This window comes from Zonotrichia leucophrys, chromosome 2, assembly GCF_028769735.1.
Source record: "Zonotrichia leucophrys gambelii isolate GWCS_2022_RI chromosome 2, RI_Zleu_2.0, whole genome shotgun sequence".
NCBI lineage: Eukaryota > Metazoa > Chordata > Aves > Passeriformes > Passerellidae > Zonotrichia > Zonotrichia leucophrys.
Window position 1 is genome coordinate 115,559,805 of NC_088171.1, and position 72,089 is coordinate 115,631,893.

The window sequence follows — 72,089 nt, forward strand, 5'->3', positions numbered from 1 at the left end:
GCAGCTATCAACCAATAAAGGCACACAAACGAGTCTGAGTCTACAGCTCCCTGACTAGAGGTTATGCTGAGGTGGAGGCCGGACTCTGCTGTGCCTGCAGTGAGGGGACCAGAGCAAATGGCCTTAAACTGAAACAGGGAAGGCTCAGATTAGGTATTATAAAAATTGTTTCACTGTAAGAGTGGTCAAGCACTGGAATAGGTTGTCCAGGAAGGTGATGGAGTCACCATCCCTGGAGGTGTTAAGAGGCGTCTGGATCTGGCGCTGGGTGATGTGGTTCAGTGGTTACAGCGGTAATGCCAGGTAGACGGATGGACTGGATGAGCTTGCAGATCTCTTCCAACCTTGATGATGCCAAGATTCTGCGTGAAACAAGGAGCCTGAGGGGAGTGAGGCCACTGCCATCCCGCTCGCCGCCCTCCGCTCCACAGCCGCCAGCAGCCAAACCCAGCCATGGCCCCGGCCCCGTCCCCTTCCCCGCCGCCGCCGGAGCATGCGCAGGGCCGGGCCAGTTCCGCCGCCGCCCCCGCTCCGCTCCGTTCCTAGCGGCGCTGCCGGGATCCAGGGGAGCTGCTCCCGCCGCCCCTCTCCGTACTGCGGGCCCCGACGGACGGCAGCAAACAACCCCCGGGGCCGGAGGTAAGCGAGGGGCCGGCGGGCAGGGCCCCCTCCCCGCGGCCCTTTGTGCGCTTCTCGGGGCGGGCGGACGGACGGGGGGCTGCGGGCCGGGCATGGCGGAGCGGGGAGGGGGCGACCGGCGCCGGGGCGGCCCCGCTGTGCCGCTTGCGAGGGCGGTGTGGGTGCCCGCTCCAGCTGCGGGGCCGCCGCTCCCCGCAGCCGGCCGCGGGGAGGCTTTAGCCGGGCTCGGGGCGCTGCCGGCCCGGGGGGCTCCTCCGCCCGCGAACAGGGAAAGCAGCGCCTGGATAATGCCCTGTGTGACTGCCTGTGCCCGGCTCTGGGGTTTGGGAGCGCCTTCTGGCCCCTCCCTGGGGCTCCGCGGCCACTGCACGGCGGAGGCTCGGGCATTTGTATTGAGTTCTCTTGTGACGGGCTGAAGGGTGCTGCAGCGATAGACTGATACGACGGGCCTTTTCAGGAGTGATATACGACGAGCCTTTTCAGGCAGGCGGGCCCTGCTTCAGGTCTGAAATGGAGGCAGCAGGTTTCGGAGCTGAGCGCATAATGAGGGCAATTGCTCCCAGGCTAATTAGATGTGTATCAGAAAGGAAATACTGAGTTATTAGTAGAGAACGCGTCTTACGAAACCGTTCCTCGGTTCGTGATGTCTCAGCCTGACCTTCGGGAAGTGTTGTCCTCGATCTGCTCTAAAGATGAATTTCGGGGCTCATAAGCTTCTAGTTTCTGGAAGTGGGAACCAGTGTTCCACTGTAGGTGCCGACATTGTGGCCTGTTGTACTTTTTCCACGGGCTACAGGAGGAAGACATATGGGTGGGGGCCGTTTTTTGTTTTGTTTTTTTTTTTTCCCCCCTCCCACAGTTTTGGCTGCTGGTGCTTTCAAAGACAGCAGTCACTGCAGACTGGCCAGGTTGGGGTTTCGCAGGACCGTCCTGCTGTGCTTTGTTCATGCTTTCCGACCTGAACAATGCGTCGAGAAGCCCGTCTCCTCCCAGCCAGGCCGCCGAAAGCAGCTCGGGATCACTCCCACCTTGGAGACTTCCTGCTGGCAGACTCGGGCTGTCACGAGTGACGCCTTTCATGCCTCTCCCGTCGGTGGCCCGGTACTTCCCTTTGGCAAACAGGATCTCCTTAGTGGGACGTGCTGGCAGGGGCAGTCAGACTTTCCAGCCAAGTGTACTGAAGAGGGGGGCGAGGTCTTTACTGCCAGCTTTTGCGGGTCGCCAGCTGAGTTACAGCTGCTGCCCCATGCATTTCCTTTTGTTTTCATTTCTACTTCCCTAAACACTTGGTCTCCTCACAGTATGGAAATGATTCTGATGTTGGTATAGATTTTTAAGAGAGGAGAGGAGGTTGTAGTGACTCACGTTTTGTGGTATTCACTCCCTAGCGCCTAAAGCCGTTAGAGCACCAGCTGAAATTCATGTTTATACTGTGAATAACACTGTACAGAAGTCGTGGACAAGTTCTTCCTGCAATTACTGGTGGTCACTGACGGTGGCAATTATTACTTAACAATCCTTTTTTAAACTAAATGCAATATTCTTGTGGCTCTCACATTATCTAACATGAAGTATCTGTGTTACCATATGCAAAGTTATGAGCTCGCTCAATGCAGTTACAGTGGTGACTGTTCCTCTGGCTATTTAGTTGGAAAACCAAAACCAGGAACCGTTGGGTTTATGGCAAGGGAGCCAGCCTAGCCAGCCAGCCTTTGTGGCAAGCACTTGGGATTGTTAACCCTTGGCTGGGGAGGGAAGGCTGAGGGGGTTGTCAAGGGGCAGGATAAACTTCTGGAATGTTGTTTTATGTAATCTGAGCACTAGTATTTGTTTAGCTTTGCTAATGCTTTTCTGCAGAAAGCACTGGGCTCCTCTTTATAACTAGCGCAAGATTGGGGTTTTCTGGTGATCAAGTAACTGTGTGCCGAGACTGGTCTGTGGAGGAGAAATAAAGCTGGCCAGGGTGTTCCATGGAAGTTGGTCACTGGGGCAGGGGATCTGGCACTGCCTGTGCTGTGCTCTGCAGCCCTGTGGATGCCAAGATCATCACCTGCAAAATGCTGCTGCTGCGCCTCTCCTCACCCTGCCATGGGGTGACTCCTTTGGGAACACGCTGTCCTTAGCCTGCCCTCTCCTGCTGCCAGGGTGTGCTGGCTCTGAACATGTGCCAGTGCTGGGACCAGCACCTGAACCTGCCAGGGCTGCTGTGGCACAGAGGGACGTGCTGACTCTGATGCTGTGTGTGCCTTGGCTGGTGTGAAAAGCAGAGTGGAGCATCCAGGAACCACTTTCCTGACCAAGAGCTTGGGCTTACATTTGCCATTAGCCATTTCAGATGAGCAAAAGCATTTCATTGTTCAGGTTGATACTGGATTAAAACAGAACTTCAAACTGACCTTAAATGCCTGTGTTATAGCTTCCAGGCTTTAACTGTGTTTGGTAGAGTTGCAACAATTAATCAAAAAAGTCAGTGACAATTAATTATTGTAATATAACAGACCACGTGTTTACAGTTTAGACCTCTGTCACATTGAGAGCATGCTTTTTTGAAGTTTTAATTGCAGTTTGACATGATACTAGAGCTGTTGGGCCCTGCTGAGCAAACATAAAAGCTGTTGATGAATTTAGTGTAATATGAAGAGATGTCTGTTGTGTTACTGCAGTATCACATTAGGCATCTGTGTGTGTGGCGTTCATTTAGAAATAGACTGTGTCTGCACTTAAGGAAGCAGTCGCTCAAGGATTTATGCAATGGTCACTTTTAGTCTGAAATTTTTGCTAAATTGCTATTTTAATAAGCAATTTCTTTGAATGAGAAAATGAATCCCCAAACCAAAATCCTTTAGTAAAATTTCTGTATTAACTATGTTTTCAGTACCTTCTGTGACTTGCAAAACTGTATCACATTTTGTTGTCTTCTGGTTATGTCCCTCCCCATCCCTCTCACTAAAATGTTCCTATGTACTGATGTGGAATGTTTTATTGTGGGTTTCAGAAGTTCAGCTGATCTCAGTGAGAGTGTGAGTTAAGCAGCTCTGGAAAAATGGGATTTCCTGAAGCCTCAGGTGACTGGTTCTAGGAGAGCTGGATGTCAGCGTGGTGCCTTAGAGTACCATGTGAAGTGGTTTAGGGGTTTTTTTTTGAGTTTTGCTTTAGGTTTGGGGTTTTTTTCCTTTTTTTAAAACTTTTTTTTTTTTTTTATTACTTCCTGATAAGTTGTCACAGGGGCTCTCTGAACATCACATGACAGGCAGCCTGGAATTTCTGTGTTTTGAAACTCACCACTGACTGAATCTTCCTAGTTTTTACAGGTCTCTTGCTGCAATTAATGTGTTGCGAATGGAAGCCAAGGTCTGTCTAGAGGCCTCTTGCCGGATCTCATGATTTAGCTCCAGCCTAAAACTGAGCACCACAAAATTGCTTGCTGATTCCCCCCCCAAGCAGGATGGGGGGAGAGAATCAGAAGAGTCAAGTGAGAAGTCATGGGTTGATGTAATTAGATAGTTTATTGTGACAGAAAAGGAAGAAAAAAACAATTTAAATAGTTGGAATATACAAAATGAGTGGTGCACATTGCCACTGCTCACCACTTGCTGACCAATGCCTGTGCCTTTGGCCAGGTTTTCCCCCAGTTTATATACCGAGCATGATGCCACATGGTGTCCCTTTGGCCAGTTTGGGTCAGCTGTCCTGGCTGTGTCCCCTCCCAGCTCTTTGTGCCTCTGCAGCCTTCTCACTGGCAGAGCATGGGAAACTGAAAAGCCCTTGACTTAGTACAAACACTTTTTAGCAACAACTGAAACAACTAGTGTGTTATTAATATTCTCATCCTAAATCCAAAACACAGCACTAGGAGGAACATTAGCTCTATCCCAGCCAAAAGCAGGTCAGTGGAATATTAGAAGTGTTGAAAGTGTTTAAATATTTTAGACAGCAGAGCGGAAGCTTCCACAGTTGAATGTAAAATGCTGTCCCTGTTGGGACAGGAGTGATTAGGTTTTTCCTCCTAAACCTCATTGTAATTGCTTCTTGGCCTCCCATAGTCTTTCTTTGCTTCCTGCAAAATGTTTTGCTCTGTGTAGGTTTTCTCTTCATTGAGACCTAAACTTTGACAGTGCTAAGTATATTAAATAAAGCCTATTAGCCAAAGGCTGCTGTTGATAACAGATTAAATGGATAGTCTTAATGGAATTCATCTGTAGTGCCAGATATCTTTACTGCTGACTGGCAGGTCACAGAACACTTGTTTAGCACTTAGTCTGGTTAATTTATTTAAAAGAAAAAAATTAAGGAGTTAAACTCTGTAAATATCTGAAAGCTAATCCTCTTGTTTGTTTGCTTTTCCATTTGATTTTTTTTCTAGTCTGCCTTTGCCCGGTAGGACTTCATCAAAATGTCTCTCTATCCTTCCCTGGAAGATCTGAAGGTGGACAAAGTTATTCAGGTATGGTGGACTTTAAAAAAGATGAGTTTTGATGACAATAACTTATCTGATATTTAATCCAGGAAAGGGGAGACTTACTGTAGTTGAGAACTTGTTGGAAAAGACAACGTGTTTACTTTGTAGCTTTATCTAATATGATTAATGCTTATTTTACCACTTGGATATATTTATTTTGCTTTATCTATTCATTTGTGTTCATTTGTCTTTAATATGTTTGGGTTTTTTTAAGTATAGATACATGGTCTTAAGTAGACAAATATAGTCAGTGTCTTCACATACTTCAGCTCTGACTTGATGACTAAACTAATAAATCTGCTGCATCTCATTGCCAGTGTCCAAATCTGTGACAGAAAGTTTTTGTGGTCATTGGAGTAAAAAAAAAACAAAACAAAAAAAACAACAAAAAAAAAATAGCACTGGCTGTCTTAATGGCATCTGGAATCAGACTTGTCCTCTGGCTATTTTATGGTAGTCACCAGTTCTTGCAGTACATCCAAGATTATCACCTTTGTGCAAAACCCTTTATTTGTAAGAATATTGGTAGTTTTATTATTAGACATGATGAGGACTAAAACATATCTGTGAAACAAAATAATGAAAAACACTTGAATGAATTAACAAGTCTATGAGAAGTTTGATGTGGATGTGTTTCACAAGGAGTTTCCTTACTTTCTTCAACATTTTACCTCTTCCTGAACTTAACCTGCATTTCTTCCTGGTTTAAACAACAGCAAGAAGTTATAGTGTGTTTTAAGGTGGCTGATACTTTTGTCTATGCTGTTTTCATTGGGAAGCCATCAAGCAAACTACTAGAACAGCTTCTTAACTCTCCTGTGCTATCCCAAAATGCAGTGCCCTGTCTCATCTGTGTTTGTATGTGTGGGGTGGGGCTTTTGCAGTTGTGGGTGCTGTGTTGGGATTGCTCCTTGTTGTGTCCGCCCACTCCATTCTTCTTATGTAACCACAGTCCTTTATCTACAGTCTGGTAAAGCTGGACTAAAAATTGATTAGCCTGGAGCCAAGAGCAGGCTCCTTTGGCCTTTTATTGACCACCTGCTAGAGCTTATGCATTACAGTTGAAAATGTTCATAAATGTAATCAGTAAGCCATAACATTTTCACTGATACTTTTCATAGAATCACTGAGCAGTTTGGGTAAAAGTCCTCTGCAACAAACAGGGATATATTCAACTCCATCACTTTGCTCAGAGCCTTAAATGTCCCAACCTGACCTTAAATGTCTTCAAGGATGGGGCATCTAGCACCTCTCTGGACAGCCTATTCCAGTGCTTCACCACCCTCATTTTGAAAAAACTTGTTTCTCATATCTGGTCTAAATCTAAATCTAACCCTCTGTTAGTTTAGAACCTGTATCCCTTCTCCTCTTGCAACAGGCCCTGCTAAAGGGTTTTGTCAGCATCTTTCTTATAAAGCTCCCTTTTAGTATTGGAAGGCTGCTGTAGGCTTCTCTTCTCCAGGCTCAACAACCCAGCTCTGGCAGCATTTTCTCATAGGAGAGCTGTTCCATCCTCTGATTTGATTACTTCTGTGATAATTTCTTTGGGGCCTGCTTCAGAAGGTTCATGTCTTTCTTGTGCTGGGGGTCCCAGAACTGGACACAGCACTCCAGGTGGAGTCTCACACGGGCCGAGTAGAGAGGCAGAATCGCCTCCCTTGACCTGCTGGTATCAAAGGCTAAATTATTTCCTTCTCCCAAAGAATTCATTATAAAAATGCTGTCTCTTTAAATAAGTCTGAGGGCATTCTTAGGAGAAGAGGGGGCAGAGTGCTGAAAGATGTCTGTATCTGCAGCGAGTGACTAAGATTCAAATGACTGCTGGCTAAAAGAAACAGACTTGTTACATTAAATATTATTCTAACCTGCTCTCTTTGTCCCTCATTTGAGTTGGAGCCTGTGCTTCTAAATACACGTGATATTGCTAAATAATGACTCATTCTTGCTGTGAAACCTTTTTTTAAAGACAACTTCCTGGAGTGAACAGGACTGAGAAGCTTTCTATTTTCAAGCGTTTCCTTAACATCATGAAGTAATTTGACTGTCATGTTGCGTTAGAAAATTTATGTGTCCTGTTCAGGGTAACGTTTCAGTATGCATTGAGTACTTCCTCCCCCTGCCCCCCCACCTCTGACATTCAACCTCAGGAAAGTTACTGGAATAGCAATTTCCATCATGCTTAAGAGGCCTCTCTAAGGCTGTGTTTTTCACTGGTCATGAACACACAAGGCAAAAAGATAGAGCTGAGGCATTGAGAAGAAGGAAACTGACTCACAAATATAAGAGAAGTTAATAAAGTAAGCCAGTCAGCAATACAGAAATAAAGCTTAATGTGTTCACTGTAGTGGCTGTAGAAAAATAATCTTGGAAGGTCTGATTCTTTCAGAAGACATATTAGTAGCACTGGATTGTGTGGAACTTGACACCTGAAAAGAACTATGGATCTCACTAACAGTGTCTATAAATGGTGTGAAGAAGTAAAACTGCTGCTCCCTAGCTGAAAAAAGTAATTGCAAAACACTCTGCTAAAGGTCACACCTTAAAACTTATTTGTTAAGCTTTTTTGGACAAAGGTAATGTTTCCTTTAAGGCTTTTTAACTTGCTTAATGATGTAAATAGAACAGGTTGACAGGAAACCCTTTTTACATTATCATTGTAGCTCTTTCTCTCAGGAAGATATGAGCTGATCTGCCAAGTAGCTCTGATACTATTATAGCATGTTGTATTGAAGCTATTTATTTCACATAAAAAGTTTGACTTCATTACTTCAAGATGAATAGTAATTAGCATGTACAAGAAAAAAAGAAAATACTGAGTCTCCTGCCTGCATAATTAAGATTTATTTTTTCTGCAAGATAACATATGTGAGTTTCTTTGCTTTTAGGCTCAGACTGCCTTTTCTTCAAATCCAGCTAATCCAGCAATCTTGTCTGAAGCTTCTGCTCCAATTCCTTGTGATGGAGGTAAGCTCATGTACTGCATAGTATCCTATGGATGATGTTGTGGAAAGCAGTTGTGAAATCCTAGAGGTAACAGTACAGTAAAAAATAGCTATAAATATGTTACCCTATTTACAAAGGGAAATAAATGTTACCCTGTTTACATTTCCATTTTGGAAATGCTAACACCCACCTTGGTAAGGTGCTATAGGAGTCAAAAAACAGTGTTTGCTTATAAAAGGAAGTTGTGGCAAGCAGTCGCCCTTCTCTTTTTGCAACCTTTTCCAAGTGTGCCTACCATAACAAGATTTGATGTTGGTGCCTTTGGGCTCTGTCAGCTCTTACCTCAGACACTTAGTTGTCCTTATTTATCACATATGTATTTATAAGCTTTAGAGGACAGTGTGAGTCAGTCTTTGCTCTACACTGAGTTTGCTTTGGGACAAAGACAAATCTCTGTCAACAAGTGCCCAGGAAGCTGGCACTTAATCTTGTGCAACCAACATAAAGCTTGCAGCAGATTTTGGAATCAGATTTGTGGTGGGAAATCCATCAGATCTAAAGCTGAATGATTTGTACTTGTACTTTCTCCTTCTTTTCTTCCATGCACGTGTACATCCACAGAGGTGCACAGGTATGTTTGAGGTTAGAGCTCTGCTTTAGTAAATTTAAGTCTAAAAGGCCTAAAGCCTTGTGATCAGCAAGACCAGCAGCAGTGTTGGAATGGTGGTCAGGAATTGCTCAATCAGATATTAAAGGTTGGTGGATGGAACTTTGTCTCCAGTTCTCCTCTGGGTGCTTCTGTGTCTAAGATGACTTTAAGGCAGATGTTTGCATAGCTCACCAGAGTTGCCTCTGGTAGATCCTATCTGGATTAGGTACTTACCTGGCCTAACCTCACCAGACCAGATTTGAGATTGCTTCAGCAGTCTTGGCAGCTCTGCTGTCCATAGTTTGAATTCTCCTGCATGTGTTTAGCAAGCAGGAACCAAAACATAATTTTGACATCAGTTTGTGTGTGAATTGCTCTGGAATTCTGTGACTGAAGAATGATCAGTCATTCAATATATCCCAAATGAAAGAAGGCCTTACATCACCTATAGGATTTGCCAGACCCACTGGAAATGCTTCTGTTCTTACAGAAACAGGAGACTATACAACATCAAGAGTTTTGTGTTCTGCTATGAGTTCCATTATTTGGAGCGCTCTCTGTTTTAAGTGAGAATTTGATTCAGCCAGCAAAGAATGCATCTGGTGTAGTAAAGAACAAAACAGAGGAATTGTGTAGCTGCAGAAATCTTGTGCTGTGTTGTGCATAATCCTAGGGGCTTGCTTGAAAAAGCAAGCCAAAATAGAAAAGTTATTCATCAAAAGCTTTTTAATCAATATTGGTGAATTATAAGCTTCTGGGTTAGTCCAGAAATATGATCAGACTGCTCTCATGCAAAGCATATTAAAGAGCAAAAAAATCTCTTTGCTTATATTGGCATTCACCTGGCATTGACCTTTGCTCCTTCCCAGAAAAGTTACTTTCTGTTGCTGGTCAGACATGGATTCTTAAAATAGCTGGTTTTATACATTTTTGCCCATAAATGAACACTAGAAACCTAAGCCTTGTGTAGTGGGCTGCTTCTGAAGCCTTTCTTTACGCTGCCTCTCTCTCCAAGCAGCTTTTTCTGTCCCCACTCATTTAGTGAGAATATCAGGGGGACTCTTAAGAGTTCTCATAACTGGCACCTGTTAGATGGCACCAGTTAATGATCTGTGGAATGTCAAGAGCAATATCAAGGTTATTTCCAGAGTTGTTCAGCTCAAGGTCTGACAAGCCTGTCAGTTCAGCTTCCTTTCCTCCCACTCCTTGTGCCTCTCTCTGCTTGGGTATAGAGGGTTGTTTTAAAGGCTTTGTGTGTTTTGTCTTGTTGAGAGGCATGTGTAAAGCCCCTCCAGTTTGAAGCTGTGACAAACTGACAGCTGCTTTCTCATGAAGACTCACAGCAGACTGTAGTGTGAACCTTAGAACCAGGAGGCTTCTGCAGAAACCTTCCCATGCCTCAGATCTGGAATATGCTTGGTGTGAATGCCTCTTGCTGTTTTTGAACTCGGTGGAAGGTCTCTGTGTGTGTTCTTCAGCACACCTGGTTTGGGGATGGGGAGGGGAGCAGTTCTCCATAATTGCCCTGAAGTTCTGGAGTTGAAGGGCGTGTCCTTGTGCAGTGCAGCACAGTGTTGGTTTTGGAACGTCACCGTGTGTCTGTTGTTCTTTGTGTTGTAAAGGGTGGATAGAGTAAGTGAAACTGAAAGTTCTCCTCTGAGTTCTTTCTCTCAGAAGTGCTGCTTGTCTGGTTACTCTTCTGAACCAGGCCAGAATAACAATTCTGATTCAAGTGAGTCTTCTGCCATAATTTTCCAGTTAAATAATTACAAAAGCACAAGATTTGTTGAAGTAATTGTTCCTGTGAAAGCAGTTAACTGCTCCTTCTTTTAAACCAACTGTTGTATTGATTTTTTGTTTTGTTTTTCTCCTCTAGGCTTGTACCCCAGATTGTATCCAGAACTTTCTCAGTATATGGGCCTGAGCCTCAATGAGGAGGAGGTGCAGAGAAACTTAGCAGTGGCAGCAGCTGCTCAGCCACAGGGTGTAGGTACCAGTCATGCATATTCTAGAAAACAAAAGTGTAAAGACTAAATGTGTATCTAGCGTTCTAGAGAACAGATTATTATTTGCCTTAAGTACCATACTTGACTGAGAGGTGAATTATTTAAGTTGCAGTGCCTATTTTAATCTGTTCTGAAACTGAGCAATCCATTTCCAATGTTGGGAAGGGGTGGGGAAGACTTGGTGGTGTGGCTTATTTTGTGTGTTGTTTTTTTAAAATACCACTTCATACAAACTGACATATAGCTGTTCTTAAAAGTTGAAACTAAGTTGTCTGGCTGTTTTGTTTTAATCAGCAACTGGTAACACGACCTTCTACTAATTACATGGTAGCTCCAGTGACTGGAAATGATATTGGAATTCGCAGAGCAGAAATTAAACAAGGCATCCGTGAAGCAATTCTGTGTAAAGATCAGGATGGCAGAATTGGACTTCGCCTTAAGTCTGTTGATAATGTAAGTGTAGAATTTGCTTTTGCCTCCGGAGATTTTATTGCTGGACTATATTAGCAGTGAAGTTAGCATGTGGTCACAAAATAGTCTTCTGTATAACGGTTTCTTATCTGTTACTGGAATTTTACAGTCCTTCATTAGATTTGTAATTAGATTTCCAGCTTTCTGGACTAGAAACTGAATTTACAGCTGCAGTTTAATGCCTTGTGCTTTATAAGATCTGAAAAATACATGAAATATTTTTTGTTTCACTTTAGAGTGCAAACTTGTCCTTGCATAGTTGCTGTGATACTTTTTATCAGTTCAGGACTGCTTGTCTTTACCTTTGTGCAAATACTGGGCAGTACTTAATGTTCAGTAGTATGTAATAACTGCCCACTGTTTACAAGTACCTCCTTTTTTGTAAAAGGTGTTTAAACCATTTAAGTCATTTAATCTGAATGTTTTAAAAAATTTGTACTGCAGGTAGCATATAGGGTTAAAATACTTTTCTGTAGTTCTTCTAATGCAGAAAATGGGGTTTTTGTAGAGTAGCATGGGGTGATGGTTTTTTTTAACACCCCTCTCTCCCAAGGTATTATTTATAATTTGCTTTGATATGCTTTACTTTGATTTAGGGGTGGTTTCACTAGAAATAGTTTTGTAACACCTGTTAAAACAGACAAGTATTTACCCCTTTGCTTAAGACTTTAATGTTATGCTAATATTTTTTTAAAATTTGTAATATTTAGAGATCTAGATAGATTTGCTTGGTTTAGAACTTTGTTCTTGCATTAAGTATCTGTCAGACTTTCAAATATATCTAAAAATAGACTGAAATTTCAAAATTGCCCCCTACGAAGAGATAATTAGCAGGTCCTTTTGTCTTGTCTGTTTGGCTGATATTGTGTAGAATGGGAAACTTTAGGGGCTGTGTGTTCTGTGACTGGTCTTCATCTTTAAGCAAGAACTTCCCTTTCTCCTCCCCTTCCCTTTTTTCCCCTCTCTTGTAGGGTATATTTGTCCAGTTAGTTCAGGCAAACTCTCCAGCATCCCTTGCTGGTCTGCGGTTTGGGGACCAAGTTCTGCAGATCAATGGTGAAAACTGTGCAGGATGGAGTTCTGATAAAGCACACAAAGTTCTGAAACAGGCTTCTGCAGAAAGGATTTCAATGATCATTCGGGACAGGTAAAGCCAGCTGCACATATGGATTTGCCATAATCCATCATTGAGTAATTCTGAGGCATTTGGGTCTCCCCTTGCTTGTGCAGGTTTAACAAAATCTCATTGTCCATGTACTTCAGTAGTAAAGATCTTCAGAAATGTTCCCTTTTGTGGGGAGCAATAAAAATGGTTCCTAAATTGTAAACTTCCTGGGCATGATGAGGCGTAACATTTTTCCAAGATAAACTAGTGAGTGAGAGATGCCAAAAGCTAAATTTAAACTCTGAAGAGTTCTGTGCTTTTTTTCAGATAGAATTTTTTAATTTAGTTAAGTCAAAGTCAACAATAAAAGTAAAAAAATGTTTGTTGTATTAATTGATTTGCATTTTATGTAGCATGATATTTTTTCTTGTGAACTCTGTTGCTTACATAGAAATGAATGCCAGTTTTACTAAAAGCATGCTTGATGACCCAGTATGTTTTTTAAATAATGATCTTGTAGCTAGCTGTATGTAGTAACCACAGGTCAGATTCAACATAAGGCTTGTAGGCTGCAAGAAGACAGATGATCCTTCATGTGACTAAGTATATGCCTCAAAGCTTTTTCCATGCTCTTTCCTGCTTAGGAACCAAGCCTGACTCAGTGGAGGGCAGCTGCTTTGATTGGGGGCAGTTACTTCAAACACTGAATTAAAATATTGTGCCAGTAGATTCCCTGCTCTCACTACCACTTCTGTGCCCAACATGGCACCCTCTTCCGATATCTACTGCCTTTTTAAGAACAATTTAAAGGTTTATTGTCCCCAAAGCAGTTGAAATGTTGTTGGGGAAGCCTTGTGCTTTCAGAATCCTGTAGTCTACCTACAGTTGTTAAAACTGCCTGCACTGTTTTATTGACCTTGTAATGTTTGTAGAAAACTTTATCTTTAATGGATGTTTGTTTGGTTGGGGTGGTAGGTGGGTGGATGTTGTTTGGGATTTTTGTATTATTATTATTAATCCTGATGGTGAAATATCTGTAAAACAGGGACAACATAGGTTTATAATGTTTATAAACAAGTATATTTTAATACAACAATATTAACAAAATTAAGTTAAACCAAACAACTTTTCAATATAGAAAATATGAGCCCCTTAGAGTACAATTACTTTTTTATAAGCTAAAGATGCTAAAATAGAATGTGTTTTTTTCTGTGGTTTAGTAGACTGAAGATTTTTATTTTAAATGTCTTTTTAGACCTTTTGAACGAATTATTACCATGCATAAGGACAGCACAGGACATGTTGGTTTCATATTCAAGAATGGAAAAATAACCTCAATAGTGAAAGACAGTTCTGCTGCAAGAAATGGACTTCTGACAGAGCACAACATCTGTGAAATTAATGGCCAGAATGTAATTGGGTTGAAGGTAAAATAACCACTATGTGCGGGGTGTGGAATGCTGTGAGCTTTTTATGTTTGTGTAGTGTGTTTTGGAGAGACAGAAAAGGTTGTAATATATTTTTCAGTGTTCATAAAATATAAACTTCAGTCATGATGTAACTTGACTGGAGAGACAGATGTTTTAGGCCTCTGTGCAGTTTTGTATTGGTTGTCAGGGCTGCTCATTCTCATCCTCTCTACCTCTACCTGGCAAGACTGGCCCTCTCTTTTTACCTGTAGTCCAACCTTGCTGGCAAAGAAAGGGTCAGCTTCCTCCTTCCAACCTGCATCAAATTTTAGCAGGAATTGTGTATGACATCTGTGTCCCTTCTCTAGTCAGTTCATGCAAGATACTTTTAACCAAACGTCTGTGAAGTGGCATTGCAGTTTCAGTGATTTGTCCTGAAGGTTGAATACTCCAAACAAGGAGTTGGGGGAGTCTCAAAACCACGTGAAATGTGTCTAGAAGGAGCTCTTGAACCACTGCTTTCTAAGTCAGCTTGAGTTGTGTTGCTCATATGACTTCTTGTTTCTGACAGGACTCGCAGGTTGCAGACATCTTGGCAACAGCTGGAAACGTAGTGACCATCACTGTCATGCCTTCCAGTATTTATGAATATATAATAAAGAGGTAGGTAATACAAAGCAGCCGTGGTGTTATTTATAATCCAGTGGACAGTGACTAGAAAGTGTACTCGTGATAAGATGTCATTACAAACTTGAAGACTGTAAAGGGTGGGTGGAGATGCCTGAAAATTTGTTTAATCTGATGTTTTAGTTAAATTGGCGTGTGTTGGTACTGCTTTTAACCTATTCTGTGTTTGTGATGATCCTTTGCCTTTTCCTCTCTGGAAAAAGCCTTTTCTAAACTTCTTTTGACTAAGCCTGAATTTCGAAGAAGTGAATACTAAGGTATTTGTTACCTTTTAACTAAAATGTTGTTTGTACTGCAAGTAATTGCTGTGGCTTAAAAGTGATTCTGGGCAGGATGGTTCTGGGTTTCTTCCTAATCCTTTGGAAACAATGGCTTTCTACAACTAAATCTGTCCTGCATAAATACTTTTTGAAGTTAGTAGACATTAATAATGCTTCAGGTGTAATTGAGTCTTTTTTTCAGGTAAAGGAAAAGGATACGCCCTTGGCTTGGTATCCTCTTTCTACAGAGCAGTTCTCAGTCTAACAGCCACCTTTTCCCTGTGCTCTCCTTCCCTTGTGCTTGCACTCTGCTTGCCACATGTCCAGACCCTCAAAGATACCAACAACACAGCTCGGGTGCTAATAGAAGTGTTGAACATTGTGGGCTTCTCTTCAATCTCAGGGTGCAGTTTCATGAGCTGTCTGTAGCAACTTGTCAAAAATAGTGGAGTGAAAGTCCAGCTTCTGGTTTGTATTGAAGTACTGGCCATGACAAAGCTACTGTGAGCAGAGGCTTGAGTGGTCTTCTATAGTTATCTTACAAACCTGAATGCCTTTTCCTTTTCCTTAGGATGGCAACTAGCATCATGAAGAGCCTGATGGATCACTCTGTTCCTGAAGTCTAAACTTGCACCATGGATGTGTGTGTACATATATATAATGATGATTCCACTAAACTTGGGCTATTATACTCAGTGATCTCTTTCTTCTGCACATGAGCCTTTCTGGAGGCTGAGAGAAGATATGCTGCATCAAGCATTTGCATCTATAATGGCTGGGAATGTCACCGTTCAACATATCTCGTGTATTCACACACTGTAAAACTTGCAGCCTTACATGCTTGACAATGTGAAATTCCAATTATGTTATGACTTCTTTTTGTAGGTCTTTTATTTAGCTTACTACTACTATAAGCCATTGCAACTAAAGGAACCAGGTATCACTTGCAAAGCTACATGTTGTTACCCAGGACAATGCTGTGCTTTGTATGTCTAAAAAGAATGAGTATTTTTACTGCTTTTTGTTTGCAAGAGTAGATTTGAAATAGCATATTAGAAGTAAGGCTAGTACTAGTTAATTTTTTGTTCTAGTAAATACTGTTTACACAAAAATGCCACTTAGCTGAATATAGCTCAAGGCATCAGTAAGCGTTAATTAAAGTAGTGTACAGATACTCAAATCTTTTTATTACTTGTTATATGAATTGTAACGAATATGCTTCTCTCTCGCCTTAACCATGTTATTTTAAGGATTTAGACATAACCAAATAAATGACCAAAACTTTACATCCTGTGTGTGTACCTACTTCAGGTAAAACAGGCTTATTTTATTGAGGTCAGTTTCAGCCAACAACTAAGATAGGAAATGCAGTGTAAAATATTTTAAAAATCTTACTCCTTTTAACATTGAAATTTTCAGAAGGGGTAGCTCTGGACTACTTTAAGCAAGATGTGTTGAATGGAAAAAAAATTTCACTGTGAGGGTGGTGAGGCACTGGAACAGGTTACCCAGAGAAGCTGTGGATGCCCCATCCCTCAAAGTGTGTAAGGCCAGGCTGGATGGGACCCCAGCAGCCTGGTCAAGTGGAAGGTGTCCCTGCCCATGGCTGGGAGCTGGGAACTAGGTGATCTTTAAATCCCTTCCAACCCAAGCCCTCTAATGATTCTAACTCTCTTTCCACCTTAAGCTTAACATGGAATAGCAGCCAGCTGTTGTACAAGATGTACTAATTGTAGAGTTGCAATTTCACTGTAAAGTGGCCTACAGCTTGCTGGGTGTGCTGGGTCTGGCTGGGTTAATGAAGGTAATGAAGTAGGAGTTGAATTTAATTTTCTTGTAGGAGCGGGTGTGGGGCTGTGTTAGAGGCCTGTGACCAAAGCAGGGCTGATAACACAGCAGGGCGTTTCCTGAGTTGAATGTGCACAGTGTCAAGGCTTCTCCTGCTCCTCAGTCTGTCCCCTGTTCCCAGAGGGAGAGAGGGAGCACAGCTGAGGCCACTGATCCAAACTGACCAAAGGAAAATTCAACACCATTATGCTCAGCAATAATTAGGGGGGAATCTTTCCAAGGCAGTTGTTGTTCTGAGCATCAGTCTGCTGTGGGAATAAGGGTATGATTACCTTTGCATCATTTCTTTTTTCTTCCCCAGTTTCTATTTTACCTTTGTTTAGTTCTCCTATCCATTGCAATCTGTAAATTCTTGTAGCTTTTGCACTTTTGAGTCTCTTTTCCCTCTTGCTATGGGGTAGGGTGAGTGAAAAGCTGATCATTGGGATCAGCCCACCACAACAGGTCAGGGGCATGTTCAACTGAGACTTGAAGTTTAGTGATTTTTTTACTATTTTTTCCCCCTCTGCTCTGTTCCAGGTTACAGCTATGAAATCTAGGATTACTGAACTTCAGGTTTCCTCATAGTTGGCAGCAGCATGAAGTCAAAGCAAAGAAGTTGAGTTCAGTAGAGGTATTATTTTGTAAAGATATATTTGGGGAATCACTGTAGCTATTCCTTCAGAATTTACTTGGATCAAGAATTGGTCTGGGGGTGGTGGTGGCATCTCAATTATTTCTTTGTCCATTTAAGGGACATATGCAAAAGATTCTAAGAGATCACACCAAAAAGAAAATCAAACATTTCACAGCTTGGCAGTGTGCAATAAACAAAGTCTCATCTACCACTTCCTCATTAGCATGTGTAGCTAATTGTAGCTTTTCCTGGGTTGGGAGACCTGCTCTTCCAGGAAGGACTCAAGTTCAGCAGTGAAGAAGTGTCTTGGCATGTAGCTTGCTGTATCTCAAATGAATTTTTCTGTTATGGTAACCCAGAGAAAACCATTACAGCACTTCAGGCTGGAGAGGTGACCAAATTCATTCTGCAAGCCATTTTAATGGGACTGTTTGGTTACTAAATGATGGTCTCTGGAACCACTGTGGCAAGCCTACACTGGCAGTAATTGGTGGCTTCATGTAGCATTGGTATAATTCAGTCCCATGGGCCTAGCCCTGTGCCTGCAGTTATCTCTGAGGGCTTTGTCAAGCTCCTCTGCCTAGCTGTGAAATCCCTAGAGCCCAGACACTGATCTCTGCTTCTAACCAGTTTTAACTTAGGAGCAGATGAGTCAGCAAGGGCTGATTATAGATGTAATTGGGCTTTAAAACTCTGTTTACAGCTTAACAAGTGGCATTTGGTTACTTAAATCTTGTGACTCCCTAATAAACAAATCATGCTAAAACTAAAACTGAAAAGAGTAAACCAAGAAAATATGTTGGAGGGATGTAAGATGACAATTTTTTTTGTTATCAGCCAGATTGCTGGAACTACTGGGGCAATCCACTGGAAAAAACAGTGGTAGACTGTCAGTACAAGAACTTCCAGCTATAGCAGATAGCAACCAGAAGTAAAAGGATAATCAAAAAGCTCCTGTTTTAAGGCAGAAATTAGCTAGCACTGGAGAGTAACTTATGATTAAATATACATATATGCATATACATAAATTCAAAGAAACTGGAAGGAAGTATCCAGTCAACAGGGTTAACTTGATTTTTCCCCTTTAAAAAGCTATGGTTGCTTTAGGCAATGGAGCAGGGTGAGGGCTCTGTTTTGTGAGCATGCTTTACAGCACAAGGTGACCTCAGCTGCACTCAAGAGCTATGCATACCATGCATCCATATTTAATCAAAAGAATATGATCTCTCAGTGAGGTTGACCCTGAAGCTTCTGCTTCTTCCTCAGGTCTGAGTTATTTTCATCTGGTTTAGCTCAGCAGGAGGCCCCCTAGTGACAAAGGACAATCCTGAATTCACCCAAGCCATTTCCAGGCAAGTATACAAAAATCACGTGTTTGCATACACACAGATATGTTTTAGAAATAAATATAAAGGTGAAGAAACAGGGCAGACACCAAACATTCTCCTGCAAGATGAAGACTGGTACAGCAGGCATGCATGGTATGGCTTAGCCTTTCACCATGTGTGGCTTCACCACACACACTCATTGATTACATAAAAACAGTTGTCTGCTAAGCCAAGAGAGTAGTGCAGCTGAAATAAATACCACTTTGGTTTAATAGCCTTACCTTACTGAAAAATAAGCTCACACTCTGGCATAATAGAATAGAAGACTGGGGAAATGACAGGACAGCACCTAACCACAAGCTGATTGTTTCACAATACCAAGAAACAGCTGTGTCTTGGATAGGCATTGGGTGTCAAACTCAAGGCAGGGTATCTGACTGAACACAGTTCAGTAGAACACTTCCCCTGGACACAGTGCCAAGACACCTCAACACCAGCAGTAGGGAAGACCAGCAGAGAAATAAATAGATCCTCAGTCATACTCAGGCAGCATTACAAATGCAAATGCTTATTGCTATAAATAAACCATTAAATACTTCATTTAAACAATTTAAGTATTTCAAGTCTTTCACTTCAGAACAGCTCCTCCCAGGAAAAGATACCCTGAAGTCCTACAGAGAAAGTAATCCTTGTGCAACACTGCTTTGTTCCTGGGTTAAGACAGCTGGGGGATTGGATAAACCCAGGAACTGTAGCTCTGTTTAAATGCCACACTGAAATTCCATCCCAAAGGAGATTTGAGCTAAAGAAGGTTGGGAACACTAAACAAAACATGAAAATGCTGAAGATTACTAAAAGAAAAGGATAGTAATAAAAATGAGGAAAAGAAGGAGTGATAGTCATTTATGCTCAACTTCAGGCACAGGATTAGGAGAATATTTATCCCAATATCTGTATGTGTATCTGGTCTGTTAGAAGATCAGTTTTATGCTTGTTTTCTCTTCAGACCAATACATTAGTGCTGGTTTTGAGTAAGAAAAAGCCAGAGAGAATTTGTTCTTACTGTGCTGTATGCTTTTGCAAATAGCCACAGCTAAGGGCTGTCAGGAGCCCAGACTGGGGACAGCTGCTGCAGTGTTCAAAGCAGGATTTACAATCACATGCATCTCCACTAAGAAGAAATGTTGACTACACATGACAGAGAGCATTAAGCTCCACACACCCTAAAAGGCTTAAATTAAGAATGCAAATGCTGCTTCTTCTTTCAAAGCAGTTCAAACAGCAAGCTATGATACATTCCATGTAAATCCAGCAATGACTGCAAGTTACGAGCTCTTTAATTACAGAAAAATAAGTCTTTTATTTCATATCATTTTACACAAGCAATTTCAATATGATAGTCCATGAAAAACAAGTGCATACCCTATGGAAGTTAAGAGCTCTCAGTGAAGTCAACATAACATAGAAAGTTGTGGTTGAACAAAGCTTCCTATCTGGTTGAACTTCCGCAGCCATCATTGCACAGAGTTAAGTTCCTTTAAAAGATTTGGTTTAAAATTAGAGTTCATTTAAATGACTGGAGGGAAAGGCACTTAATATTGCAGTTTCCAGAACATGATTTGTTTGTCTTCCCCTCCTGTAATAACACTGTTGCACTGTTCATTCATCCACATGGACATAACAGCACCTGGGAAACAAAATCACAAACAAGTAAATCCAAATGCAAGTAAGTGTGGTACTCGAGATGGCAGAACAGATCTTTCTTTGAGAGAGTTTAGCATAGTCTGAGCATTGGATTACACTGACACCATATTTGCTAAGAGGAATTTTAGTAGGGTCCTAGCTGCTCTTATTCATAGTAAGGATCTCATGCTCCATTGCCTCAGCTGAATTTTGGTACTAGAGGGACATCATTGCTATGTAGAATGCAGATGGCAAGTATGGAAAGCATTCATGGAGAATGAGCTTTTTCACTGACATTTGGAATTTTCACGGTAGAAGTGTATTCACATCTTGTAGCATATGCCTCAGAAGCCCACTTCTGAAAAATCCCCAACTACAGAATGATCTCTCCACAGGTCAAGTTCCAGTGTAAAACTTACAGCAGGGAAGTTTGAAACAACTGTTCTTAGTTAAATAGCCTTAAAAACTTGACTTAGTAAAACTTAGGTAGTTTTTCCCACACATTCTGGTTGCTGATATACTGGCACTATATAGATACATTTAATCTGCCTATAAATCCCCATCCAAAACAAATTTACTAGAGAACTTTACCTAACGTTGTTAGACTCAGCCTGGACACACTGTGGCAAAGAAACAGTACAGTCTATATTACATTTGAGGGCCAACAGGTAGAAAAATGTTGACTTTTGCAATGTTGTGGTAATTAGAAAAATTGAAAGTCATTTCCCTTTGGCGAGTCTTCTACAAAGCAATATTCTTTCATTCTTACTTGATTTCCTAGGAGGCTTACATGGACCTACTTCTAATTCTGGTGTTTCAGGTAAAGCTGACATCAGGAACAGCAAGAGCAGATGACTCTCAAACTTTTCAGTTCTAAAAGAGCTGGAAAATAGGAATCTCACATTCAGTTTGAGAATGGGAATAGTTCAGGCATACCTGTATGTCCTTTGATTCTTTCAGTAACTTTTCCTCCAAGAAGGTCCCAAACCAGTAATTCACCAGATTGAGATCCTGATAAGATGGTATTTCCATCCCATTTGAAGCACCTGCAAGTAAATCTGAGATTAGTTCATGTCAAGCTTTTGCATTATGACAGCCAGACATTTCCAAACTAGGTCAGAAAAGAACAGGAAATAGAGATATGAAACCAAAGGAAACTACCTTTTAACACAGTCTTTCTGGAAAGATTATTCCCAAATTATTTTAAAGATCCATGACCCAGTCTTGGTTCTGTGACTGCCCTAGACCCAAGCCAGGCCTTCCCCTGGCAGAGTTTGAAACAATCCCATAACAGAAGAGGGCCCAGTCAGGTATGCATGTGTGTGACATCCCAGTGCTCTCATGAGTCACCACTTTCACTTCTGCCACTTCATATTCCTGAAACCATCACTTAAAAAGCAAAGATGACTTTCAGGTAAATAACTAGTGAAAATATATGTGAACAAGCATATATGATTATATACACCCACAAAAAAAAATGAAGTGTATTCCATGTATAGCTGCTATGTTTTTACTCCAGTAACTGAGTAAGCATTCCATCTGTTTATCTGATAAACCATAAATAACTGTATACTTTTCAATTGGTGGAAAAAGGTGATTGGTCTTTGATTTTAAAAGCCAATATTTTTTAAGACTATCAAAAAAAGAAAACATTAAAACAAAACCTCCACAACAAACCCAAAGAATCAGTATTAGTAACAGATTATTTAAATAAGAAAACTCAACTTGTTAGACATTTCAGTAGTTCAGTTGCTGGAAGAGCTGGTTAGCTACAGCTGTCATCATCTTTAAGGGACATGACAGTTGTTGAAAAGTTGTTTACTTAGAGAGCTGTTTGATTTTGCCCCAGTTTGGAAAGCTTGATCATAATGCTAGAATGTCAGTCTTTTCACTCTAAAAAGTGATTCAGTAAAACACAGTTCCCAGTATTATGGCCCTTCCCACTGCTGTCACCAGCCATCTCCAGCCAGCTCCATAACCTGCATGTTCTCAGCATTACCTCTGTGGCTCTTCAGTGGTCACAGAAGATACAAGCATTCCAGTTTGTACATCTATTACTTTAAAACAACAGTCCTCCCCTGTGCTCAGTAGATGTCTGCTGTCTGTACAAAAGAAGGAAGCAAATAAAAGAAACAACAAGAAAAACCATGTTCAGACATTCCGTTCCAGTTGTCAAAGCACTCTGTGATCAGCATGTTGGATGTGATATTACCTCACCTATGTATCTATAAATAATTTACTGGAAATTAAGTCTCTAAGCAAGCAAAGATAAACAAGATTGGTGTAGAGTCTAGATCGCTGGTCTGCAGCCTAGCATGGCCTTGTGTACAATTAAATTCTTTACAGAGGAGATGTGTGACAATCCAAAACATCTCACCATCGCCCTTAAAGCAGTAATTTCAATAAGAAAGATATATTATATGGTATTAATAATAAGATTCCTTCTGAAGCTCCCAAGAGTGCACATTAAAAACTGAAATCCAACGTACCAGGACTAAAAGCAGCATGAAATACAGTCCCAGAATGATGTGGCAACTGATGCAACACTGTTGCTGTAGTAACATCCCAAACACTAATGGTACCCTCTTTGGTTCCAGATGCCAGGATGGTATTTGCAGCATTAAGGTCCATTGTATTTACCTAGGAAGTTAAACATCCCATGACTCCTCCTCTTCTTTCATGGGAGCCATCTTGAGACAGGTTTTAAACATACACAAAACAAGCCCATTATCCCTAAGAGGACATTTTATTTATGAAAAGCCTTGAATTTAGTTCTCAACACCCTTAATTAGGTACAAGTATGAAAAATCCAAACTATAAGAGGAAAAAATAGGTCACTTTAAAGACCTTTTTAAGCTTTTGCTTTGCAGAATCAGAAATGCTAAGTGACATTTCAGATTGCTTTTAGTACCAATACTCTCCATCTAACTGCTAGACTCTACCCTTAAGGGTAAAATTTTTAACTTTTAAAAAACTTCCTACCCATCAGCTGTTTCCAGTTCTCTTGGGTACAGTTCTTAAATGCTATCAGAACCATTTCAGTATTTGCCAATGTTGTGATCTATTAAAAAACTAACTCTTAGGAAGGTTTAGAACATAATCATTTTAAATATCTTCACAGACTGATGTTAGAGGCCATAAACAAAAGTATGCAGTTACACATTTCTGATGCATTGCACACAATGTGTTTCTATATTTACAGTGAAATTCATTAAGATATTTACCATGACAGCATGGTAAACAATTCAGGATTTCTTTTTCATTTGCTTGCCTTACATTAAGAGGAAACTAACAATCAAAAAGATTAATCTGTTTTCAAAAGCAAAGAGGCAAACAAAACCCCCCAATCCTTCCTGCCCCCCATAGGAATTCTGTGCATTCAAGCTGAGCAAGACAAATGAAGAAACCTCTGTTTATACTGGTGCTTCAGTCCCAAGAAATGGACCTTTCAACCCAGGAAGTCCAGAACACTGGTGCAGAACCATCAGACAGTGAAAATCCTGGAACAAAACAAAAAGCCCCTACACACATTTCCCAAAATACAACCCTCAGCCCCTAACCCAATCTTTGTGCTTTACCACTAGATCATGATTTAAATCATCAATTAATTTTCTTGTTCTCAGACACTGCATCAACATACTTACACTGACATCATGTTCTAAGTGTGCAAGCAGTTCAAAGTGGTGTTTTTTATTGCTCAAGGTCTCTCCAGGAACACAGTGCCACACCTACAACACAGATACTTGTGTTTGTTCAAGGAAGCAGTAATATAACCCCAGATGGGTTCCTTCAGTGCTGAACTCTCACATTACAAGGAGGGGCTGCTTGTGTTCACTGTGGGCCTTGCCTACGTGGCAGAGTACAGCAATGGCACCCAAACTCCTCTACCCTAAGCACAGCCCCATGGTGAACACAACTCTGCTCACTCCAGATCCCCTACAGAGCCTACCTAAGAGTGGGTGTATCACTGCACTAAATGTGTACTTACCAAAAAAATTATACACAGCAGGCTTCGGGAAAGTTTTTCCTGTCTCTAGCTTCCAAATTATCTTTCCACCTAACTGTAGGCATGCTCTTTAGATTAGCAAGTTTCTGCTTCTCTTAGCTGAAGAATGTAAACTACAAAATTATTAAACATTTTAGAAATCTGTTCCACCCAAGAAACAGAACTGCCAAAGTCACAAAACATTCCAGTTTCTCCAACAAATACAGTTTGTCTTCAGAATCCTAATTTTTTACAGTAAGTTATAATGAATGAAATTTTCTGAAAAAAACACTTTAGCTTTGAAACAGTTAAGCTAAAGCTAAATGACGAATAAGCTCTGGAAATAAACTTACTGTGATACTAGCCAGGTTATTACTCTAGTACAAAGGTACAAAGACCTCAAAGCATTTGGCAGGCTGAATATTACAAGGTGCTGGCTATAAATAGTCATGTAACTGTAACAGTCTCATCTACAAACCTTCACAGTGGAATCCCAAGATGCAGAAAATAAGCGCCCATCTCGCCAACAGATCTTGCTGACTGCATCATCATGGCCCAATAGGACATCTTGCTGTCTTCCAAATGCAATTGAATAAAAATATCTAACAGAGAAAGGTTATAAAAGCATTACATTTTGTAAAACTTACAGGTTTTTCTTTTAAATAAAGTAACTTTGTTTCTGTGGTTTCTAACAGAAATCTAGTGGGAAAAAACAGAAATACAGACACTGTGTTTTAAAAATGTGATGGTTTTTTGTATCATTATCTAAAACCATAAACATAGCAACCAAGGCACTCCATGAAATTCAATAAAGTCAGCAGGAAGTAAATACACACATATGATTGTCCCATGAAGAACTTATGACAGTGGTATCTCCTGGTAAGATTAGACAAGATGATAAAGCCTGCAAGAAAGAAAAAAAAAAATACTCAATTTCTTACCCCAAATCTAGTTCAAGTACATTAACATGCTTTTGGAGAACAAGAAGCATTTTAATCTTCTATAAAAATAACATGCAGATGTTATATGAACACTGATCAAGAAAAACCTTAGAGGCTAGACACTGAACATCAAGAATACTTAATCTCTATTAAATAAATAGATAAATAAATAAATAAATAAATAAAGGTAGCAGAAACATTCAGAAATACATGCAGAACTGATAAATCTTTCTAAAGAATCTCGTATTTCAAGCACATGGTATGTAATTCCTCACTCAGAAGTAAGTGGGTCAGCTCTTCATCTTGTAAGCTGCTCTAAATTCTAGACACAAATGGCTAACAGAAACTAAAAATGCAGATTCTTTTGATGTTTGTTCTCCATCACAGGTACTTATCTCAGTACCTAAAGCTCAGGTCTTTCAAGGAAGAAATACAACTGTCTGATTCCTACTACTTTGAACAAGAAACATTATTTACAGGTACCTGCTCAGTTACATTACTGTCACTAGGAATGGCAAGGAAAAAACCAACAATCAGCCCAGTGCTTCTACCTGCTGTCATTACTGGTCATGTTTTAGGTCTGTTTGAAAAACAATAACCTGCTGGACTGTAAACACTACTCCTTTTAACATTGTTTGAAATGTTTAGATCAGCACTAAAACTATAGGGGAAAAGAATAAGAGTATACAAAGCCTCCTCATGAAAAACAGACTTTTGGCTTAGGAGTCAAAGAGCTCCCTTTTCACAGTGCCAAGAAGCAATGTTCCCAAATTTCCCTTTGCTGAAGATTAGGAATTGATGTGTCTAGATTCACCTGCCAGTGTGCCCCATGGCAGACCACAGGGTCTTGATTCTGCAACTTACTTGGGGACCAGCCAGAGCATGTTATGGCTTCTGTCTGGGCAACACATTTGCCATTCTTGTTCCCCCTAGAGATGGTGATAGAGAGAAAACTGATGTATCTTGGTGTCTTGCACCAATAAAAAGTGAATATGGCAACTGGGAGTGTATCTTTATAACTCAGGTATGGCAACAGTGCTCAAGCACAGAAAATCAAATTCTCTTTTAGGAGCAGGGGGAAAGTGTTGTTCACAAGTTGCTGAGATCATTGCTCATGGAAGGAGGATGGCTCATTTTCACCCAGCACAGATTCCACTCCCTGTGCTTGGTTTTTCTCTGCTGGCTGACTCACAGGCTTCAAATACTTGGGTGCAGTAAGGCAATGCTGGTGTGAGCATGTGGTGGAATTTAAACTTTGAAATTCTGGTCCCATTGGCAGTTCAAGTTGCACAGGAAGATAAACCTGCTCATGCCAGACTGTCTACCACAAGCTCTTCCCTGGATAGCAGGGCAACTCAGAACAGAGACAGTGTAACCATTTAATGCTTCTTCTGCATTTGCAGAATGTGCTCTGTCTCTCTGGTGGCCTGAGAGAGTCTCAATTCACTCTGCTAAATTATTCACACACAATACAACTGAGTAGGCAGGGGAAAGAAAAGATGCATTGATGGATGCTAAGAGCCATCTCACTGAGCAGCTTTCAGAGGATTCCCAATCATCTCATTCTTATTTTGACAGCAGCCTACCATGTTTGAAAAGGACACACTTCTCTGGATGGTTTTTGAGTCTCTGGAAAACATCTTCAAAGTTGAATCTGGGAATAAGGGACAAAATAGAAAATAAAAAGACTATTTTATATTCTAGAAGCTAATAATTTTGCTCCTGTTTGAATATCTTAGTATGAAAAGCAGACACAGGTTTCTCATAGTCTCTGAGAAACTCTTTATAAGGCTTGTGACTTGGGCCTGGAACTACCCAGTTTTGTACCAGTTACAGACACATGGACTACCACATGCCCATCAAACTCCAAGAGAACTCTGGTATGTAAATGGACAAACGTCCATTATTATTATCACTGAAATTATCTTCCAAGCCTAGATAATATTGAAATGCTTGAGTCAAAATCATCTAAAACTGAGCAAACTCATATAGTTAAGCTATTCAATTACATCAGATATATATTTCAGTTTCATGCCATTTTGTTAAAAAAACAACATTAACCTGCATTTACCCTGCAGGTTGTGGTAAATACCTGTGCAATACTTACCCTGGGATGTAGTGAAAACAGAAGACCCATTGCAAGTGACTGCTATTCCAGTAATTGCCCTGTTTAATACAAGTAAGCTTGTGGGTGACTTCATAGATTTTGAAACTGAACCACCATACTGTAAATAGACTACAGCTGAAATCTGTTACTTGAGCTCTGTAAGAGCTAAGATATTCAAGGAGATTAAAAACACTACAGTGGTGTGTTACCTGCCTAGAGACAAAAATATACCTTGACATAAAATGTGAAACACCAGGACAGGATCCCTATAGTGTTCCGTAAGAACTCCATCTTCATCAGAAGGGACTTGCCCATGTGAGAAGATAAATGATTTCACATTTAGTTTTTCCAGTTCTGGATTAGCTACAAATAATCAGGAAGCTGCCTACGAGCAGATACTGAAAACCTCAAGTGTCAGGAATTGGAACTTGCACATTTTTTTCTCTTTTAATTTGACACTGGCAAAGTCACTATAGGAAGAACTTTAGACAAAGCTTATGTCAGGCAATTAGGAAGCACAGAGCATAATGCACAGCCAAAGTTCTGTTACACAGCTCTGTGTCTCATTATTTCTCAGCAGTCTTCAGGAAAAAAAAAGTAATAAAAATAATCTGAAGCTGAAATTTGAGTCTCTTTTCAGGATCAAGATTTTTTTAATGCTAACAATCTGGTAACAGATTTCTCACTACAAATATTACCTTGTTTTAAGGACATGGTAATGTTTTCCTAGATTTGATTACAGTCACCAAGAAAGTAGCTGGACTCACGGTAGTAAGAAATCCTCCTAACCAGCCCAGTCACTAGGACAGATGGGGGCAAAGGAAAATCTGTTCTTTAACACATAGCTGATGCTGTTTGTCATTAGGTATTTTCAAAGTTCACCTGAAAAGAGCCCCTACTGACCCTTGAATCCCTAGGAATCCACCAGAACAGTAGTTTGGTACCTGGATAAATTAAAAACCTATAGCTGAGACTTGGCAAACTGCTCATGCAGCAACAGCTTGAGGTGTACAGTGGAACAACTTAAGTGTTTAACCTTTCAAATCTGATGGGATGAAGTTTGTGCTCCTGACGGTTTAAAAAAAAAATAAATTGGAGTCTTTATCTGGCTGCTGTTATCAGTTTTAGACAAGAGTAATCAATATCTACTTCAGGTACTAAAATGATAATGAACCTATACAGATCTAAAGCCAAGGAAAAACAACAGCAAAAATCAAGCTGACAAATACCTTCTCTGGATTCATAACCCATCCTATACTCAAGTTCATCTTGCATAATCAAATCACTAAGTCATCTCCAAAAGAAAAGTATTTACCTTAAACCCTAACCCATCATTCAGACTGACACAGAGATTCCCACCTCCCCTCCCAATTCAGAGGAAGAATTTTGACTGGAAAGAATAGTACCTACTCTTTGTGAATTTTACACTGTGTATCTAATTTTAGTTTGGCAATATTGTTCCAGGCAAGTGTTATACTTTCTTCTGTCAAATCTTCAAATGATTCTTCATTTGGAGAAACTGCAATAAAATGCCACAATAAAGTTCCATCACAAATAGAAAATAAAAAGACATATTTCAAATACCTAGGTAGCTGACATAAATATGAAATTACAGAAATCATGCAGAGCTTCAGGAATAAGATTGTTAGACTAATCCAAAGGAAATGGAAAACAAACAAACAAAAAATGGAAACCTAAAAACTCTGCAGCAATGTTTTGATGTCCTTTGAAATGTCAAGGCCTTTCCAGATGGAAAAGAACTAGAGAAGCCATTTACTGCTACAATGAAGTATATGCTTTTATTATTCTACTGCATTATGTTAAGAGTGTCACAACTTCATTTCATTGTTGCAAAAGTTAAGGGATTAAAAATGCAACAAAATTGAGATAATTAGATGTCAATTGTAAAACGGTCAAACTCAAGAGAAAACATTGATGAATGAAATAATGACTTAGACAGCAAATCTATTTAATACATGACCATTACTATCACCCCATACAACTCTCAAAGCTCCTCTTGCCATTGGATGCTACAGGTTGCCATGCTAAGTAGCACTCATTGTCATTCCTCTGCTTCAAAGTCAAGGCCATCAAATGGTAACTGAATTGCAGACAATCAAATGAGAAAGATCTTTCTAAGTGATACCTGGGCTGAATCAGCCCAATTATAGTTAAAACACTATATAATTTATGAAGACAATAGCATCTTAGTTTTGGAGAAGTGGTTTAAGTCCTGCCTTGAATGGCAACTGTAATGCCTGTGAGGGCATTACAATCCTTTTCTAGAAGAAAGTTACTCAGTCAACTCTGTCCCTGCAGTATAGGGGGAAAAATATGTCCTTTCAGATTTTCATTCAAGTCATGGAAAAGGAGAAAAAATTCAGATGCTTAATTTAAGTGTTTAAGGTTTACTTTGATCAAGCTAATTAATTAATTACCCCCCTAAGACATTGCTGTTAAAAACCCAAACAAATCTTTGCATCATTTAGAATGCCTGCAGATATGGCCATTGAAACTGCCATCACATCAGCTTGAATTTAAAGTGTCAGGAAAGGCCAGGGATGATCGCCCTTCCACAGCTTCAGAAGCAGAGGTGCAACAGTCCCACACGAGACCACTGGAAGAGAAGGCAAAATACAGGGCAACACCTGTATATTGAAATTTGAAACTGGTCTAGTTTTGTTTTTCTTTAAGATTTAGTTCATGGATTTATCTTGAGTTGCCTTACAGGGAAAGTAGCCAAGAGAGTTGTATAATGAGATCCTGTGGGAGAAAGAAACTACTCAAAATTACAAATCCTTCACATTGTTAGTTTATCTATTAAACATTTACCTGGAGACTCAGCTATGGAAGTGCTGTGACTAGATGTTCGAGACAAGCTTTTCAATTTCTGAATTTTCCTTTGAGGATGAGGGGTTGTAAACAACTGTTTTGGCGTCTGTCCAAACTCCAGGATTTGTGTCAGCAGAGCTACTTTTTCATTGGGGTCCATAATACTTTACAAAACAAGATATATGATTAAGCCATGGAAGCAAGTGCTTTTTTCCCCTCCCCTTCCCCAAAAGCATGGAACTGTGTGTGCAGTTACTACAGCACTACAGATCATTGCACGTTCTTACAGAACTGATTTACTGAAGATTTACAATCATAACAGCTTCATAACTTTGTTTATGTAAAATATAACTTTGTTTTTGTAAAATAACAATATTCTCAATGACTGAAAAAATGAAGCACTTCCAGAAATGCCAGACTGAAGAAATGCTTAAGAAACAGTCTTTCAATGAAAGCTAAAACTGAGAATATGGTGCTGGTTCTCTGTATATTTGGGAGTATAAAATGGAAGAGCAACACTATTCATGTACAGAGCCCTTTTACAGCTGGCAGAGAACCTGGAGAGATACTGAGAAACTTAGCTAACTGCTTTAACAAAAACATTCAGATTCTTGTTAATTACCTGTTTAAATCCACTCCTCCTTCATAAGTTAATGGATGAAACACTGGAAAAAAAAGTTTATTTGTACAATGTAGATATACAAGGTTCATTTTGTTTGTCTTCCTACAAACAGCTGCATTTTTACTCACAAATAAGCTATTTCAGCAGGCATTAGAGTTTGATGTTTTACATTTTAATCCTGTTTTTTTACCTGAAAAATCTTAGGACTTCCAAGAGATTTTCAGAAAGTTTCAGAAGGAATCAGTACTTTCATAGATGAAGGATTGCTTCCTAAAGCTTCATTAAATACCTACCCCCAATAAATAAATATATAAACAGATAAATAAGAAAGCAAGCACAGTTGCATAACTGGATCCTTGGTTAATTTTCAGACAGGGAACAGAAAGTAATAAAGAATGATCAGAAAGATCTGTGTATTCACCTTTCCAGGTGAATTGTCATGACGCAAATGACTTCGAGGCCTCTGCTTAAGAATATTTACTTTGACCAAAGTTCATTCATACACAGATCCCTTCTGACTCTCTTATCTACTTAAATTTCTGCAATTCATTATGCTAATAAAAATCCATACTGCATCAGAAGCAGCACATTATGCATAAAAAGTGCTCTCATTAGTGGTCGCTTTTGAGAGGTAAAAATATAGATGCCATAATTTACATGCTGATTTACTGTATTTAAAGTCTGTGGTACATTGTAATTGACACTTATCCTCACAGTATGACTGAATGCCAAACCCTACAGCTCTAAAATATAGCCAATCGTATGTTAAGGACATGTAGAGAAAGTATACTGGAAAGAAATGAACAGCAGGAAAACAACGCAACCCACCCCCAACCAAACAGCAAAAAAACCCCAAAACCAAACAAACCCCAGCAAAACAATCCTTGCTATCTCAACTATCTTTCCCTGGAATTAGAAACTAGAAACTATCTTTCCCTGGAATTAGTGCCAAGTATCAATATGTTGCTTATTCCTACCCTCACCACTGTTGTAGGAAGGTTTTCTTTCTGAATTTATTACATCTTTAAGTGCAAACTATCTCAACATTTTCTGTTACTAGAAGTCCTTCAAAAGGATCAGGGCTTTTGGAATAAACACCCTAAAAATCAGATCTGCTACTCTTTTATTTTAAGAGAGGGCACTTTCTTATTGTGTAGTAACATATACAGCTGAAATACCAGACTGATGAATAAGTTAATCACTGGTAATACTATTAGGTGTAAATAAACACATTTACACAGCAGTAACATAACAACACCCCCCTTTGTAAGGGGGATCCCCATAGTGGCTAGATACATGTTCAGAGTAAGGTTGCAAACACTGAAATGTCTCACTTGCAGTTAGACATTTCAGAACCAACACATACTTTTTCCTTCATTCTTGCTCCAAAGACCTGGAGCCCATTAGCCCATTCTTTCCCTTAACAATTCTCTCAGGAGGAGGGGGAAATTGTATTGAAATTCTCCCACTGAAATTACAGTGGAGGAAGGCTAAATCCATGTTTATCTGGAGACCCTGCAGGCTTCCATTTTTAATTGGGAAACACTAATTCCATACTATATTGCTACACTATGATGTGCAAGCAATTCCCAGCAATGCTACAGAATCATCTTGTCCACCCTCTGAAGCACATCTTCAAAGATACAAATCACCATGAAGGCAATACTGCCAGGTAAGTCACTATTTCCAGCAAGGATCAAGCATTCAAAGCACAGTTCTGAACACTCAAAACAAAATAAGCATCACAGATATGTTGTGATTTACCCCTCCTGCCTAATTGAGGCATCCCCGATTTTTGCTAGTTCTATGCATGTGTATTTACCATTGTGAGCTGCAACTGCTTCACTTCCTTTCTGCTTGTAGCCAAATATGATGTCAATCCATTCATGCAGATGTTCTGATACATATGGACATTCTAAAGCCTCTTGGCACTTCTGAAGAAAGTCATCAGGACCTGACAAGATAAAGGTTAATTAAAGGAGAAAATATCCCTTTCAGTATTGGCATCCATTTCTCTTCCTCCTCATTCTTAAAAAGCCAACAAAACACCCCACACTAAATGTCAATTTTCTTACAAAAATTAAAAGCACCTATTTATTATGTTAGTGCTTTATAGAAAGAGTTCATTTAGAAGAAACCAGAACGGACATTTTTGAGGAAGAACAATGATTCCAACAATCTTGAATTTAATTAATAATACAAGAAGTTTGACTATTATTACCTGATGCCCAAGGTGGAAGCTCTACATCTTCAACCATCTTTCCACCTTGCCTTTTTCCCAAGTCCAACTTCAAACTATTTACTAGAAAACTAGAATCATTTTCATAAAATTCTGGAATCAACTGGAATTTTAAAAAACAAACAAAAAAACAACCAAGTTTTGATATTAGTTTAGCTTTCATCGCTTAAACATATCATTCAATGGAAAGAAAGTTATTAAAGTTCATATGTCAAGCCCTGAAGTTGGGCAGGCTTTCCAGGTTTTCCCTACAAGACAGGTCTCTGAGCCAAACTGCTAAATTCAGAGTAGCACACATTTTAACAAGTAATGTGTGTCATATGAATCCATAACATCTATGAGTATCTTTAGAATTATTGCATAGCTATGTTCTCATTTTTAAGACATCAAGTAAGAGTCAAGACTAAAATCTAGAATAAAACTAAAATTATGACAAATTTCAGAGGTTAAACCAATTCTTTAAATACCACCATATCTAACCATTAGCTCTAGACTATTTTTTAAAAAAGCATCACTTTATTAATGTTTCTTTGATAAAGGAGTTTAACAGTATTTACTATGTGACAGTTTATTCTTCTCAACACATTCTACAAATTAGGGTTTCTCAGGGCTCAAAAACCCAAGATACTACTTCTACAGTTTCTTCTTCATTCTCTGGATGAAGCACTGCAATATAGCCAATCCTTACAAGATTCCAGCAGGCAATACATAAAATTTTCTTTTCAGCCTTAATCCACACTCTGGTAATTCCCATGTATTTCCATTAACATTCACATTGTACTTCTGTTAAACTAAAAGCCAGAAATCAGGCACAGATGAGCAAACATGGAGTTGATATGGGATTAATATACAGTTAATAAAGGATTCATAAAATGCAGTCACCAGCCTTACAAAAAAACCAAAAAACCCAAAAACCAAACCCATACAACTGAAAAGCAGAAACAACAACGAAAAACAACCTAACACACTCCAATCAAACACTCTCAAATCAACAGTACATGAGAAAGCAAAGCACAGATGAGAATACTTGAATAATTTTCCAGCCATTTATTTACCTCTTTGAAATCTGTTGCACCATCCAAACAGTTTTTCCAGGTTTCTGCAATGCTAGATAAGACAGATCAATCACACATTTGTTAAAGAAAAAATTTTAAGGCTTTGCACTCCCCATTGATGCATATCTGAAAACAAACCAGCCTAGTTATAGACAAAATGTAAACAAACCTGTTGAACATTCTGTCAGCATGATCAAACTTTCCATTCTGAAGACAGAGCATGTATTCTGGAGCTAAGGAGAAGGAAAAACAGCATCAGCTTGCTCCAAACCTTGTCTGCTTTGGAGGTGTCTGCTCAGAGAGCATATAAAAGGTGCCTTACCAACTCTAACGAGATAAAACAAAACATAACCCGGCGAAGAATAATGGCTTCCATACATGAACTTGGGCTCTGGCATTTCCTGGTAACGTTTCTGCAGCATAGGAAGAAAAAAGAAATGTCTGTTTCAAATCAGCACTGCTGCTTTGCCTCAATTCTGAACACATACACACTGTTTCTTTTTAAAGGCACAGATTAGGACCACCCACCCTCAATTTTTCTTCCAATGATAAAATAAACATTTAAGTTCTAATATCCATGCAGCTTTAATCAGAGCAGTAAATCAATATGGCAAAATAGTTGTCATAATTGATCATCTAAAACTATCAGGGTTTCAGTGTTTTTTTCCTCTCTCACTTTAGCACATAACTGCAGTGACTCAAATTCAAAGAAGTGCAAACAAAGAAGTGCTTCCTTTTTGTCCTTCACATAAAGGTTCATGAGAGTATGGAAGAACACAGTGACTTCCATCAGCCTGGGAGATTCCTTCCTTTCTGAAGCTCCTATGCATTACTCTAAAATAGCATAATACGAACAGAATAACTTTTACTGCAGTAAGCATGAAGCTAATAACAGTTTAAGGGAAGTCAGACCTTAGAAGGGAGACTTTATTTACTGTTAATGTAAACACAATATTGTTCATATTCTCTTGCCTTCCACAATCTTAAGAAGCTATATGATTTTGAAATATTTTAATCTTTTTTAATAAATATAATGGAGTTATTCTGGCAGTATCTTTTTCTAATGTCCCATAAATTATTTTGCAATAATTAACTTTCCATAGAAGACAATAATTTTACACAAATAATTAAAAGCCAAATAACTGAGGACCTTCTAAGTCTCTAAGTATGTGTTTGACAGCTAATGAAAGGAAAGCCTGCCTGCCTTGAGAAACAGAAAAACTTGGCACACTATTGTAAGTATATAGAATTTTCAAGTTAGTGCTCTGACCTCCATGGATCCAAATTTCCTTCCTTTAAAGTTCTCTGCCTCAAATTGAATATTTTTCTTAAATGGAAATACTTAAGATTTCTACTACTTTTTCTTATTTCTTTCAAACATGTGTTTTACATTACATACTTAAATCCATGGGTTTTGAAGTTTCATAAATTCATGTATGTTTACAGCATCTCAGTGCCACCATATATACATTAACTGGATTTTGGGATATTATTTTAAAAGTATATATGTATGAAAAGGTAGTAAGAGAGAGGAAATGGATTCAAATAATTTTAAATTAGTACTGACAAAACCAGTTCTGATTAAATTAAGCTGGAAAATAAATGTGGAATGGTTACAGGTATGTTTGCTTTTGATAAAGTTTATAGCTAACTTTTGATAGAATAACTCCTAAGACATAATTCCCAAAGCTTGCTGGACAAAGCTCCTTTTATTGCCAATATGTACAAGGCACAAAATGTTCAGCATACGAATACCAAGATATACCTACCACAAGTCTATCCAGCCTTTCCTTATTCAGTGCACCAATTGGTTTACTAAGGTCACGAAATGTTTCAGGCTTTGTCAGATCTTAAAAAAAAAAACAAACCAAATGTTTGGTTATAGACTCCAAGCATTCTACTAGATTTTAATGTACTCTAATCAACATTTAAAAACAAACCAAAAACCATCCAGCCAATCCAAGTAGGAACAAAGCAAACAAAAGCCAACAGTAATTTTCTCCCTCCCTACTAAGTGCAATCCCCGAAAGTCTTACTGTAAATAGCTACTCATCTTCCTTCCAAGTACGAATAATCTCAAACCTCTTGCTGAAGAACTAATAGTTAATCTATGGGGCAGTTATTACAAGTAGTATCAACTAATCAAGGTACTGCTACCAAAGGCACAAAAGCAGCTGGTATCATCTTCTTCTACTCATTAACCACTCTGTCAGGGTGCAGTTAAGTCCCACCATACAACTGGATTGAAGTGTTTGAGCAGGTGCTGATGAATACCACAAGCTTCCCCTATTCTGGTTCTTGCAGAGGGACACAATCTTCAAAAGGACAAAATCCCAACACAAACTGCACTAAGACCCTTAATCAAGGAGCCTATTCAGGCACAAGCCTTGTCAGCCTCTTGCATTCAATCTGCAAGGCTAAGAATCATAAAAGAACACCTGGATTCTACACATTTCAGTGCATCTAACTTGTTAAAAAAAAAAAAAAGTAATTTTACTGCCTCTTTTCCATTTATAAGAATCACAGTGTCTTTGAATGCTCAGTACTGCCGATTTGCAAAGCAAGCAAGCAGATGTTTGGTACATACTCTGTATCTGAGGAGTGCAATACTTAACAGAAAAAGGTGAGGTATTTTGTCCCCTAAGCTAAAGGGGAGCGGTAAGGCCACAAGAAAACACCCAAGACCACCAATGCCAGGTTCATTTTGATGTAACATCAAGTCTATGCAGTGTAAATGCCTCCCACCACATTTCAGGTTGGTCATGATGCAGTAAGGTACTTTTCCATATACACATACCTAACACTGAACTAGAGTAGTCTGCTATGATCCAAGGAAATACAGGATACTGGGAGAGATCGTTGCAGCTTCTATCAGCCAGATTGTTGAGATGGAGAAGATACTGGTAATTTGATATATGTCCTCGCTGCCACTGCAACACATAACTTTCAGCTGTGTGCTCTGCAATATGATTTTCTGAAATAAAATAAAATAAAATAAAACATTAAGAGTTGGGAGGTTTGGAGTTTAGTCCCCAAGTTATACTGCAATTAACATTATGCAAGATACTGTAAATCAATTAAGGGCACAGTTTCTTAAAAGAACAAGTCAGAATTAACTGGCAACTTCGTGTTGCCATAGCTACCATACTCCACACATTTTTTAATATCTCTGCACATGGGTCTCAATTGCATTTGGCCAAAAAAAATCATAAAGAAGGAGTGCTGAAACCAAACACAGTAAGAATGGATGAATATTTACATAGGAAGGGAAAAATATTTGCAGACCATGAACATCTCTCAGCAAGCTGGAAACCTTTAGGATTTCAAATTTCTAGAAGCAGTTCTGCTTGAGTCAAGAAAAAAACTAAATATATTTTCCTACTGTAACCAAGGACACCCACTATCAGTAACTTGTGGAAAGAAGCCATGTATGTACATGAACAGGATTTAATTTCACATCCACTGAAGTAGATGGAAAAGTAGAGTAGAGGAAAAGAAAATTGGCCCAAACTCAAAAAACTAAGAATTATGCACCTGGAGTTCTCTTTGAAGTATAGGCAGGAGTTCAGTACATTCAAACTACACTACCCTGCTTATTAGCTGTAATGTCAAGGTATGCTGCTGGAAAACTGGGTTATTTATTTACTTTTAAACTTTCTTCCATTGATTCTGTATACAGCACCTGGACAAGTGCCTGAAATAGAACTGAAGGATGGCATCCATGGCATGATGGAAAGAAAGAAACTTGGATTAGATTATGGCAAGCCTCTATTTTAGCCTCTATTTCAGCATAGGATGGAAAGACATTTTCCCATCTTTCCTTCACTGGAAAGACATAGTCCAATCTTTCCTTCACTTTAGGACTTTAAATTCTAGTAAAGTAAAAAACATTAGCACATTCAAAGAGAGGCTCTTCTGCTGCCAGAGAGATACCGAGGTGCTAAAAACTCTTCTAGGGAAAGTGCTCACCATTTTTTATTTCTAAGCTCCAACATCATCATCATTTTCATCTACATCTTGAAATTTCACCTTAGAAAATTATCCAGAAAAAGTCTGAAGCAGGGCAACAGCATGCAGGTATTTTAAAAACAGAGAAAATTATATCAGAATCTATTTCCTTTCCAAAGAAAAATATAAAATACTGAAACAGTTCTAAAATAAAGTTATCATTCCTTTGTGGCCTTTCCATTTTTCTTTGTGAAGCAGGAGGGAAATGTCAACTGATATTTAGGTGAATTCATTGAAACAGAACCAGAGTCCTGGTACAATAATAAAATAGCAAAAAATTTACATAAACATTTTCAATATTGGCAGTAAATATGTACTTCAATGTTTCAAATTACAGAAAAACTCAGCCTTTTTCTCCCTTTTTTCTCCAGGACACACACGTTTTAGGAAGTTTCTGTTTACAATCTGCAAAAAAATAACCATCACTTTCTAGGAATTAATGAATACAAGATTTATTAGAAATGAGAACTCAACTGTTTCAGAACTGTAATTTTCATCAACTACTCCTAAGACTGAGAAAATTTCAGGTACTTTTGTGTAGACTGGAAATCCACCTATTACAGGAAGTTTCTCAACAGGGTCTTAACTGAGTCCTTGGGGGATCCACGCACAAGCTAGTTTATATTTTTTCAGCAAAACACAATTTAGCTGAGTGGATCTTATTTATCCCTTATTTTGAAGATAGTATTTTGTGGGTTTGTTTGTTTCATTTGTTTGATTTTTGTTTTGTTTTGGTTTTTTTCTGAAGGGGGAAAGGGGGATGTTAAATGACAGTGTATATCAAGTTGCAAATTAAAAAAATTAGTTTTGCCTCAATAATGCCTCCTCAGCTTTCACACTTAGCTCTTCAAACACAACCAAAGTGGTGCCATTTCACAACATTCATTCTGATCTCTGCTCACTTCTATTAAAAATTGTTACAGCCTATATATCTGTTTATTTTTCTCATTCTTCCCATGCACCAATAGAGCAAAATCCAGGCAAATTTCCCTTCCCAAGGTAATACACACTACATTAATAAATAAATACTCCAAACCTATATATTTTGCAATAAGGCGATAGACCTCATCTCGATCCTGACAGCTGTAGAATTTCAAGTAGATGTCAGAACATAGATCGTTTTCTGTGCAAAATACTTCAAGACCCTGAAATGTTAAAGGGGGGGAAAACAAATGAGAGCAATCATTAGCAAGCTGTAGTACTTGTAGTTTTTAACAGAATGTTCCAGTTACTAATAAGTCTCATAACTCTATACTGGGTAGCAGCTTTGCCCACAAAATCTAACATACTAAATTTTCTATTTCAAATCACAAGAGCATTCAGTTCACACTGAGCCAATAGGTTGTCTCTGTCTGGATTGATTAAGCCTAGGTAATAGGCATTTAATTCTTTGCATCATTCTATTCACTTAGGCAAAAAAAAAGTATATTTGGTTTAAATGTGTTTTGAGACAAAAAAATTCTACAAGATTGAAATTTCAGTGCTACCACTGAAAGCACACAACTGAAGTTTCACTGCAGAGCTCTTGACATTCCTCAGTCATGTACAGCAGGAATCATCACTCCACATTAGTCTCAATATGAAGCAGTGACAAAACTTCCTCCATGAATCAATCCAGAGAAAATACACCAAGAGAGAGAAATCCATTCTGTCCCGTGATAGGTGCTTGAGATAAATGGAATTAATTGCTCCCTAACAGTACTCCCTTCTCCTATGCTGACTGCTTATGAAAGAAGTTTCTCATCCTTGTCAGAATCCACTCTGTTTTCATCTTTTTGACAGAACAGGAAAAGGAAACACTTAAAAACACCGGAAAGGATCATTGAATACTGTTCATTATTTAATACAGAGTTTAAGAACACATGGCTTTTACCTAATGCAGACTGTTACAGCTGGTCTCCTTAAGAAACCATATATACAGCAAGACAATAAAATACTTGAGCTTACCAGTGGCATCAGCCCGTGTCTTCTTTTATAGATGCGACACACATTTTGCAGTGTAATTTGTACAACTGGTTTCTGTGGGGGGGAAGAAAAGATGGAGACATTCTAGTAGGCTTATGTTCTTCTACCTAACCCTCCTCAGAAAATCTGAAGTTTTTCTCGACTACAGATATTAGCAATATGAAAATAATATCCATCCATGTTATTGTAGCAGTGGAATAGTGATGCTAAGCAGTTATGTTAGAAAGAGGAAGCTTGTCTTTGCTGTGGGTTTTTGCCTGAGCAGCAGAGCAGTTTAGGAATAGGTAAGCAGCAGTGCATTATCCCGGGTCTGTCACCAGCAGCAGCGCTCATGCACCAGAGAAGCAGCACACGACGGACTCTGTCAAAGGGAGCCATTGGGCTGCCGGGCAAACCGTGCCAAGGCTGCCACCTGGCGCCTGGAACCAGAATGGCACCGTAATCCCCCTGAAACTCCTCTCCCTTGCTTGGACTTCCAGCACAGCCGAATCACCGAGTAATTCAGGTAGGAAGGGACCTTTAAAGGCTGCCGAGTCCAACCCCACTGCATGAGCAGGGACATCTTTAACTACACAAGGTTACTCTGAGTGTGGTCCCACCTAACCTTGAATATTTCCAGGGATGGGGCATCCACCACCACTCTGGACAACCTGTGCCAGTATTTTACCACCCTCATTGTAAAAACCTTTTTTTCCCTGTACCTAGTTAAAATCTAGCCTGTTCTAGTTTAAAACTATTAACGTTGGCCTATAGCAAAAGGCCCCGCTATAAAGTCTTTCCCCCAAATTCCTACTCCTTTGTCAAACATGTTTTCTCCAATCCCCTTTTCCCTTCTCTGCACTAGCTCCAAACATTCCTTCCTCTTGTCATAGACATTATCTCTCTAATTCAGTGTTCCTTTCAGAGCACTCAAAGCTTTCCCTTTATTTTCCCTGTGTCTGAGTCCCCAGACTCCCTGAATCTTCTGCTTGTCTTTTCCTTGTCCTTAGGACACTCAAATCAGGCAGATTCCTTTCTTTTCCCACAGAGTACCAGTGGATGAGAGCACAAGAGTAATGCTCCAGCCTTCAGCCCTGGGGAGGTGGGTACTTCATCCCTGGCCAGACTGTGCTCCACTAGCCTGCAGGACCAGTCATACCCAGCTGGAGCAGCACCAGCGCTGCTGATGTAATCTCACATGCTGACAAGTAAATTGGAAAAAAAAATTAATCTGAGAGTTAAAATTTTCTGGTGATTGTGCTACTCCCATGACCATATTAAAGTTATTTCACAGAATCATAGCTAAGTCAGTGGCCAGCTGAGACAATCACTTCTGTTTCTATGACAAAGTTCCAAAGCAATAATCCATCTGCAACACGCACTCAGTTTTCCTCCAGAGAAAGAATGGTCAGTTTAATAGAAAACCTAAGAGCTCCCAAAGTAAACTACATGTATGTAAAGCTCTCACCAAGTTGGAACGGTATCAGACTAAGATGTAGAAATTTATCTTAAATAAAATGTAACAAATAGTGATCTTCAAATATTAATAGAGAATGAGCAAAGGACATTTTGTGCTTTGTCAGTAGGAGGTAAACTTTAAGCAAGTTAGCACAGAATGAAGCCTCAAAGAGAGAGATACACTGAATGCAGCAGAGATCAAAGGAAAACTAATGACCTTCTAAAAATAACTGAAAATAGTCGCCTTGGAGATGTGCTCTATGTGCATTTCAGAGAAAAAGTACAGAGAATTAAAACTGTCCACTAGCAGGGCAGCGTGCTCACATTGTAAGCAAGACCATCTATGAGGCACTTACAGGATATCCATTAAGAGGCTGGAAGTACAAGTTAGCATCACTAACGCACACATGCCCTGGATTAGTCACCAGGGGCGTCACCATTTCTGCTTTACACTCCATATGCAGCGTTTCAGAAATGCTTTGAAATCTACAAGTGAAGAAAAGGAGTAAGTTTACCTCCAGTTCTTACTTTGGTAGAGGCACCCTTAAATTACTTAGAAAGGTTTTAGTCAGTTTATGGCCTTGGGACATCAGAATGGGGACTTCACTAAGCCTATTTTACACAGTTCTTTTTTGGGACCACCACTTTAACAGGCACTCCAGAAAGGAACACTGCTACATTCTGCTCCAGTCTCAGGGCAGTAAGCCAGTTGTCTTCTCTCGAACTATAGTTTTATTTGGCATATACTGGTGCCCAATTGCAACAAATTCATAGAGAAATGAAACATTTTTGAGACAAAGTAACACATTAATCTTCTCAACAGAATTTCCTGCTGTACATTCCAGGTGCTTCAAAATACTAAGAAGCTAACTCTCTGAATAGAGAACTTAGACTAACTCAACCAGCCATCTAACTATCAGTGCAGTAGGCTAATCAACCAACAAGATGAAAATGATTCCCAGTAGAAAGTGATTAGAAAAGTACCTGTATTTATCAAATGAAGTTCTAGCCAAGCGTGATTGTAATATAGCAGTTATCTAATGTGGAAGGAAAGAAAAGTTAATATGGTATCTGATTCAAATGCAATGAGAAGTTAATTATTAAACAGTGATATCACAATTTCATTATTAAGCAGGGATATTAGAAATAATCAGATACTCACCATGGCAGCTTGATCTCCCATTTTATCTAGACAAGAAGCCCTGTAAAGCTAAACAATCAGCATTAAGTGAAATTGCACAGAGATGTCCCACACAGCTCAGAAGTCAACAAAACAGGAGGGGCTTTAGCCTTCTTGATGATGGCATACTAAAAGATCTATTACGATTTCTTTTTAAAGTAGGAAATATTTATTCACTTCTACTGCCACGTTACTACTTTGCTTGGCACCACCCTGCACACTGAGAGCTAATGTGAGACAACAGCTGTCAGAACTAGATGCTGTGTTGAAGTCCACATTTTAAAAATAGATAATCCAAGGTTTTCACCTTGAGTACAAATAAAACTCTACACTAAAAATCAAAAGATGCTGTGATGAACTATGCAGGGATATCAAATAGCCACATACCTGATGTAGAGTTTGTACAACATCTCCTACTTTCCAAGCAACATCCAGTTGGAATAAGTGTTCTGTTCTACCCTAAAATTAAAAGTACATTTACTATGAATTAATTTCAAATAGAACTCAGTGGAAAAAAAAAAAAAACAAAACTAAAGACCTCTAAATAATAAAACTCTAAAACCCAGTAAAACTATGCTATTAAAGATTGTGTTATATGTCAAAGATTGCAAAAACAGATGTTGATCTTTTTTCTTTACAAATATATCTTCCCTGGGGAAAGCTCTCTGTGCAGTGTTGTTTAATACAATACAGCACAACAGCTCTGAAGTGAATAAGTTAATGTAGTGCAAACATCAATAAATGAAAAGTAGTACCTGTTCTGCATATTTTAACATCTATTTTAAACACATGCAAATATAGAACTAGCAAATGACATGTAACATTTTAAACAGCTACTGTATTTCTTATAGATGAAAGACACCAGACCATCAAATCTTTAAAGACTAGGCTAAAAAAGTTAGTCACTCTCATCTACATAAGTAGTTTTGAGCTGAAAAGATCCCAAATCCAGTCACAGTCTATTCTGACACAAAAGCCTCACTAACACATCAACCAGCTTATGTGGCACACTCATTTTTCTCCTACGAAGTTTTCCCAGCTTTCTTAAAAGTAATTTTATAGGAGACATTCCTGCTTTTACTTAAGTATATTAAAAGTATATGTATGGATCTACTGGCACTAGCTTTACTCACAACTCATATTTAGCAAAAGTTGTTGAATACTTTCATGACCCCTGAATGCAATATAAAACTGTATCAACATGTTTCTGTAGCATTTTGTGATTTCTCAGGCTAGACTTTAAAAAAAGCAACAAAGTGATCAGTAAGACTGAAGCAAGACATCGGTCAGTAGATACTGGATTAATTTTAACTGAAGGAAGGAAGACATGAAAATCTAGGTGATCTTCAGTGTAATGTATGTGATCTGAGCTGAACTGACAGAAATGCAAGAGGAAAGCATGTTTCAAAAAGCAAATGGAACTGGATTATAGGGAGACATTAAATTCAGTAGCAATTTAGATAAAAGCCCTGCAACCTTTCACCCAGAGCATTGTTTTCCTTCAACACGAAAAAAACAGCTCTCAGAAATCCTAGTGAATGGTCTACAAGTATTGCTTACAGCCAACAATGTGACAGTTTATGTGAGCAGTTTCTGTAGCTCTCCAGCCATATTCAAAGACAAGAGCAAAGTATTTTGTAATTGATGTGAAACAATGTGGTAGTTTGACCAAGAAGAAGTGAGAATTCTGAGAAGCTGTGGTCAAACCAATGAAAGTTTTGAGTTTGAGACTGGCACCTGGTGTAGCCAGTGGAGTTTGGACACACCTCCGAGAATACACAGGGGTTAAAAAGCAGGGCACTGCTCTTAGCACTCTCTCTTGGGACGTCGCAGCGCAGAGGTCAGATCTCTTCCCCCGTCCAGCCTCTGCTGCTGGGCGGGGGGAGGGCAGTCATGCGGTAGGCCCGGGGCCTGGACAGAGATGAGAAGTGAGGGGGCCTTCAAAGATAGAAGGGTGGAGGAGCCCCAAGAGACATCGGGCAGCCATTCCCCCCCCCAGGAGGGAGAGAGAGAGAGAGAGTCGGCAGTGATAGCAGCCGGCCCAGAAAGAGAAAGGGGGGGGAAGGGTGCAGCCCGGCCGGCCGCAGCAGCAGCACGTGTGAGAGTATCATCGTCCCAAGACAAACAGAAACTGAAAACTTTTAACCCTTTCTTTCATGATTGGGGCCTTGCAAAAAATGCTAATCCTCCTCGAAGCTAAATAAGAAGAGAGATAAGAGATGAGATGAGACAAAAACCTGGCCCGAAGAACGTAGAGATGATTGAATGGAGAGAGAGATGATTTAGAGTGGCCTTTTAGCTGGACTTTTCTTGTGGCCATAGACTCAGTTGTTCCTGTGACACAGACTGCACTTAGGGGGAAGCAGTGGCTCAGAAACCAAGGAAGTTCATTCGTGAAGACCCCCCGGCCCCAGGGGGTTGGAAAAATATGAGAGAGACAGATGTCCCAAAGCAGAGACTGTGCCTTTTTAGAGTGAAACAAAGCATCCTTGAAAGACAACCCTAAAAGCAGCTCTAGCCATGCGCAGTGGTGAGAGCACTGAGCATGGAAAGAAGATGTCACAAGCGGCAAAAAGACTTTTTCCGGGCGGTGCCGAAGTGACAGAGAAGCACACGAAGTTTCAGTGTGTTTCCAGGAGAAGCCTATGGAACAAGAAAGACTCCTTTCCTCTTCATGAACTGCAGTTTGAGTATACTAAAGTGTGGGGCCAAGGCTAGGCAGTTAATGATTTGAGAGAATGTATCAGATTGAAAAAGTCAGGTAGTGGGGAGGAGGAAAGTAGTTTTTTGTAAAGTTTTCAATTTTTTTTTTTCTTCTTTTCCTTATAGTCTTTCCCTATTTTCCTGTAGTTTAGGTAATAAAGTGTTCTTTATGTTCAAGCTAAAGCCTGTTTTGCTTATTCCTAGTCACATCTCACAGCAGACACCAGAGTGAGAGCATTTTCATAGAAAGCACTGGCTCTGTGCCAGGCTCAAACCATGACAAACAATCAAAGAAAGACATGGAAGATAAAAAGTATTACTCAATTCCAGCACTCAGTGACATGTGGAACTGGCAACAATTCAAGTAGAAGATATCTAGCAGCAACAGAAAAAAAATCAGGAAAGATTGAAGGTGAATTAGATTTCTTGTTTTAAAATGCAGAGAAAAAACTGCACTTCAGCGGAGTAAATTGTGATGGTTAACTGTCAGAAATGTTTTAGCTGTGGATGAATCATAACGTAGAAGAAAATGAAGAGAAGAGCTTTCCAAACAACCCTTCTGATTCTTTCCTTTTCCACTTTGTTGGCAATGAGATAAGGTATTTTTCTGATACTTAATAAATCTTGTACATGTCTGCAAAACAGATCATAGAAAGACTAGAAGACAAAACAGGTTCAGCACATGAAGAATTACCAGAAAAAAAAAAAAAAAAACAAAGAAAAAAACCTTTTAAGTACTAGTTCAGAGGCAGATCTAATCACAAAACCAACCCAAAGCCCTTGTTGAGAGAACAGAGATCCTCTCTTGTCTTTTTGCTGTCCACTACAGTAATACGGATTTATAGACTCCATCATTCTTGAGGTTTCCTACTTAAACAAAAACATTGAGAAATATAATTCTATCTTTTTCAACTCTTGGGCAAAAAGTGAATTAACTCTGAAAAATAAAAGTTTTGCATTTGTGTCTTAACTAATCTCACAATTTAAGCAAAAACCCTTACTTGTATGCCTTGAATCCTCCAGGCTCAGAAATGGAGCAGACCGACCCTATCAGCAGAAAGCAGCTAGGAACAAGCTCCAATTTCTGCTGTGAGCAGCCTTACCCACCATTTCTTTGAGCTGAGAAACACTCAGCTGGGAAGTATCAATTAACAATCTCTCATCTGAGCAGAAACTCAGCAATCTCAGTCTGAACAGAACTGAAGAGATGCCACTTAGTCAGGATGCAGTGTCCACTGTACATGAGCACTCAGCTGACAGCTCTGGCTGTTGAGCCCATAGAGCTGCACATCAAGATAAATAGCAAGTGTCAAGCCTGCAGCATGTCCTCCAAGAAGTATCAGAAAGCCATAACAGAAGAATTCAGACATGCTTTTTCAATATTTTTTTAAAAATACTTTTTAAAAAAGTTTCACTGTCATATTTCTCAAATGATAATTATCTTAACTCTTTCAGAAATGACAACATAAATTCTTACAAAACTCCGCTAAAAGCGGTGAAAAAATATATACTTACTCTTACTGTTTTATAGGGCGCAATAACATTTCTTTCTTTAATGAGAAAAACCTGAAAGAATAACAGACATTACAGATTCACACCTTAAAAAATAATATAATTAATCAGAAGTACTGGTAAATATAAAGCTAAGAACACTGTTTAAGCAAGTAAAACACTGAGTTGTAATATCCTGCTTTAACTACCCCAAATAAACTGCAGGAAAACAATGAGCTTTTACATCAGCTAACTGTAAGGAGGGCAAGAGTCCAATTTTGTTCAGAGGCTTACTTATACAGTTGATTAGTGGGCTTTTATCCTAATCATATGATCTTCAAGGAGCTACATTCAGAGGGGCAGATCCTTCCCCTCTTTTAGTGGCTCAAGGTTCTGCCCAAACAGGAATTACTCCAGACTGGCAACACGTAACACACCCTGTGCAAACTTTCTCAAATGAATGCCTTTCTTCTGCTGCTAAACGTTTCACTTCCAGCTCCAACCACAACGAACACCACATTTCCTCCCTCATCCAATACCATGCTTTTGAACAGTTTTATTTCTCTGGTGCTAGCCTCATCTCTGAGAACCTCTTTCCTCTCCAAAACCCACATAAAACTACTCTCCTTCTTCAGCACATTCTCACAACTCCTATAAAAAGACCTGACTGGTAGCACACTAATTTGTACGCTGTGCCTTACTATCCACTATCTAAAGGGCAACAAGCCAGAAATAAGTTATGATTTTGCTGCCTGTAGAGAAGGCTCAAATTCGCTAAACCTCAGGCCTAAGCTCAGGACTGGTTCTCAACCAAACAAAATACACTGGACTGCTGTCCTGGGGTGACAACTGCATAACCTACTGTGTTCTACTCCGGGCCCAAGAAACTTGGATGATCACAGGTCCCTTCCCAGTGCCTCAGTTCCCTTCCTATAGGCAGCACACCTGCAGTTCTACACTGCCAAGTTCATTCAGAATCCTTCTGTTTGCTACATACAGCCTTCCCCCAGCTGACAACAGAACCAACCTTCAGCCCATGACCGCTCCAAGAAACATCCAGCTAGAACAAAGCAAGTGGCAGGCTTGGAAGCCCATAAACTCAGCATGCCTCTCTAAGTGCTACATTAAAAACAATGGTAATTAGTGCCTTTCATCTGACATCATCATGTACTGACCTGAATCAGGACATGGAAGAATCAGAATAAGAAATTTGCTTCACATTCATTGCTCTTCTGCAGGATAACTACACTGAGTACTCTACATTACATAAAAAGTAGACACAATGGTTTGGTTTTCTTTACTTGTAAGCAGAGCAAAAACCTAAGCATACTGTATTAATTTCCTATATTTGGAGGATTTCTCTCAGTTTTATCTCAAGAATAAATACTGAAATAATACCAAATTATTACTCCCATTTACTATATTTTAAAGCCATTAGTTCTAAGTTGTCTATTACATACGGGAAAGCTGTTTATCCAGCTATGTACTAACAATTTTTTCTGATTCTAAAAGGCAAAGATGTTTAAGATTTTCCCTATGTGTGGTTTCCTACAAGGCCAAAATTCTACTTAAAAAACCCATCTTTTTAATTACATCATGATCTGTCATAATTACAACTCGTGACTACTTGACACTTGGAAGTCCATATGCCTTTTATACAAAATACTAGCATTTATGATGCCATCCAAGTACTTCAGAACATCTCCTCAGAGATAGGAAGATGCCTGGCAAGCTACAAATGGAGGAGTGAGGTGTGCTAACCACACTTGCCATCTTAGAACTTAATTCCTCTTTCCTATAAAATGTTTCTTACAATCCCTTGTTTTTCTGGCTTGTTACAAGAGTAACGATGTATGGTGGAAGCATTGCCTGGAGGAGTTAGAAATACGTTTTTAAAAATCACTCAGTACATAGAAAACCTGCCAACTCAAAAAATAGATTACACAGTATTTTTCATAGAAGCGGTTTCAAAATGAAACTAAATATACTGGTTACTACAACACAAACCACAAACTTCTCTGGCGTAGACAGTATTAAATGCTTGAGTTTGTTTTTGACTGCAACAGCACATAACTTAGCAAGGCTATCAATTTTGGGCATTGGTACAGACAGATTTTAGAAATAAACAAGAATATTTAAAATCGTATTCCCTGCCTCAACTCTATTCTGTCCTGAAAGGAACACATGAACTTTTTTAAACTTTTTTGTTTCTTTTAACTTTTACAGCTTTGGAACACTTATCAACTGAAATGTACCAAAATTTAAAGCGCATCCCCTTGGTAAACTCTAAGAATGAATACATGCACAACCACAACTCTTGACTGAAACTTTAAGACAATATTTCAGGACACCTTCTGAAAACTATTTGATGGACACACAGCACAGTCAAGAGTTTTCACAAAGCTGAACTGCATGGACCAAGATAGCATTGCCATTACCCCAAAATGCTGCAGAAAGTAGATGAAAGCAGTGCAAAAAAAAAAAAAATCAAACTAAAGATGATCAATAAAGTTTTATTACAGTCTATTCTTCTTTTTCATTCAATTCTAAGGTTTCCCTAAGCTCCATTATAAAATGCACAGGGCAAAAATGTTCTGTTTATTGAATTAATGACTAAATTAAGTCATTAACAGTTTGCAATTTCCAGCATCAACAGTTTCACATTAATGCTAAGTTTTTGACACTAATTAGTTTGGTTTTCAGTTAACTTCCCATTCTTAGATTATAGCTTTGAGGAAAAATACCATTAAGGAACATAAGCTTGCTCATTTATGTAACCTCACCCATTTATACATCAAGAATCTATTATATGCATGTCTTACCTGGCTACATACAACAGAAATCCCTCCAGGTGTATTCCTAAAATATAAATAAGATATTTGAAATTATGGGAATTTGGGCTTTAAAGGAAGTTAAATACATACAGTATTCCAGATTTACCTACCTTGTGAAAGGGTTATTTGCTTCATTATCTTCTGGGGCTTTTATACTACTGCAATCCCGCAACGGTATCTGCAGCAAGTCAAAAAAATACATGGTCTTTCTTAAAAGCTTTTTAAAGAGAATCTTTAGTTACCAAGAAATTAAAGTTTGCACTGCTTACCTTGATAATAGGCTGGACATTGTCATCTGGTTCAAAAATAATTGACTTAGAACAGATTTTTAGAGAGCCTCTGAATTTTCTAAAAGGAACAGCAAAAACAAAAAAGTTGTGCATACATTCAAGATACATGAGCCTAGAATGACTCCAAAAAGTGAAGGGATGTAAGAGTTTTGTACCTTTCATCTTTGCAATCTTTATTTATAATATGATTAGCTGTGTGCTGTTCAAAGTAATATTCTTCCAGGTTCAGAAGAAGCAGCGAAAACCTACAAATTAAAAATAAAAATCTTTTATTCTAAGAGAAAATACCATAACAGTTAGTACTCTTAATAAAACATTTTGGGTGTTCAGAAAGTTTTCTCTGATCTCTTTGCTGCACCCCACACCCCAATAATGAATTAATTTAACTTTTTAAAATAACAACCTATATGGAAATTTGTGTACATGTGAAGAAGATCAACAAATTCTCTTCCAACACATATAAAGTTATATATTTGATTCTGACATCTTAGATGGAAACTATTCTAATACAACCAGGCTTTCTGCTTTAGCCCTGATCAATGTATGCCAGGTAAAATATGCAATGACACAAAAAGGTAGGGCAGGAACTAATCACTTAGAACGGATGGAATTAGATTGTTTTGAAGCAAAGCCAAATTAAACTGGTCTAAAATGTTAAGTGAAAACACTGGTACAGATTTTACAACACGAGTGAGTCACTCAATGGATGCCCTCTGAGGAAGCATTACCTTCCTCACCAACCACATTTTGTACTTCCTCCACACCTCTGTTCAGCCCCCAGGAAGCCTTTTCATGGACTAATGTGATTAACAACAAACCTCAACAACAACAAAACAAAAATAGGAAACTGAAGTCTTTGAAAAGATTTAATTGCAGGATCATAGTAATGCCAGTATTGGTACCAAGCAAATGCAAATAGGCCAGATTAGGGGGACCATGGAAATGCTTTCTCTACCAATTTAAGTAAAACTGCTGCAAGTGATCAAAACTCAACAATTTTCTAACAGGGTGAACACTCAGTCACTGAGTGTTTTAGCTGTAATAAATGCCTGTGGATACTGGCACAGCAGGAGGAGCAAAAACAACCTCAGTTGGAAGTACAACTTGTTTGTGTGAAGTGCTGATCTGATCTGCACAAGTACTTAGTATTTATTTACACCCACATTTTGAGCTTTTTGTACTTCGTTCATGATGTGCTTCACTAGAAATGCCTGTGAAAACACTAATAAACACCAAGTGTCCCCAGAGCAGTATTCAAACAGTAGTAAATATGTCAGGAGTTCACAAAATGAACTGAGTGAATCGAACAGCCTGTTCATTAAAAAAGCAGATTTCACAATGGAAAAAAAACCAGTATTGAAAATATATCTTTTGTACTTAAAGATTGTGTTGTGGTTGTTATCTCAAACAGAACATAACAATACAGGTTTTACTGCAACTACAAGTAACAGTGGCTCTATATACTCAAAACTGTGTTTCCAAGATACCTTGTCTTACTGCTCTGCTGCTTTTTTAAAATGGCCTTATCTTAACTTTCCTTTCTTGAAAACAGTCTTTTTATGATCCCATTTTGCTGGTCTTGGCTTGGTTTTCTTTGCAGTGTTTACTATGGGGCTTTGTTTTGGATTTGTGCTGAAAACTGTTGATAATTCAATGATTTAAGCACTGAGTGTGCTTAAACAGAGTCAAGGCCTTTTCTGCTCCACCCCACTCTGCCAGCGAGGAAGGTGAAGGTGCACAAGGAGTTGGGAGGGGACACAGCCAGGACAGCTGACCCCAGCTGACCAAGGGTTATTCTGTGCCATATGGAATTATACTCAGTTACTGTGGGGAAGCTACTATGTTTCATATCCTATTATATTCAAATTTTCAGCATAGCATCCCACTGAAATCATCCAAACAAACTTAGAATTTCTGATTTTGCAAACTCAGATCTTGCAAGTTCTATCACATTTTTAAAGCTTTTTAATAAAGCTATGTTAGGATGTATAAAGAGCAATTCACCAGTAAAATGCTCTTCTTCTAGTATGTATAAGCGCACTATGTATACTATACATATAATTATTATTATTATTTAGGTAATAAAAATATAAAAGTCAAGAACAAAGGTAGCATCCAGGTTTGTTTGGAAAAAATCTATCCTCTTTCATCAGGAAACAGCCACTATTGACATAAGGAACATGAGCTTCAGACAAATGGCATTTATGGTCCCAAATTTTTTTTTTCCAAGAAAACTATAATGCCTGTTTAATAAGAATGCATGTCTGAAATTATTCATGCTTGGTCTCTTTCTTTTATCTCCACCTATTCTTTTAACTAACTCCTCACATTTTTATATTCTTTCCAAATTCACCTGTTGACAGCACTGGTATTTACTATATTTTTAAGTTTTTGGTAAGTGCAGGCATCCCTCATGTATTCAAGACAGACCATGTTTTTTACATCAAAACATTGGCTGTTATTCACAGTAACTATAATATGCTCAACATAAGCCAAAGTACATAAAACAAGAGAGTTCTCTTTGAAATTTTTCATTATAACTACCTCTATGAAACTATTGTATCTTTGTATGCTTGTCACTTTATAAATCAATTCACCTTCCCAAAACCAGAAGCTGTAGGCAAGGATTTGAGATATGCTTTCCCCAGCATAACACTTACTGCTGCTGAACCAGATGGTGTCATGAAGGAAAAAAAAAAAGTAAAGATATGCACAAAAACTCAAGATAAGCTCTTTATGTAGGCTACATAGGTACTGTGGGGAAACTGCAGGTTTACTCCTTTTTAAATACCATGTTTGCTAGCAGCATCCAGTTTATCTTCTGCTATTCTCTCTGTGTCTCTCCCACATGAGTACTCATTCTCCAGGCTTACAGAGACAGCATGGCTGTAGAGCTTCTTGCTGGAGACCAGCAACCTCCTGTGCAATGATCTCCTGCTCACTGACCTCAGCTTTGCTGTCTGGAAAATGGGTTGTATGGCTGTGCTGGAAGCTGTTAAAGCATTTTTCCTCAAACACTGTCCATCATAAGTGCATTTTGCATATTTATCTCCCCTTCTCACTCTGCAGAGCCTTCCATGTAATTCTGAAGCCTCTTCCCAGCGTTTCTATGTTTGCTGCTACTCAACTTGCAAGTCCACTTTCTCCAACTGCATTTTGCTATATTGTCAGGCTGCAACAAGTCACCTCTGCAGGCAGACAGAGCCCAGATATCAAATCTCCATAAATGTCACAAAAACTGCCCCTTTTAAAATTAATACAATACCATAAGTGAAAGCAAAATTTTCAGACTTGCATCTCACTACTGGCTAATAAATCTAGACCAGTTCAAGTTACTGCTAATAATGAACTCTAAAGATTATGATGCATGATCTCTGGAATAACCTTCTGGAATTTCTCAACTCATCTTAGTCTTTACTGCTCAAGTATTTAAATTTAATTTGCCTGTGTTAATGATCCATAGAGCTGTCAAAGAAAAGTCAAGTTTCATCACATGTTACTAGAGTACAGTCAGCTTTTTATCTTCACAGAAGTAGTACCTTTCACATAAAATAAACAGAGCCACTGATAGTTATTGTATCAACAGGGTCCCTCTGGAGAACCATCACTGCACATAATGATGCTTCAGGCTTGCCAGGAGGTTTAACAAGTATCTACAGATAGCAAGGGCACAGATCACAACTCTGGCATGTTGCACAAGCAGACAAACGGTGTTGTGAAGGCCTGAAAAAATAGGAGATCAATCATAATAGCTATAAAATTACAGCAATGGGGATCTTCAACGTGCAACTAAGCAGCTGGCCTTTGGGCTGACTGCCTTCCAAAGAGCTAACGGAAGTATTCCAAAGACACTTGTGATATCAAGATGATCGGCACACCAAATTTATATACTATCAACTGCTGTGTGGTCCTACAACAAGAATTTGTGTGCATACATTTAAAATTAAAATTTAGCATACTTTTAAAATAGTAACATAATTCTGCACATGACAGGAAGATTTAAAAAAAAAATCAAAAAAGTAACAGTAGGCAGAGAATGCATGAGGTACCCTGTATAAGAAACTGGTTAAACCTGTAAGGGTTGAAAACTATATTTTGGTTTTCAGCCACTGAGCAGCTGTACTGTTCCCAGTGCTGTGTAATTAACAGCACACACTGTAAGCCCATGACTTTATCACACTGACCTGGAATAGCAACCTGGATCAAAAAAATCAATGCCAACACAAGTAACAATAACATATTCGTAGAAGATCCCTTCAAGTTTCTATTAAACACCTTTGCCTGGTGCTCTAAAACTTTGTATTCCTGTAATACAGTAACAAACAAATATCACAAACAGAAAAGGATCCAGTTTGAGACATTTTTCTTATTACCAGCAAGTGGTAATTTTGATTCATTTTCAAAATTAATAGCCCAGTTGTTAATCAAAACTTCCCAGTATAAATAATTAATGATTTTTTTTTATTAAAAATCTACTTAGAGAAAGGTAATGCTATAGCTTGGAAAGAAACTCAATAATCTGTTGACACAAAATTCTTTGAAATCCAGCCATAAAACTCACACCCTAAAGTTTATTACAGGATGTTTTTATGCTTACGCCCTAATAAAGACAGGTTTATGCCCACAAATGTTGTGGCCACTATGTATTCAATGGTTTGCAACACACTGATTAAGTTAGTAAACCACAGGCATGTCTTCAGGGATCACTGACCTTTTTTTTTCTTCTATAATGAACTTGACATACCAGGCTATCCAAAAAAAAAAAAAAAAAAAGCCAACATGTTTTGAAAATGACACAGACACAAATTAGACAAGATTTTCAAAAAAGTTCAAAGCCCATGGAAGTAGCTGTAAGGGTTGAGAGTCTGCAAGATGTTCAATGCCTTTATAGTATAGCCTCTTAACAGTCCAGCCTTTATCCTCAATGTCTCACCAACAGCAAACAAACTTCCAGAGAATTTCCAAGATGACTGTATTTTCTTACTACATGTAATATTTGAAAAATAAAAATTGAAGGAAAAAAGAAAAAGCGGTAGCTTTTCAGTAGCTTTGCTAGTCCCACACACTTTTAATGCTTTAAAAACTACTTCCAGTTGTGGAGACCAGCCAATTTTGACTTAAAAAGTTATCACAATAGCAGATAGTCCATAATGCAAGCATCTATTCAGAGCTGTGGAGTTTTCCCAGGATAGTTTTGTACATGGAAGGGTACACAAAACACCAGAAACAGTACCATGAGAATGGGGCAGGCACAAGAACAAGGTGGTCAGGAAGAAGATTTACCCTTTGGAATGCAGCAAACCCACACAGCCTATTTTCTTGCTATCAAGAGATGCTAGGAATGAGGTAGTTTCCCTTTCCAGTGTAAAATAAATCAGTAGCCACCACTACACTATGGCAAAGCCTTGAGTTTTAGAGTGGGTAGAAAGGCACTTGCATTAAACCTGAGGTGTAACAGTGTAAGTTCTACATCCAAAAATCAACAGCAGCAGCATCTTGGAGAGGGAAGAAAGAAGAACATGCTAGATAAGGGAGTATCTTTTATTATAACAACTCACACAGCTGGAAAAACCAACACCACCAACTTAAATAACACAAGGAGTCTCCCAGTTCCAAAATGGAAAAAGATTTTCAGCCATAGTTGTGTCTGTCTGTCCAAGGGTGTATGTTGGGGCAGTGGGAGCTACAGCAAGAGATGATTGGTACAGTGTAGACACACCCATCTCTACCTCCCCACAGATAACTTTAATGGAGCTTTAAGAGCTTTTGTGCTGGAATATCTTCTATCCCCACACAGTGTTAAAAGTAAACAATATCTGGTAAAGAATTAATTTTTTAACAGTCTATAAGGAGCTGTTTGAGCTTAAAAGGTAAGCACCTATACTTAAGGGGAGAGGCAAATTAAAGCATGCCAACATAATTTAGCTTGAAGACCTATTTCAAATTCCTGTTTTTGTGTACTCCCAGAAAGATTATATTAAGAATAACTGAAAAATTCATACACCAGTCAGTGGGAAGGTATTTTCTTATGTAGGGAATCAGTATTCCTTTGAGAAGCAGCTCCAGGTAAAAAAAAGAAAAAGGTAACCATCTTGCCAAGAAAAACAGAACTTACTTCCTTTTTCAAAGAGCTGGCATATAATTGCCACTCCGAAAAGGTCTGAGGAATATGAGTCAAGAACACACCCAAGATGCATAAGAAAACTCGGCACTAAGTAGCAAGAAAACACTTGCAAGACTTCAGCTTGTATGATGTCATTCCCAATACACAAGGTTTGGGAACCCAAAGGCACCCACACATTCCTAGCATTGTTCTGAGTATGCAGCCAAGAAGCCAATCACCCTTCACAAACTACAGCCTGGGTTTGTAACTCCTGCCAAGATGCTGCAAAATATTCTCCAAACAAAAGTGTGCTGCATCAGGCTTAGTCTACTTGAGAATTTTACTGTTCCTCTGCTTGATGTGCATGTCCCTCTATATTTCAGTCTGCAAATACTCAGATATTTGACAACATCTGGGGGGAAAAAAAGAAAACAAAACAAGTCCACAGTTTATTTCATATACCAATTTCACCTACCAATTGAAGCACTGGACTTACTCAAACTGGACACAGGAATGACCATGCAGGGACCAGTGCCATGGCAAAATCTTGTTTATACCACTCAGGAAAGGTACCCATTGATCCTGCTTTAAAATCTGTGATTGAAGCCTTACTATTTTTGTCCTTTCATCAGAAAAGCACATGCTGGAAACCTGCTTGGACACAAGGGTTTCGAGTGGCTGATCCAACACACCTTGCACAAGCACTCAACCTGAAACTAGAAGTACAGTCCTGATAACAGAAGGAAATTGTCAGGGATGAAAAAGCAGGGCAGCCCAATCTAGCAGCAGCACACAGCTATGCAAAACCAAGTCTAAAATTAAACCTCCTCCCAACACGAACAAATTATCTTTAGGCCAGCTGTAGGACTCATTTGCTGATCTTTGGATAAAAGCCTTCATTATGCATATTTTGTCTCAAGAGAGTAAAATAAGGCTACTGACTAAAAAAAAAGTTAAAAAAAATAAATATATAAAAATCCAATGGCCAAGCAACCATCACACCAAAGATCCATCTGCAGCACCTACACGCTGCCAGGAGGTTCCTTCATGTGAATGATGTTTCCAGCAAAGAGATGAACCCCTCCCATAGGAAACCATCAGCACTGCACAGAGAGACCCCATACCAAGTGTTTGCACTTGTCTGCACTTGGGCTTACTGCCAGCAGAAGTGAGAAATCAATTTATAAAGAAAGCAACGACCCGAGCCAAACACCACATCATCTAATTTGATGTTTTGTAACTACAATTGTTTGTAAAAAAGGATTGCTGTTCATGAAGGATGAATATTTTGGGGATTAAATAAACTGTCCTGGACACAGGACATTTCAGCATTTTCTTGTTTTCTTCTAGAAAATGGCATATACTCAGAAGAGAAGGTTTATGTAACTAGATATTAAAGTGGACTAATGAGTTAAGAAGAAATATTTTTTTTCAGATCACTTAGAACTAATCTGATTTTCCTTCCCTCCAAAGCAACTGCATAAGAAGATTAACTTCTTACTTACCAAGTTTCACACAACTCTTAACTGGAACTTTTACAGCTTAAAGTTCTTGTAGAAAGCAACATACAAGTAACCAAAAAAAAACCAAAAAAAAACCAAAAACAAAAACCTAACAAACCCCAAACCAAAACACTCATCAAATGCAGTTGCCACAGAATTTTAGAAGTCCTGTACATTTCACTAGGAGATATCTTCCCCAAGGATACAAAGATCAAGCAAAGCTTTCAAGCAGAAGTTGGTGTCTCTTAACAGCTACCCAGCACCCAGCGAAAAAAAATTCTCAGAATCCTTCAATTAAGTCATAACAAGTTATTTTTTTCTGTTTTAAGATAGAACTATAAGGACAACAAGCAACAAATATACAGTGTTTCTGATCTGATAATTCTAAGCTCAAAATATTTTAAATCACTTAAATGCTTTTAAGGTTTCCTAATTGAGCAAAGCACAGGAAAAGAGGAAGAGGGAGCGACATGATATAGGGTACAAAACTTATACATTTACTTAGATTTTATACTAATATCAATTGTTAGGTAAGGGAAAGAAACAGAGAAATGGGTTTGCAGATACAGGAAAAGCTGCCAGTGCAAATAAGACTGACCTTTCATAAACTGCTCAAATTACAAGCTCAAATAATAAGATCCTGATATGCTTTCAAGCAGGAGCAAAGAAAAAAGTTCTCATCAACAACGGTAGATCAGTAATACTGACATTGATATACTGAGTTTGCTCTCAGGGCTTTTTAGAAGAGATATGGACCCTATTTAGGTTCTCTGGGACAAGTCTGATTTTTGGCCTTTTTTTTCAGCTTTCCAAAAAAAGAAAAAGGCTGTTTACATTAAATCCGTAACACAGCTAACACAGTCATTTTACTTGCTTTTCCTACAATTAGAATAGTAAGGCTTCAATCATTAACTCATTTTACTTGGTCTTCCTACAATTACAATTAAAAATATTTATCTTTTCCTTCAATACCGGAAGTTTGTCCTTTCTGCCTGCAGTCCTTCACACACACATGAAACCACAGCAGCCCCCCAAAGCAACAATATACACAAGAAGACAAAACGTGATCCAGAACACATCTGCACTTAAAAAAAAAAAAGGCAAAAAACCCCCAACAAAACACTTCAGAGGATGTGGCAGCTTCATAGGCTGCACAGCTATGAATCAGAATTTATATGGACAGAGTGAGTCCAGCTCTTCATCATGTGGTTTTCTCATCAACAATAAGCAGTGCTGTGTAACCAGCAGAGACCTGCGGCAGGAATTGGCGCAGGGCTCCCACGGGACCAGTGTGCTGTTTCCCTGGTTCCTGCAGCAGGAGACACCTGGGGATCCCTGATCCTCCATAGAAAGTGGTGTCCTGCTGTGTGACCCATGCCTACCTACTGCTCCCACAGAGATTTCCTATGTGGAAATGTTAGGCTTGCAAAAGATTTTGAAAGTTTTTGACAAGCCAGATACAGCGAAGCCAGGGAAAAGGAAGTGGGACACTACCTAAAAATAAGAGAGTGAATTCAGGATACACTCAAGCATGTGTGATAAGCCTTTGTTGTACGTTCAGAACAAAACAAAGATTACAGTCAGCAAACAGGAGCGCGTAAATTGAATTTAACGCTTTAAAGAGACAACACAGAGTCTGTAATTCAAGGGCTGACAGTACACTGACTATAGCGTTCAGGAAAAAAAAAGGAAAAAATATCACAACAAACTACAAAAAACGACAGTGAAGCACAGCTCCATGCCACAAGCGCAACTGAGAACAAACTAATAAAGACGCTATTTTTCATGCAATTTATGCAAGGCAAGCAGTATTCCTGTTTTTCCAGGTCCCTTCTACACCCTTTTCAGCCTTAACTCAGGGGACCCATCAGCCACCTGACGTCCACAGTGACAACAGCGAGGGCAGCACAGCGCCCCGGCTCTGCTCCCTGCGCCGCGGCCTCTCCGGAGGCCCCGCCGCCCGCAGCTCCGCCGGGGCCTCCGAGGGGCCGGGGCCGAGCGGGGGCGGCCGGGGCCGGTGGGGCAGTGCCGCTCACCTCTCCTTGGAGTACAGCTCCCGCTCCAGCCGCCGCCTGCGGATGAAAGCCATGGAGCCGAGCTGCCGGTGCCGCCGCCACAGCAGGCCGGGCCGGGCCAGGCCGCGCCTCAGGGAGGCGGGGAGAGCGGGCCGGCCGCGGCCGCAGCCGGGCTGGGGAGCCCGGCCCGCCCCGTTCGTGCCGCCGGAGAGGCGGGGGGAGGTGGCACAGGGAGAAGGCCGGGAGAACGGAGACAGTCGGCACCGAGGGCTCTGCGCCCTCGCCCGGGCTGCGGAGTCTCTGCGGACCTTCGGGGCCTCCGCGGCGCGCACGGAGGGAAGCGCACGCTGTATTACATTGTGAAACAATTTCCTTAAGTGGACTAAAATAAAAGTTTTGAATGTAGTGCCACTGCAGTGAGATCATTGTGGCCGTAACGCGTGTGACAGAAGCTGTCCGGGCAGGAGGTGTGTTCAAAGCCTGGAATCACAGAACGTGCGGAGCTGGAAGGGATCCAGCTCCCTGCCCTGCACAGGGCATCCCCAGGAGTCACAGCCTGCACTGAGAGCATTGTCCGAACGCCTCTGGAGCTCTGTCAGGCTTGGGGCTGTGACCGCTTCCTTCGGGAGCCGGTTCCAGTGCCCAGCCACCCCCTGGCTAAACAACCTTTTCCTCATACTCAACCTGAGAAACCTCCCCTGACTCAGCTTCATGCCGTTTGTTCAAGTCCTATCACGGCCTAGAAAGGCCTTTATGGAAAAAGGAGTGGGAAAAACACCAATCACTTGTTTTTTTTAATTTTAAAAATTTAATAGTAATAAAATGGTTATGAAAATAGTAATACAATTAGAGTAATAATAATTTGGACAATTTGAATTAGGACAATATGAGGCAATAGAAACTAAGAGTTACAGATGTCCGGGTACCCATTTTCTGGGCAGCACAAGCCCAAAAAAGGACACACGTTAACAAAGGATTAACCCTTAAAAACAATAGCTTGTTGCATATTCATACACCTCATCATACATGATGCATAAATTCCATTCAAATACACCATTCTGTCTGGTCATCGTCAGCTTCTTTCTCTGAATCCTAACAGCACCTTCAATGCAGGAACAAGTTCGTTTCTTCTGATAAGAGGGCAATAAATTCTTTTTCTCTGAAAGATTTAGGTGTCCTGTGGCTATCTCGCTGCGAGTCCTTTCTTTAAAAAATGTATTGTACATAGCATAGTTTCTATTTTAACATTTCTTATAACCTAAAACTATATTTAACACACTACTTAGAATTAATACAGCATCACTTTCTAAAACAACACATGTAATATTCATTTCAATATTTGTGAACAGTCAATCATAAAATATGCATTTTTCACAAAGAGTTAAGTAAAATCTCTTAGTTCGTGTAAAATCCCTTCAATTGATAAAACTCCCACTGTATCTGAACAACTTATGTGTTTACAGACACGGCCTCTTGTGCAGTAGAAAAATCTTACTTTTTGCATAAGTTAGAAAAAATTCACGGAGAGGATATAATTTTTCATATAGGAATTAAAAGAATTACTAGCTTCTAGACCTCAGGAGATTGTCTGATGCACTTTCTGCACTCAGATGGATTCAGGTATATGTTGACTTGGTGTTACTCAAATATTTTCAATTTGTGGGCATAAATATGAGAACTGTTGTATTTACAGAAGACCAGGTTTACTTTGGCTAATTGTCTTTCAGGGTTCTCTTCAGGAGTACTTCACAGAATCTAAAGAGGCAACAGATCACAGTTTGAAAACCACTTTTATCATCTGCATTAAAAATTATTTCTCTTATCAATTTTTAAATGCACCTGTTTGAAGAAAATCTGCAACATTTGCATGTAGCCTGTACAAAATTCTAGCAGCGTCTGTGGATATATATTTATGCAATAGCCAACCTGATTTTTTTTTTTGTGGCATTCCTTGTCATATTTCCAGTGGAAATCATGAAATCACAGAATCATGGAGGGGCTTGGGTTGAAAGGAACCTTAAAAATCATCTAGATCCACCCCCCTGCCATGGACATGAACATCTTCTGTTAGACCAGATGGCTCAGGGCCCCATCCAGTCTGGCCTCGAACACTTCCAGGGATGGGAAGCAGGGATCCACCACTTCTCTGGGAAGCCTGTTCCAGTGCCTCACCATCCTCACAGTAAAGAATTCCTTCCTCACATCTAACCTAAACTCTTTCTCTTTCAGTTTGACACAATTACCCCTTGTCCTTGTCACTACATACTCTTGTAAATAGTCTCTGTCTTTCTTGCAGGCTTCATTCAGGTACTGGAAGGACACAATTAGGTCACCCTGAAGCCTTCTCTTTTCCAGGCTGAAGAATCGCAGTTGTCTCAGCCTTTCTTCAGAGCAGAGGTGCTCAATTCCCACCATAATCTTGGTGGTCTCCTCTGGACTAGCTCCAGAGGCTGATATCCTTCCTGTGTTGAGGACGCAGAGCTGAATGCAGTACTTGAAGGTGAAAGGTATTTATGTGCGTCAGATATGTTTTAATAAATATTTTTGTAGAAATATATACTTATTCTTATAATTGTTTATATGTGAGGATATGTATATCATCCTCTCATAGACTAAACACTTTTTTCACTTTTCTTATAGACTACACTCAGAAATGATTTATTCTTCCAGCTTTATTCTGCCAAAAAAGTCACATTCCAATATGACTTTTGCCTTTATCTTAGGATATAAGGCATCAACACCAACTAGAGTGCAGTAATTATGCCCCATGTGTTACACATCAGAGGAACGTTCATAAATACATCCCAGTAAGAACATGCTTGTCCTATTGTGACAGCAATTTCTGCTCAGAACTGATTCTAACATAATGCCATCTAGTTCTCCACTTTTTCTCCTACATATATAAATAAGTTCTTCTCAGGTATATTTTGCCGTGAGGATTTAATCCTGCTAAATTTAGACATTTATCCTTGTTAAGAAAATAGTTTTGAAATTTGATAGTCTTCCAGGTCTCACAGTGGTGAGAATGAGGTTTTTTAATGTATCTATATTCGGTTGCATCTTGCAAATCACAAATGAAAATACTAAATAGAACTGTAACGACAACAGATCCTTATGGGTTCACATTGCAGGTCCTCTCCAAGTCTGATTTTTGTAAACAATATGCCAATTGCTTGGTGCTTTTATGAAAATTATGTTTCTTTTGCTTTTTGTTTTAATGAAGCTGTCATGGGACAGTATCTAAATGATACTAAACTCAAGACCTATGATACTTACTGTTTCTCCTTTTCTACTGAATCAGTGAAATTGATTGTAAAAAAGGGCATTAGAGTAATGTGAGAGCATCTGTTCCTGACAACCTTATGGTAACTTCTTAATTGTGAAACTTATTCTATATTTTTCCTTGACATGAAAATAAATCTGGATTGCTTTAGACCAGGTTTCCTTAGATAGATAAATTTTATCCTTTTCTTGTCTTTTTAAACCTATATAGTGTTTTAGTAATTCAGAGATTGTTTTTGATATATTATTAAGTAAATTTATTTAGGCCCTATTAACTTGATTACATAAAATTTATATAGTTTTTAGCTCATTCCTTCTTTAAGCTCTGTGGTAAGATAAATTTAACTAAGTATCTGGGCACTTCTAATGTATTTCCAGAATATTTTCTTTTTTGCATTTTATACTCCTTTTTACCTGTCACTCATTTTGTACTGTAGGCTTTGTAATTTTACTCTTTTATTCATATTCTTTTATTTTACCCTTCAGTTATGTCCCCTTATTGTGACTTCTTTCTTCAAATCTTTGAAGAGCTTTTAATGTGATGTTAATACAGTCTACTTAAGCTTCCTTTCCTTCCTTTTGTTCACATCAAGATAGCTTGCTATTGTATGTTTAATTAAAAATGAGTGTATTGTTCTCTGTAGAAAATCTAGGTTAGCTTTAAATGACTGAGCTCAGGCCTAGACTGTACAGAAAGGAGGTTAATTAACTCATATAGAATGGCATGCTGTTATGATGAGCCTGCTTTTAGTACCTAGACTAGCTTGATTAAAGCTAGCTCAACTATTTCTACATAACAATGCAATCCATAGTTGGCAGTGCTGACACGCTTTTTCTTCCTCTTTTTCGCAGAGCAGGGAAGTCTATTTTGGTCAAATGTGTCATGATCACTTTCACTCAGTTTACTTTCTGCCTTTAAAATCAAAGTGAGCTCCTCTCTACTTGTCATGCAGTTCCAGTTGGTAATGCCTCTTGCAACTTCCTCTGTACTGTGAGGCAACAGTTCATCCCTAAAATACTATGACAACTTGATGAACATTTTGTGTCCTGCCATATTGTTCTTCAAACTGATATTCAAGTGATTGAAATCCATTGTTATCTCATGGGCAAGCTTCTTGAATAACTTCATTAGTAGCTCAGAATACATCAGAAAAAAACACCAACTTCCTCATTTCGAGTACAGCTGTAATCTATTATGAAAAATAGACCTGAATCATAATGTAATTTTGCTTCCTCCTTTAAATTTTTAGCAGGAATGGTATCTTTTGTCTCTTCCTGAATTCAATACACATTGAATCATCATCCCCTGATTTACTGTGCCCATTTTCCCTAGCATTCTTATATACAGCTATCACTCATGATATGCTACCATATCTCTGGGGTAATACTAAACCTGTAGTTTTTCCATAGTCTCACTGGATCCCTGGCATTTGACTTCAAAATTTCCAAGTTGTTTTTCATTTTTTTTTCATTTTTGGTTTCTGGCAGATATTTCCCATGGAATTTAACCACTAAAGCTTTGTCTTTCAGGTATCTAAAAAGCTTCATTAAATACAATCCTCAAGTGTTTCTTGTCAGTCCATTCCATTCTATTGGGCATTTTTAAACATGTTCAGAGGAGGCTTAACCTCAGCTGTTGAAGTTAGTGGTGAAGTTCCTGTTGGGAGTACAAAAGACTCCTGAGTGTAGTTCAAGGATTCATCCAATAATATATTTATTCTGAAAGATATGTCCGTAGCCAACTTATGACACATTAACCAAAGGCAAAACTAGTAAAGAGTACTAAAGCTTATTGTTAGTAGAACTAGTCAGAAAAGAGAAACGCATTTTTTTCATGGGGAAAAAACCTTTTTACCTCTCATTAAAATGACATTTAAACTCTTTAATATAAGTTTGCACTTTTGTAAAGAAAACATTTTTTGAAAGATACGAATGAATAGTTTTGCTATCATGAGAAGTTTAGGACAGAATAACTTCTGCAAGAGAATCACTGGCCCTGGTTTTCTGTGACACACAAAGTCTTTTCTCTGTGTGTGTACTCAGAGCTTAGAATAATAAATAAATCCTTATCTGGTACATCTTGCTTCTACCACAGTAACAATAATAAAATCAACAACAATTAGATGGGTCATGGTTTACTTGCTGCCCTGATCTGACTGACATCCTGGAAGTACATGCAGAAACTCCACTAGATTAAAAACAATCATGTAAAGTTTACCCTTATGATAGAATTGCCAGCTCCATTCTGAACATATTTAAACTAGTTTGTAATCATCTTTCTTTTACTAAATTCTGCTAAGATTTTTTGAGCAAGTTGTAAATCAATTTATATGTGTACACCGTGTGTGTTTGACTTAAAATCAATTTCAATTAAACCATTTTTTATCAATAAACAAATGTGTAATTCACCATTTTCCATGGAGAAAAAAATAGTCCTTGAGGCAGATTTAAAGCATCAACATTTAAAGATGTTCTGTAAGTCAAATTGTAAAGGCAAGGATGACAGAAACTTGTACAATTATTTTACATGTCAATTTAAATTGAAGATTTTATGTAAAATAAATGTTTCTAGTGAAAACCTTCTAAACCACATCCATTCTGAAACACAGTACTTGATTATAAATTGGTTTGGTTTTAGTACTCCTTGAAGGATTACATCTCCTTTAGGTCTCTGTACTCCTTTGCTAACATTACTAAGCTCGTTTTCATAGGTTAATCTCTCTAGAATGTGAGGGCTGGATTTTCAGCCACTGGTTTGGTACATATTGTGTATACAGATTCCTGCATTTCATTTTGGAAGCATCCTGAAGAGGACTCATAAAATAAGGCAGAGTGCATGGTAATCCAGAAATAATCTGGTACACTTTTATATATCTGCACTGCTGAGAAAGAAAATAATACTAATTTAGGCATGTAAATTTTAAAGATCAGAGACAAATTTGTAACAGAAAAGAATATATTTATTAAAACAGATTTGGAACACATGTGAACGATATGGAAGAAACAGCCGAATGTGCTCATCGAGTAAGATACTCCCACACCCCTTCAGTGTTCCAGCTACTTTATGGAGCTGATGACTTGGCTTCCCTCCAGCACCCATACATACTTCAAGTCATTAGATGCATGAGTCACTCTGCTCTGCTGTAGAGCTGCTAAATGTGGTGCCACAAATGTTCAGTTGAAAAATGGATGAGCCCTTGAGTCATACTTCAGTATAGCTGGTGTTTTAAGGAAAGGCCTTTTAGTAAACTTGTTACATATAGTCCACAGGATAATGGAGCTGTAATTTATACCATAGTCATGAAAATAAACATGGATAGTGGTGGTGAGAGAAAACCTGAAAAGTCTTAGGGAAGGAGGAAACATCTATTAAGGATAGATATTCTCTGGAAAAAAAGTATTCAAAAAACCTTACTGACTAAACAGCAGTTTCCATTTTATCCACCACTACAACACGCCACTTAAATGTAAATTTGAGAAGTGACTTGTAATGTCATTGGGTTTCCCCTCACTTGGAATGGGCACAGTTAGGTTGTTGGCAGAACATTAGTTAGCTGATGAATACATTGTTTCATTCCTTTGCTCATGAGCAAGGGCATGTGACTAGATGTCGAAGAATATATGTGTATAAAACTCAAAAGGATGTTTAAATACCACTTGGTAAATGGTAAAACCACAAGTCTCACTTTTTTTGGTCTACAGGTTCAGTGTTCTGGCAGAGAGTGTTTTTCTTGGATATAAGGGAGGGAAAATAAAGCAGAAGAATTGTGATGCAGAACTAAACTGTTTAATTTGCTTACGTAGTTGGCCTTTGAAACTCCAAAAATGTTTCAGCTAAGAATATTTTAAATGCCTATACTTTTTGCAGAGGTAATAGTCCCAGATGTGTTAGGACATTTATGTAGCAGCTACTTCCTCCGTGTCCAACAGCATTCTTGCTGCAAAGAAGAACTAAGGAATAATATTCATGCTTCCATTTTAAATCAGTAAAACAACTGCATAATTTAGATTAATTTTCAGACACACATATGAATGAATTATTTTTTTGACATATATTCTTGTGTATTTGTTGACTTTATCCCACTTTCTCTAAACCTTAAAAGATAAAGAGAAAACCTATGTTATCATAAATCCTGTCTAAAACTAAGGCTTGTGATCAACTGGGGAGATACAAGATCAGCACAGCTAAGGCCTGCATGAACAAATGAGACTGTTTTTCATATATTGAAGAACACACAACATGTATATAAAGGCCTTTCCTTCTTCTTTCCCATCTAGAAAACTTGGCATGCTTTGTATGATGTATAATAGAGAAGTCCTATGACTATATTTCTGAATATAAGACTAGATTTTTTTCTAAAATGGAAAATACTTTCTCCTCTGTCACCAGTCAACACCAGTCAATAGAGTTATATATATATATATATATATATATATATATATATATATATATATATATATATTTATAGCAGCTGGCTAAGTGACAAATAAATACAAACAACACTTCTTTTCAGAGCAGTTGTTTAGAACAGTATTTCAGGAAATAATTCCACTTAAAGCACTAAGGATGAATTTTTCTCATCTAAATTTAGCCAATATGCAAGTTAAGCCTTTAGTCTAAGGTAGCCTCCCTTCTACAGTGCATCATGGAGAGAGATGAGTGATTCACTGTTCTTGCCTTAGACATCACACCTAAGGGGAATGGATTGCTTCCTATAGGATCTCTGATCACTCTGGAGAGAGTACAGATGACTGTCTTAGATTAGACATTTAGGTACACAAGGTACTACAACTGAGTAAAATGAGCCATGTCTGCATTATTTGTTAACAGCAACCCCAAATTTGCCCTGAAGAGTAAACTTACCCATTGCCATATTCACACATATGCAGGAGTAACTTTCACACATTTTCAGCATTTCAAAATCTCTGTGACCCCGTGGATCACATAGTAATCAGACATGCCTGGACAGGTTGGACACCAGGCAGCATTGTGGAGGGAAAGTTCCCTGGACATGAAGCACACTGCTCATATAGCTGTTTTGTAAGTTGTGCTTTTAATTGTGGTGGAAACATATCTGCTATCAGCTGACAGGTTCGAAGAAGAGAGGAAAAGCAGTCTTTTGCATTTTAAGAGGAGCAGAGGTGAAATTCTGGGGTTTTGTGTGTTCTGAAAAATTTCCAAAACCAAGCTCGAGCTTCTGTTCAGTACTCATAAGCATATGGTAGTTTTTACAGGATCACATTTAGAATTCCTACTTGGTATGATATGAAAGAGAAAAATTCAGTATTTGATATTGCTGCCTCATTATAATAGCTTGACTTCAATAGCCTTCTGTTCAAAGAATTGGAACAGAATAGGGTGTGAGAAACTACTTAGGACTGCATCACTCAGCAATATGCAGAAAATAAATTGAACAGCTCCTCTTGCTATATGCCTTCTGATACTTACATTTTTTTGAAACTCCTAAAGCAGAAGACCATTAATGGATGAAGTTCAAATTATCTGATCTCTTCTTTTAAAAGGATATTGGAAAGATGGTTTAGACAATGAAAGAGTATTTGGCTTGTCACTTTTGGATGGTAAACATTAAAGAGCCCACCTACTGCAAAGACATACTTCAAGTACCCAAGAATCTTTAGAAATCTAAAGCAAAATGCACCTACTCTTCCTCTGAGATTTTGAACCTGAAATCCATGCTTCAAAGGAAGCATGTATGCTCAGCATCTATAATGGTCAGGCATTAAAGGATACAGCACTCTGGTTGACTACTTAAGCAATGAGTTTGGTGGTTTGGGAAGACAGGAATAGAAGGAAAAAGACAGGAGTGTGGTTTTTTATCACTGTGTGGATCACCATATCTATGTCCTACACATGGCTGCATTATTTTAGCCAGTTGTACATGTGTGTTGGATGGTTTTGACTGGTTATTTTCCTTCATCTGACTGTAAGGGTTTGCCAACTCTTTATGCAAGAAAAAAGTTATTTGTCTGGGAGAAGGAGCATCTCTTGGTTGTATTTGTATAGTATGTGACAGGATATTGGGGCCTATGACATTTAACCAATTACAGCAGTAGATCTACATTAGTTACTGGTGATGGCACCTGAGTGATAAGAAATTCAAGGAAACCAGCAAGACTCCAGAAGTCTAAATTAAGTGATGAGAGCATAAGCAAATGCCATTACTAAAAGGAAATGTTATGATGGACAGGGTAAGATTCAACTAGTCAATTACTGACAGAATTTGATTGAAATTCAAGTTTTCCTCTACTCTGACCAGTGTTTCACAGTCAGTCACAGTACCAAAACCTTTCCACAATTTGAAAGCTTATAATTTAGGAGTGATGTTTAAGGGATTTATACTTTAACAAAATATATTTCAATATTTTTTTTGCCAGAAAATGCATATATCTTTATAACAGGTGTTTCTTTGGTCTGTGCTGTCATTTGTGCTCTGGTCACTGTCATGTGTCTCCAGATACTGGACAACTTTTTTCTGCCCTACCTTTTTCTCAAGATATTTAGAAAGTCTTAACTTATAAATTAGTTTAGATATAACTTATTTTTTAACTCATAATTTTTTTATCATTTCATAGAAAAGTCAGAAACAAACCATGAGGAAGTACAATGAATAGATAGGAAGTTATGATACATTTAAATATGCTGCAGTGTCTAAATATATCAATACTGATTACCCAGCTCTCCTGCACTTAGGACACTCCCACCTAACGCATGAAAGAACTCTACAAACTAGGGGATATGTGCAGAGCTTTCAATTTTTGCAGGGCTTTTCTAACTGTAAACCACAACCTCTTGTGAAATAGCAACACCACAAAGGTTTGTTCTTGCTTATATTTCACCAGAAGCTGTAACCACAAGTGCCAACTGTCTACAGATGATACAGGAATTAATTTGTAAAGGAGGAGATGCAACAAACTATCAAGAAAATACTTCTACAAAATCACCTGTGGTGCTGTTTCTGCTGCTGGGACTACAAATAACAAGTATGATTTGTAGTGATATTTTGCTCTGCTCTCAACCACAGGAAGCCCTGACAGGCCAGTAACCTTGAAGTTTGTTTATTGCACACCAAGGCACGAGTTTGGACTTTTAAAACACTTCTATTTACTGTCGTGTCTGTGGAAACACTGCCAACTTCTCCCTTCACTCCCTAGTGTGTTTAGTAAAGTGCTTGCATTTCTTTTCTTCCAGTTCTAGGCCTTAAGCTTACCTGGTGGCTGATATATATCTGTCTTCTGGTGGGAAATCAGTGTGATAGAGACAAGACAAAACAAACTCACTCCACCTTAAATTGATGCTTCTAAGATTGTTTCTATCCTAATAAATCAGAAATGTACTATGTATTCATCTTCTACATTGATGAGTGTTTGAAATTTATTAACATTTATTTTAGACAGACAAAATAGGGAGAAATAATTTCCAGAAATATTTTCTTAGAAGTTTACATTACCTGTGCTTGTTTGTACAAAGTTTGATCCTACAATAAGTGGACATATTAAAACCTAAACATTTTTCTTTGGCCATCCATTTCAATCCATTTAAAATTCTTGTTTCTGACAGAGATAGCTACTGCATTTCAGAAAATAAAATAAAGATTGATTCATACAGTTTATTATGTCCTTCATTAAAAACCCTCTATCCAAGCCTTTGGATACCACCATACAATAAAAAACTGTTATGAGTTTTCACCTTGGAGAGATCTCCTATTGCGTTCTACATGGCGAAGATTTCAGCCAGAGGTGAGTGAAGTGCTTCAAGCCTCAAAAACTGTGAAAACAGAGGAGACCTTGAAGTATCAATGTGTGGAGGAAATTTTGAAACTAACTTTAGAATTTTTACTTGAAAATTTCATTCTTGAAATGCCCTAAATGTAGATGATAAACTGCTTGTGAAGCTATTTGCCTGTGTTTATATCAAAAGGATAACATATTAGCTTTCTTTAGATTAAAAATAAAATAAAACAAAACAAAACAACAAACACAGAAAAATAAGAATGCTGTTTCATATTTTTGGTCACTTGATGGCACTAAACTAACACTGTATACATATTAATCACCAATAGCATAAGAATATTTCTGTGCCAGTGTTTTGTTTTCTTTTTTTAAGACTTGGCTTGATCAAAGTGCTTTGTTTTGTTGAGGGCAGATTTCAGACACAATGAAGATTAAAATAAACAAACATAAACCCAAGAAGCAGTAAGTAGTGAAATCTGGCTGGCTGTGTTCCGTCTGTCTTGTTAAAGTTCATGACATACTACAAATACCATGATGGAATGAAATATGTAGCATTTCCAAGGGAAAAAAAAAAGTCAGTTTTTCAAAGTAATACACCAAGGACCAAACCAAGCCTTCCAATGTAAAATCTGAGAGAAGTATCTGCAAACTTTGGACAGTGGCATTTACCAAAGTCTGTGGCCATCAGGTGGCCACCCACATGAGACAGAACATGTGGACACCCTGGATTTTTTCATATCTCAGTGTCTTTGGGGAAATTGCAAATATTTCAAGGCTAAATGTTGGGTTTATTGTGTGAATTGGAAGTGAAGCAGAGAGAGCTTTGCTTGGATGGTCAGTCATGTAATACAAAGCCTCTGCTGTGATACATGTGTGAAGAAGGGATTGCAGGACCACTCTGTCTCCTAACAAAGGCATGTCCTCACAGACTGTCCAGCAAACTGTATGTATTGTATTTATTTGTACTGAAATCTGAGAAATCCTCAGTTAAATGGATACTTTTGGGGGGACTTTTCAGCATCTAATAGAGTAGCAAGGAAGCATTTTTATTTAATTGTTGAAAGTTTTGCTCTTTCAACATATTTTCCTCTTCTACAAAGGAAACAAACCCACATTTTTCAACAATCTTCACAGATCAGCAACTAGAAATGCTTTTTTTGGCTCAAGGAACATACTTCCTCCTCATAATGCTTTGTCTCTGGATGTTTTTAACTTCTTTTTCAACACAAAGTTACTTGCATTTCAAAATCCAACTTCAGTCCTACCTGGACTTTGGCCCTTCCAATTTTCTCCCTGTAGAACCTCATAATATCCTTATAGTCCTCCTGAGTTGCCTCCCCTTCTTCCAAAGATCATAAAGTCTATTTTTTTTCCTCAGTTTCAGCCAAAGCTCTCTGTTCAGTCAGGCTGATCTTTTTCCCCACCATCTTGTCTTTTGTCCTGTGGGGACAGCCTGATCCTGAGCCTTGAAGATTTCCTTCTTGAAGAATGTCCAGCCTTCCTGAGCTTCTTCTTCAGGACTGCCCTTCAACCAGTCTCTTATCCAGGCCAAAATCTGCCTGCTGGAAGTCCAAGGTGGCAGTTCTGCTGGCCACTTTCCTTATTTTGAGAACAGAAAACTTAATAATTTGTGATAGCTGTGC

At 38.8% G+C, this 72,089-nt stretch overlaps 2 protein-coding genes across 2 annotated transcripts; one reads left to right on the forward strand and one right to left on the reverse strand.

Annotated features, from left to right (window-relative positions):
• Nucleotides 1-500: 500 nt before the first annotated feature.
• SDCBP (syndecan binding protein) lies at nucleotides 501-15,914 on the forward strand. The gene is made up of 9 exons (XM_064706130.1): nucleotides 501-639; nucleotides 5,003-5,083; nucleotides 7,984-8,062; nucleotides 10,567-10,676; nucleotides 10,991-11,149; nucleotides 12,139-12,314; nucleotides 13,528-13,699; nucleotides 14,253-14,344; nucleotides 15,200-15,914. Exons 2-9 carry the CDS (start codon nucleotides 5,033-5,035, stop codon nucleotides 15,252-15,254), a joined length of 894 nt encoding a protein of 297 aa, XP_064562200.1. The 5' UTR covers nucleotides 501-639; nucleotides 5,003-5,032; the 3' UTR covers nucleotides 15,255-15,914.
• Nucleotides 15,915-19,739: 3,825 nt separating this feature from the next.
• On the reverse strand, nucleotides 19,740-59,765 carry NSMAF (neutral sphingomyelinase activation associated factor). Its single transcript, XM_064706131.1, has 31 exons — nucleotides 59,434-59,765; nucleotides 49,948-50,037; nucleotides 49,772-49,850; nucleotides 49,613-49,680; nucleotides 49,491-49,527; nucleotides 46,693-46,743; nucleotides 42,862-42,933; nucleotides 42,457-42,504; nucleotides 42,279-42,331; nucleotides 41,651-41,780; nucleotides 39,840-39,911; nucleotides 38,929-39,037; nucleotides 36,682-36,858; nucleotides 35,654-35,733; nucleotides 34,207-34,297; nucleotides 34,054-34,117; nucleotides 33,885-33,936; nucleotides 32,812-32,932; nucleotides 32,413-32,544; nucleotides 30,591-30,633; nucleotides 29,969-30,132; nucleotides 28,547-28,655; nucleotides 27,137-27,195; nucleotides 26,616-26,683; nucleotides 24,925-24,992; nucleotides 24,567-24,690; nucleotides 23,748-23,831; nucleotides 22,593-22,743; nucleotides 22,103-22,205; nucleotides 21,040-21,149; nucleotides 19,740-20,107 (listed from the first exon to the last, which is right to left on the reverse strand). The coding sequence occupies exons 1-31, from the start codon at nucleotides 59,484-59,486 to the stop codon at nucleotides 20,013-20,015; spliced, it is 2,757 nt and encodes a 918-aa protein (XP_064562201.1). The 5' UTR covers nucleotides 59,487-59,765; the 3' UTR covers nucleotides 19,740-20,012.
• Between the last annotated feature and the right edge of the window lie 12,324 nt (nucleotides 59,766-72,089).

Excerpts from the sequence above, each read along its gene's own strand:
- SDCBP (XM_064706130.1), top strand. The coding sequence starts at position 5,033 with ATGTCTCTCTATCCTTCCCTGGAAGATCTGAAGGTGGACAAAGTTATT. Across the intron at positions 11,150-12,138 it reads GCCTTAAGTCTGTTGATAAT|GGTATATTTGTCCAGTTAGT; the intron begins GTAAGTGTAGAA and ends CCTCTCTTGTAG. Across the intron at positions 12,315-13,527 it reads TCAATGATCATTCGGGACAG|ACCTTTTGAACGAATTATTA; the intron begins GTAAAGCCAGCT and ends ATGTCTTTTTAG.
- NSMAF (XM_064706131.1), bottom strand. The coding sequence starts at position 59,486 with ATGGCTTTCATCCGCAGGCGGCGGCTGGAGCGGGAGCTGTACTCCAAG. Across the intron at positions 41,781-42,278 it reads ACTTCATTTGATAAATACAG|ATTTCAAAGCATTTCTGAAA; the intron begins GTACTTTTCTAA and ends CTTCACTTGTAG. Across the intron at positions 22,206-22,592 it reads TCATGCTGCTTTTAGTCCTG|ACAGCAGACATCTACTGAGC; the intron begins GTACGTTGGATT and ends TCTTTTGTACAG.